Source organism: Nicotiana tabacum, chromosome 7 (genome assembly GCF_000715075.1).
Source record: "Nicotiana tabacum cultivar K326 chromosome 7, ASM71507v2, whole genome shotgun sequence".
Classification (NCBI taxonomy): domain Eukaryota; kingdom Viridiplantae; phylum Streptophyta; class Magnoliopsida; order Solanales; family Solanaceae; genus Nicotiana; species Nicotiana tabacum.
Genome location: NC_134086.1, coordinates 103881390 through 103953478, shown reverse-complemented (window position 1 = coordinate 103953478; position 72089 = coordinate 103881390).

The following is a 72089-nucleotide window of genomic DNA, read 5'->3' as shown; positions in this document are numbered from 1 at the left end:
ATAATAATACCCAACAAGGAGTCAGGATCGAATCCATAGGGACCTGAGATATGACTTATTAGTGTATATTTGGAGTGAGCATGTGAAGTATCTAGATTGTACTTCCACAAATATGGTTTTGTTTTTTCTTCTAAAATTATGCTAATTATTACAATCCTAAAGATATGAAATTAGAGAATATTGTTTTTTATTGTTTTTTAAAAATATAAAAAGGCCTAGGGTCGTGACCATGATCTAGGTGTTTGCCTAATGGGATAAAGACTTTTATGTTGTTTATTTGATTGCGGTGTATTATAGCTCACAACACTACATTGCCCACTCAATACCTCTTGGTCAGATAGTAGTTTTGCCCAATTTGGCTTTCTCAAGACCAAATGGGTATCTACCAAAATGGTTTATAAGAGCTCAAGTCGAGTTGTTACTATCTCTATGTTGAACACTTTAATTTGGTAAGTCAATCTCTCAATTGATCCAATTCCTTGTTAGCTAGGTTAACCTAGACTAAGTCTCTCTTTCCCAAGAAGAGACTAAGTCAAAAAGGCATAAATCAAGATTTGCAACAATTAATTTCACAATTGAAGCATCAAACTAGCTAAATAAAAAACATCCATTCATAAACAAGCATAAATTTAATAACCCATAAGGTTTACACATTAGAGTTGTGTCACAACCCTAGTAGAAAATCTAGCCACTCATAATGGGTATAGAGGAAAATAAAGAAGAAAAGATAATAAAATTCATATTGAAAGATTAAAAGATAAAAATCCAATGTTAAATCACAAAAATAAACTAAAGTTGCTTAAAGAAGCAAGGAAAACGACTACAACACTTTTAATATTCAAAAATCGACCTAATTTCATGAAACTATTCTATTTATACAAAAACTGGAATTTTTGGACAAAAATGCCCTTTCAGATGTTCTTTGGCTGCACAACTCCATGTGCAGTCCATACATTGCTTCAGTCTTGATAGGAGTTGAATCTACGACCACACAATTCTACAATGCGGCTGCATCTCTCATATTCTGCGGTCTGCACAATTCTTAGTGCTGCTGCACGAGGCTCTTCTGCGAACCACACATTTCTGAGTGCGGTTGCGTAGCTGACTTCTGTGGTCGCACAATCATTGTGCGGTCCGCATTTCCTTTTATCCTAAAATGATAACTCTCTCAACTTCTACTCTTGGTTAGCTTCTCTGGCCGCACATTTCATGTGCAGTCTGCACTTTGAACTAGGACTCTAAGAGAATTTCCTTCGCATTCTACTGGTGAAGATGAAAATCTGCAGTCTGCACTTGAGCTTTAGTGCCTGATGTTGTCCTTGAGTTCATATCACTCCTTCTTGAGTTGGATTTAATCTTAGTAGCTCATTTTCCAATTCTCCTGTAGTTAAGCATATTTCATCAGTTTTTGGGAATACAATAAAACACTTTTGGACTAAAATGAAAGCTAAAAGGCGCTAATAAGTAGTCAAAATCCCCACTTATCAACTCTCCCAAACTTAAGCTTGTGCTGGTAATCAAGCAAATTGTCACGACCCAGATTCCCCACCTTCGGGAATAGTGATGGCGCCTACTCATGAAAGCTAGACAAGCCGACAGTTACAGTTTTACCACCATTATTATTAATGAAACTGGAACAGATAATAATGAAAAACAAGATAATTATGAAATGCGGAAGTGATATAACATTTCCACAACTCAAGTACATAACTACCCCATGGATCTGGTGTCACAATCCACGAACATCTAAGATTTTCTACAAATATATGTCTGAAAGAAGTACATCTGTTCTCGAAATAGAAAGAGATAGGAAAAGCTAAAATAGGGAAAGGGGACTTCAAGCTTTGCGAACGCCGGCATATCTACCTTGGTCTCCCTGGATTGAAGGCAGCAACCTCGAAGCTACTCACAAGGTCCCGCACCGAAATCTGCATAAAAAAGTGCAAAGGCAGTATCAGTACAACCGACCCCATGTACTGGTAGGTGTTGAGCCTAACCTCTATGAGTTAGTAACGAGGCTAGGACACGACAACCATATAAACCTATGTAGTTAAATTATATGCAAGAAACAGTAATAACAGAATTGAATAGATAAAAGACGGGAAAGTGAAACATGCTGAGGGGGGATATTAAATTCTGATAGTAATAAAGTAGGGAAACAAGGTAAATATCAACTCTGAACCAACAGAAAGGATAACACAGTAACAATTGCACGATATAACCCTTTGTGTTTTTACTCTCATCCTCACCATAAAAATCAACAAAAACGGCACGGCATCACTCTTCGTGCTTTTACTCTCTCATAATCATGGCACAGCATCACCCTTACTGCATTAACACTCACCGAATATGGCACAACATCACCCTTCGTGCTTTAACACTCTTTCACAATATCATACACGGCATCACCCTTCGTGCTTTAACACTCTTTCACAATATCATGCACGACATCACCCTTCGTGCTTTACACTTTTCCTCACCCAAACAATAGAAACAATAACGTCCCGGTAAGGGAATCAACAATACAAATAATAACATCCCGACAAGGGAATCAACTATAACAAATCTTGTTTCAATAGTTAACTTCACAAAATAAATCTCAATCTGAGTCAATACTCAACAATGGTCAATTACCAAGAAAATATCATAAGCCATGTTCAACATGGATAATCATCAACTTAAGTATGAATAGTACATAATAAGAATCACAACGATCACAGCTTAAGACTAACTTGCATGCTTGACATCAACGTATAGATACTCATCACCACACCTATACGTCCTACTCAACATTAACACGTAGCAAATAAGACAACAACTCCTATTTCCTCAAACTAAGGTTAGACCAAACACTTACCTAGATTCCATGGCCCAAATCAAACCTCAATTACCACTTTACCTCTCGGTTCCACTTCTAATCCTCTTGTATCTAGTCATTATTTACTTAATAACATCAATATATGCTAAATATACCAATTCTAATACATGAATATAGATTTCTTAATGTTTTCCCCAGAAGGTCAAAAATTGACCCCGGGCCCGCTTGGTCAAAACTCGAAGTTCGGATCAAAACCCGATTACCCATTCACCTCCGAGCCCAGATATGCAATTGATTTTGGAATCCGACCTCAATTTGAGGTCTAAATCCTCAAATTTCAAAATTCCCAAAACACCCAATTTCCCATGAAAACCCCTAGATCTTTGTGATAAAATGTTGCAAAAAATTGGAATAGATTGAAAGAGTTGAGTTAGAAATCACTTAACTATGATTTGGAGAAGTTTGGAACTTTGGAAAAAGTTTAGAGAATGACTTGAAATCCGGTCCAAATGATGTTTTGATCAGGTGTAGATGTCGCAATTGCGACAGGAACTTCGCAATTCCGAAGCTCGCAAATGCGAGACAGGCTTCACAATTGCGAACCTGCTGCATGTCTGCTCCTCTCGCAATTGTGAGCTATTTGTCGCAATTGCGATCATTGACCCTCCTTGCTGACTTCGCAATTGCGAAGGAGTGTTCGCAAATGTGAACTATGCTGGCCAGGGCTTCTTCATAATTATGTTAAGGCCCTCGCAATTGCCAAGCCTATGAGGCTTGCAATTGCCAAGCCTGACCTCGCAATTGCGAGCTTAGAGCCTGCAACAATACCAGATGCAACAACAATATTTTCCTAAGTCCAAAATCACTCTATGCCCTATCTAAAACTCGCCCGAGCCCTCAGGACTCCAAACCAAACATGCACACAAGTCTAAAATCATTATGCGGGCTTGCTTGTGCGATCAAATCGCAAAATAACATCTTAAACAACGAATTTAGCATCAAAATCAATGAAATTCTCAAGAAAACTTAAATTTCTATTTTCACAACTGAGGGTCCGAATCACGTCATATAAACTCCATTTCTCACCAAATTTTATAGACATCACTTAAATACCATATTAAACCTGTACCAGCTCCAGAACAAAAATACCATCAATTTCTATCATTATTAATTTTTTAAAACTCCTTATATTTTCCAGCAAACAATTTTCTTAAAAAAATCATTTCTCGGGCTAGGGACCTTAGAATTCGATTTCGGGCATACGCCCAAGTCCCATATTTTACTATGGACACTTCAGGACCATTAGAATATGGGTCCCGGTCCGTTTACCCAAAATATTGACCAAGGTCAACTTTAATTAATTTTAAAGGCAAATTTCCATATTTTCTTAAATTTCACATAAAAGCTTTACAAAAATATGCCCGGACTGCGTACGCAAATTGAGGAGGAAGAAAATGAGTTTTTCAAGGTCTCGGAACTCAAATTGGGATTCTAAAACACAAGATGACCTCTTGGGTCATCACACAAAAAAGGTAATTCTCACTTCCACAAGTTAAGAGTTATTCCAACTAATTTAAGGTGAATCAATCACACATCAATTTGGACCAACAATTACCCAAAACACTTATGAATAATCAACAAGGCAATGATTTAAAGTTTTAAGCACATATAGTTCTAATGTGACACTTGAGCATCAAGAGTTGACTTTATTCATCAAGGAAGTTCGCTCTTTCATGTAGGTCATTGTGGATCCCAAACTCCTCCTTCTCTACTCTCCGTCAGTATAACTCACCTAGGAATGTGCCACACTATTCAAAGATTTGTGAAAAGTTCGCTCATCTCTCTCAAAAGAATGTCACAAGTACGGCTCTAAGTACAATATGCTTGCCCCTCATGTAAATCACCACTAATTTAAGTTTACTCAACTTGAAATTATGTAGGCCTTTTTTAGAATGTAATGAAGGACTTTGGACTAAGGTTGGATATGTTGGAATATAACGAGTTCATCTTTCCTTAAGCACTCCATTTTCTCTTTTTGGCTAATATTTTGCCGACTCTTTGAGGCATTTTATTTTTCCTTAAGGTAACTAGAAGACATAATATCACTCTTTCTTGGTCATGATATTCATTTTCTCCTTCTTTGGTTTCTCTATGTTCTGCATCGTTGCTTTTCTTTGAATCCCTTCAACTCTTCAACTTATTCACTTTCTTTTTGCATTTTTCTTTTTGTTCTTTCTTTCCTTTTCTTTGCCTTTCCTTTTCTTCATTTCTTTTCTCTTTTTGTGCCTTCATACCTTTTTCAAACTCCTCGTCTCTTATCCAAACTTATATTTTAGCCAATTGTTTCTCAAGAGTATTAAGGAAAGCTCGGGTGCCAAGAGAGGGTCACTACAAAACGAGTAAAGGATTGAAACATAGTTATCATATGAGAAAGATTTTAGGCTCAAATGGGTTGACTAGGGATAACAACACTGGTGGGACATGGAAAATTTCAAGCGTACCAAGGAGAGCCTACAATCACTTCTCAAGCCAAGCAAGACTTAAAATTTTGCCTAGAAACACATTCGGGGCAAGTTTTAGACCATTCGCACAGGAACTTGGACTTGCAACAAAACATCTCACCTCTCACACAACTGGATTGTTAAAAACGATAGAGTCAAGGTCCCACAACAATCATATTCAAGATTGAAAATCACTAATGACTCGATAAACCACTCGATGATTGATTAAGTGAACACAAGAGCTAGAAGGTCACTAACTAGAACTATTTCATTCCAAGAACTTGTTTTTAATCATAAGCACATAGTTAAGTGTGTTGATACCAAGTGAAGCATGCTTGACTCTTCTAGTCTGACTCAATTAGGTCCTCTTATTCATTATTACTACTATTCTTACCTAAACATAAAAACAGACTCAATCCCTTAAGAATATTGTTACGCCATCCATCGTTGGGAAGAGTTACCCGGTACACAAATAAACCACCTATGGAAAGAATCGTGGCATTAAGAAAACCAAAAGCTTACTGACCACTTAAACATGAAAAGAAATTACTAAATTAAAAATATGCTATTAAAGTAAATAACAAGCTATTAGACTAAACATTGACTATTTAAGAAAACAAAATAAAGCAGCTAACAAGCAAACTACTGAAGGCATAAATGAATAAACAAACTGAGAGAGGGAAAGATAACATATACATAAATAAAGATAGAAGAATATGTATATGAATAAAAAAAGAAAATGTTATAATTATTACAGGCCAATGTCAAATATTAAATCAAATAAAATCCACCACCCCCAAATAAGAATAAGCATTATCCCCAATGCTTAACAAAATAAGAACAAAGAAGGGAAAGAGTAAAAAGGACTTCCTATGTGGTCTCTGTGTCCATAGCAGCGTCATCACCCTCAAGCTCCTCCAACTATATCTCATCATCCTCTGTTCGGGGAGTAGCTGGGTTGGCAAATATCTGTCGTGCTGCCTCAGTAGTATGGGCAGTGAGGTTTGGCTCTTCAGACTGTCCAGTTGGTGCCACTAGTGCTGATGGTGATGTTGGGTCTACTGGTACTGCTGGAGTTGTCTCCATTAGCAAATCAAATGAAAGGTCCCCAACGGCTGCTATCTTGGTCACCTCTCGTCTCAACCTGTCAACTGACTTCTTCGAAGCCTAGTATTTCCTTATCTTCTTCACCTGCTTCCCAAGCACCTCAATTGCTCCCCATGTTCCACAAAAGTGTCCATGATGGTCTTCTAGTTTTCCAATATCTTCTTCAAAGTGTCCTCCACTATCGGAGGAATATGGGGTGCCGGGGTAGATGTCTTGGTTGCAACAACACTGGATAGGTCAGACATCTTTGCAGTAGCTATCTGCATCCAATTGTTGAGGCTCTCCAGTGCCTGGGAGACTTTCAGCGTAGAAAGTGGATGAGCAAGCATAGGCACCATCTTCAAAGTAGAAGTGGATGGAACTGATGCTAACGGCCTGGAAGATGGAGGTGGAGGCATGGCAGCTGTACTGGTAAAAGGCCCGGCTACAGTGGTAGACATGTTAGCTGAATCTGTAACTACCATCGAAGGCTCATCAGACTACCCTACGGTAGTAGTCGGCTAACCCTTTTTCTTTGGGTTCCTCGGGTCCTTCAAAGAGTACCAAGTGAAGGGTTTCTTCGCATGAACCTTAGTGTCAAAACTTTTTGACTCCACCCCTACATTCGTTAGATACTCCATGATAGTGTTGGGATACAGGTTGCATCTATCACCCTGCCTACCGACCAGAGACAGGTTGGCTAACATGATGGCACCCACATTGATTGGGTACCCCGCTATGATGGAAGCCGCTATAATTTCCCTCAGGATTGGGAGATTGTTTTAGTTCTGGCACTAGTGTAGTCGTCTGCACACAAATGTCTGCCAACGTTTAGCTTCAAAGTTCAGGGTGTTCCGCTGGATAGGAACCCCTGTTGTCATCCATGGTGGCGGTGGTGCCAAGGGCGAGCTGAATCACCAAGTGCGAACATCTCAAAATATTGCACCGACTCCACATCCTCAAGCCCCAAATAAGTGTTTAGGGTTCTCTGATTGTGAGCACATGAGTTTTGGACGATGTGAAATACTCTTACAAATTAAAGAAATAGACTTTTACCCATTGTTTGCAATTTTCTAGGATTTTTGTTAATTGTTTGCATTTGTGTGCATGTTTACTTCTATTTAAATCATGAAAAAATATCAAAAATACCATGCATTGCATTTAGGTTTTGTGTTCACATTTTAGGATTAATTAATTAATTTATTCATTTATTAAAAATAAAAATTACAAAAAGGCTCACTTAGCCTTTAATTCTAGATCAGTAGTTTTTCCCTTGTAATTTAGGACCAATTAATTTTTATAAATCTTATGGTTTGATAAATAGTTTGATTTTACAACTTAGACCAATTTAGGGTTTAATTTAGGATTGTTATTAATTCAAACAAAAAAAACAAAAGAAAAAGGATTAAAAAAAGAAGGAAAAGAAAGAAAGATTGGTTCTAAATTCAAATTGGGCTAACATTTTAGCCTAATTCTTACCCCAAATCCACTTAAATACATGCCTTACCCAACCGAAAATGACCCAACCTGCCCAGCCAACCGGATATGACCCGCCCCACTCTCCCCAAATATAAGATACATATTATAGATAAAGACCCAGCCCTAAATTTTCTTCCAAACGGCGCCGCAACACTTATAATCATCTCCTTCACCCCAAAATCGTTCCCAACTCGCCTGAAACTCAAGAGAGTTCACTCACACACGGGCCCAATCTCACCACTTCACCAAGATTCTAACGGCTTCTGACAAATTTCCTCTCCCATGTGCTGGACTCGTTTGGGAATTTCTAAAGAATGAATTCCGAAAATGGGAGCCGTGGATTATTTTGGCATCAATCCTCTCCTTCCATCCGTTAGGATTCGCTCTAAAAGAGATTTCTTTCAGATTTCTTGTGAAAAAAGAGTAGAAGCTTCGAGATAGGGGTATATATACCAAGGTCTGGTTTCAGGCTGGGAGAGATTTTTTAGGTAGAGGTCAGTTGAAAAATTAGGGGTGTAAAAAAGCTTCTTGTCTTCTATTTTGTTCATCTGCAATTTTCTTTGTTTAATTCCAGTCACGATAGAAAAATACAAAAAAAAATAATTGTTTCGTTTAGTTTGATATTAGCATCTCTGTTCTCTTCATCTTTAAATTCAGAAATTTTCACCTTTATTATGTGTTTGGACTGAGTTCAAGAGCTGAGGTTTGTTCGAAGGTCACGATTTGCGGTTCCGAGATTAATTTGTTGTTTTTGTACGTATCAATTTTTTGCATATCAAAGAAAGATCATTGCAGGTTTATTTGTTTCCTTCGCTACTGTTCTGGTGTACAAAATATGAGGAAACCTTAGAAGTAAATGTTTGAGATTGAGATTTAATAGAACGTTTATTTGCGAGTCTCGAATGGTGTTGACTCTGGATTTTGAATCGAGCTCTGTTTCCTCTTTGTGCTTAAAGCATTTTCAGAGTTTGGATTCGCTCATTTTGAATATGATCAATTGAATTCCAGCATGATTTTTGATTCCATAATTCTATTAGAGTACTCTTAGCGTCATTTTTAGGCTTAAACTTGCTCAAAACTTGCTTACTTCAAGTTTGAGGTCATTGTATGAAGGTTCAGTGATTGCTTGTCCTGTTTCTCATGAACATCTCTGGGTTTTTTTTGTTAAATTTGAGTTTTAAAAAAATGAAATCGAAAATCATCTTCTGAGTTCCTTGCTTATTTTTATATGAACTAGCACTGAGTCTTGTCTTCAAGTATAAATTAGTGTCAAGTTGTTCTTTACCTCGCATGTTCAAGAACGAGTTCTTGGGGAATCCTTTTGTTGCTGGGGTTTGAATTTGAAATGCTGGGAATCCTTTATTTCTTCTTCTTTTTCTGTTTTGATTTATCTGTTAAGATATGCTATTAATTTAGCTAAAAATCAGTTTGAATTTGTGTCAGCTTTGTGCTAAGTCTGATCGTTTCTTAGTGATTCGAGTCTGAAACTATCCTAATCCACTTTGTTAATAAAGATTCATGTGTGCCTCCTTGATATGGTTTGAGTTGCTTGCTAGAAATTGTATGAATTGAGTTGTGTCATTGGAATCTACTGTTAAAATACTTATGCATAAACTAACCTGCTGATTTACCAATTCTGTCAGCGTGCTAGCTGCAATAAGTTATGTTCCCCTACTCTTAATTCGAGTTTAAATCCTTTTGAATCCTGTCGTTAGTACTCTAATGTGTGTGAGTCGATTATGAGAATGAATGGTTGAATCCTTAAAGTTTCCTCTACTGACCCTCCCTGGGTTTTTGTTTGTTTTTTAAACGAGAAGTCTGTCAGGATCATTTTGATTATGTTTGCTTCAAGTCAGATTCTCCTGTATGTTTATTTGAAATTTATGCATCAAGCTTCTTATTTGCGCTATTTTGAAATTTATGAAATCAGGCTTCTAATTGACCTTAAGTGTTTGTGATCCTTGCTAGGCGTATCTATCTATGTTGCATTTCATGAGCTTGATTGAAGAGAGAAGTAAACTAAGCCACTATCTCTCATTACATTTCCTTTAGAAAACACTTTCATTAAATTGTGTTCATACGAAAGCAGGGTTTGTTTGAGTTTGGGGATTGAAACATGTATCTGTCTGAACAACTTGTTGGAAATCTTGTTTTCGTTTTTGCCATAAAGAGCTATAGCACAAGCTGCATTTCATAAATTCGTGTTGTTATATATCTCAAACTTGCTAGTCAATTGATTTTGGGAATGTGATTTGGAGTATTGAAATGTGTTGGGAAAGGAAATGGAGTGTACATGTTAAAGAGAGGGGTTGAGAGTAAAGGTGTTAAACGGGCTGGGTTGGGCCGGTTCCGGACTAGCCCAGACCGGTAGAACCCGGAACCGGACCAGACCAGTAATAAAGGGTTGGGCTGGATTGGGGGTTTGGGGGGTTGGCGCGGTTCACCTGGCCCAAACGGGTAACCGGAACCGGTTGAACCCGGTAGAGTATAGTAACTCTTACCGGGTTAACCGGCCCGGTTCAAACGGCTACTTTTTTTTTATAAATTTTTCGGACTTGGGGTCCCCACAGACCGTTTGGCAACGGTTAGACCATGTTTTGGTCCGTTGGCCAACGGAAATATTGCACAAATAGCCAATTTTTATTTTAATTTTTAACCCTTTTTCAATTTACAAAACTAACCTTCTTTAAAACTATAAATACCCCCCCCCCTTCTTTATTTCTTCACTCAATACTCATTTCTCAATCTTAATTTCTGTCATTCTCTCATTCTCCAATTTGCAAGAATTCAAATCTTCAATCTAATTTTATTTGGCTCTCTTTTCTTGAATTTAATTTATCGTGTTTTGTTATTCGGAATTTGAAGTTTGAACTTTGAACAATTGAAGTTCAAAATTGAAATACTTGCTTGACGTTTGTTCGTGGTAACATCGAAATTGCCTAATCAAGTGCTCAATTTATTGGCGAATTCGGTGCACTCCCTCCAACTCTTTCTCTTATTTACTATTTTAATTGCATATTTAATTTTAGCTTATACTTTAATTTTTACAATATGTTTAATGCTGCTAAAAGAGTGTGTAAAAGAGTTACTTGTAGGGGAAATAAAAAAAGAGATAGTCCTTCAGCATCTGGTAGTAATAGTAATAATCCATTATCATTTACACATGTATCCGAATCATCGCATAATGATAATTTAGATATAGATTATGAAAAATTACAAGATGATTTTGGAATAGAAGATAATGAAATAGGAATGGAAGATGAGATACCAGCTACACCTACTAGTGTTGGAGTTGGTAGTGTTGGGGTTGCTACAAGGGGTGGTGGTCGTGGCACTAGAAGTAGACCACCTGTGGCTACGACTATTAATCGTAGAAAAAGAAGTAAGGTTTGAAATTTTTTTGAAATAATAGAAGGTACTGATATAGTTAAATGCAAACTTTGTAAAGGTGATTTTAAACATTTGACTAGAGGAAATTTAGGGGGGACTGGGACGCTTAGTAGACATATGAGAACTGAGCATCCCATAGAATGGGGCGCTGATGGTGATGGAAATCAAACAACTCTTAACCCTACTACTGGAGGTCTAGTGAAATATGATAAAATGAAGGATCGTGAGGAGTTAGCAAAAATGATTGCTTTGGGTTGTCTACCTTTTTCTTTTGCTTCTTCATCATATCTTATTATGTATATTCAAAGGATTTACAATCCTTTATTTAAAGGTATCCCTAGAAGTACTTGTAGAGCTGATATCTTTAGACTTCATGGACAATATCAAACATACATACGTTATTTGTTTAGCCACCTTCCTTGTAGAGTTTCTCTAACTTCTGATATTGGCCATGCTGTTAATGGAAATGATTATTTGACAATTACATGTCATTGGATAGATGATACTACTTGTATGCAAAAACGTATTATCGCTTTTAGATATGATGAAGATCAGAGTCATACTGCTGTATTTATAAATAGTACTATTTGTGAAGTTGTTGAATTCTAAATCAAAAAGTATTGTGTATGTCTTTTGATAATGCTTCTAAGAATAATGCCGCAATTTCAATATTAAAATTGCATTTGCAACCACCTCTTGAGGAAATTTTTCATGTTAGGTATACATGTCATGTTTATAATTTAATTGTTAAAAGTGGCCTTAATTTATTTTTGACTGATATTACTCATGTTAGAAGAGCAGTTTGTGTTATTCAAGGAAATAATAGACAATCTAGAATAAAGGAATTTAAGAATAAGTGTGTCCAGTATAACCTTAAACCCAGATCCATGCCAGACGAAATTGTTACTAGATGGAATTATACATATATATTTTTAAAATGTTGCTACAAATATAGATTCCCAATAACTGAAGTTGCTAATGCTCATTGTACTGATCCAAACCGTATGCTAACAAGTGGTACTTGGGAGGTCATTAATGATGTTGTTAAATTTTTACATAAATTTTATACAGCTACTGTTGAGTTTTCTGGAGCATATTACCCTACTGTTACTATGGCTTTAGTACATATAGCTGAAATTTCTTTTCTACTCTTTGAATTTAAGAAGAAAGAAAAATATAGGGATGTTGTTAAAAAAATGCAAGCAAAATTAAAAAAATATATCTTTCTAATTCCTCCGATTTACTTAATTGGTGCTGTTTTAAATCCTTCTATTAAGATGTCTGATTGTCACCAATTAATGAATGCTTTATATACTTATATGGAGACTGGACCAACTAAAACCCCAGATTTATATACTTGTATGAACAAGCTAAATGAATATTTACAACAATTATATAATTATTATGCAAATGTAATTGATGATGATGCTCTTAATGTAGACAATGTTAATCCAACTATGCATTGTACCACTTCTGCTACTGTGGATGATGAAGAAGGCCTTGATAGTTTTAATATTTTTTTTACATTTTCTAACACTCAAACAAGTAGCAGGAACATTGATGAACTTCAATTTTACTTGCAGAAGCAAAAAGAGCCTCGCACAAAAGAATTTTCACCGTTGGGATGGTGGCATGAGAATGAAAAGCAATTTCCTGTTCTTTTCGCTATGGCTCGGGATGTGCTGAATGTACCAATTTCTATTGTTGCATCGGAGAGTGCATTTAGCCAAGCAAGACAACAACTTGGAGACACCCGCCACTCATTGGGAAGCAATGCGTTTGGAAGTTTTAGTATGTTTCAGAGATTGGATTAGATCGGAACAAAGAAATCAAGGACTTGAAGATGTTGATAGCCCAGAAAACGAGGAACTTAAAGATATATTAACATATGGTAACCCATCCGAATTTAACACTCCAGAAGAAGGTCAATCGGTTCATATTGATTATGATGAACTTACTAAGGCAATGCAAAACCTTTGAATTTACTATTTTACTTGTTGAAAAAAATGTAAACCTTTCAATTTGTAAGTTTGAAACTTTGAAATTTGAATTAAGACATAAAAGTAGCACTTGCAATAAGTACATTTGTTTTCCATCTCCCTTGTATTCTTTATGTTAGTACTTTGTAATGCACTTATTACAATATTTATACAAAATTTCAAAAAAACAAATTAAAATTACACTAAACCCGGCCCCGTCCGGCCCTCTCAACCCGTAACCCGTACGGTTCAGTTTTTTACCCGGAACCCGAACACGTTAAACCCGTTAAGAATCAACCCAAAACTGGCCCGGACCGTAACCCGTACGGATCCAAAAAATGGAGGCCCGGACCGGCCCGATTAGCCCGTTAAACACCCATAGTTGAGAGCACGTTAATTAATTGGGAAGGTCTGCAGTTTGAGCTAGCAGAAGTCGTGGCACTATCACACTCTAATTCACCTTTATTTGGTTGTTTCTTTGTTTGTTCAGTTATTATATTCTTGTTATAGTCGACTATGGACTCGGCGAAAATAATGTGTTTAAATTATTTCAAATGTTTATTGGAATATAGGATTTGGGAAAAGTCTAGCCCATTAGCAATTAATCATCTACAGGATTGGGCGTTAGTTTGGTCAAGTGCAATGGAACTCTTTAGTAAAAGTACCTCATGGATTCGGGCCTCTTCGCTCACAATCACCAGTTCATTCACAAATTGTAGCTTGCTTTAGGCACGTTCAATATATTATTGTGGTTGTGTACACGTTCGCATGACATAATTACGATTTTAAAACAGAATCGGAGTATGCGTTCGCGCAACTTCGACTAAACTTTCTTAATAATACTAATAATAAAGCGTCATTAATTGTGGACACGTATGCGTGACATAATTTTTTGACGCGCCAAACAAATGGGTACACGTACGCGTGACCCGTTTCAAGATAATTTCTTAATTAAAAGAGGCAAATGTACATACGTTCTAAAAATGAGTAATTAAATAATTTGATTAAGCCAAGTATGATCAAAGCGACTGTGCTAAAACTACGGAACCCGGGAATGCCTAACACCTTCTTCCAGGTTAACATAATTTCTTACCCAGATTTCTGTGTTCGCAGAACATAAATAAGAGTCAATTTCCACGATTTGAGATTTTAAACCGGTGACTTGGGATACCATAAATTATCCCAAGTGGCGACTCTAATTTTAAATAAATAATCCCGTTTCGATTGTCACTTAAATTGAAAAAAACTCCCTTATACCCTTTCAGGTGTAGAAAAATGAGGTGTGACAGCTCTGGCGACTCTACTGGGGACAAGAACCCAGAATCGCTGGTTCAGGGTTCAAGAATTTGATATTTTTAATATAATTTTATTTGGCTTTATTTATTGTTAATGTTACTGTATTTTGTGAACCTTTTGTGCTAATTGTTATCTATTTACCGCTTTGATATTATTTGAATTGTATATAACTGCCTTCTTACGCCACCCCTCTGATTCTTCTGAAAATGGTGCACACGTTCGCGTGGCCCGCGTTTTCTATAGAAGTCATACCAAATAGAACGAGGCCGGGCCAGTAACAAGGCCGGGTAGACTTTAGTGATCCCGCTACGTTGCCTTCTCTTCGGCTCGAGTTGTCCGCTTGGGTAATCCAGGTCAAGAACATAACCCCGAGTTTAAACTTAGAATAACACAAACTTATTCCGGATCCCTGGTAGGAACGTTTGTTTGCATCACGTGCATTTGCCTTTGGGGATTCAACACAAGGGTTGGGTCCGTCTAGGACAGGTGTACCCAAAATAATAGACCATCGTGATGCATCCTATGTGCTATGTGAATATTTATTTGTTTCGGCTTGCATGTTGACAGGGTAGGAAAAGAAAATCAAGAGGAAAACCAAGAGTGATGTAGGGAAGAAATAAAGCCCAGTTCTGAAAAATCCCTGGTATTTGGAAATGTCCCGAAACTCTACCAAAATTTTCAAATAAAAGAGAGAAAAAGAAAAGAGTCAAGGAAAAAGAGTCATTTCAAAATGAGTCAATAATATGTCTCTTTCAAATATGTCAAAACTGACCAAACTACGCAGGACTGATTATCCCCGGATGTGGGATACGTAGGCAACCTACATAAGGTTCGGCCTTATTTTTCAAAAAAAGAAAAGAAAAGAAGAAGAAGAGTAAATAGTCAAATAGATGTAATTTAGGCTCTGGTCAAAAGAGTAAGCCGACCCAGCTTCGGTTATGTCTTAAGCCATTCTTGTCGGGATAGCCTTAGAGTATCTTTCAGTTGTCGAAGGCTATTTTCGTAAAGAACGGATAAATCTGTCGGTAAAGTGTCATTTTTTTCATAAAATACTTTTCCACGTCCTCAAAATTTATTTTGAATTGTAAAGGGGTCATGTTTGCAAAAACGACCACTTTTGCTAAAAGTATAATAGAGGGGAGGGGGTCATGTTCTGTTGATTTTTCTTTTAGAAATTGAAAAAACCTGTTTTACAAAAAGTTCACCAGAGTCAAAACTAAACTTAAATTTCCACAGGTACAAATGAACACTGTCCCGAATCTGTTAGAGTTGGTCATAGAATAGGCTCGGCTGCAGCTACGTATGTGGTGGAATAATCTAGATGAAGATGGTCGGGATTGGGTAAAAGAGCAGTTGGGTGCCCTTATAGACATTCTGGAAATCGAACCACGGGAAGATCTAATCAAGGCTTTGGTAACTTTTTGGGACCCCGTCCACAATGTTTTTCATTTCTCGGATTTTGAGATCACCCCTACTCTGGAGAAAATGGCCGGTATATTGAGTTTGTCCAGGATTTGAGGAAATAAAAACTTATATTCCCAAGGGCTCCTTCTGTGCACAAGTTTTTTGACCTCCTGAATATCAGTAAGCAAATGAAGAAGACCCACATAAATAAAGGATGTTGTTCTTTCTACTTCCTATACTTCAGGTTAGGGCACTCATCTGGGTTTGAAACGTATGAAAAGGGTTTGAACAACAAACAATATAAGGGCACCTGGAAAATTCATCGTCGGTTCGCTTTCATTGTGGAGTGTTTGGGGATTATGGTCTTTCTAAATGCAGAAGGGACAATGGATATCAATATGGTCAGAATTGCACAAATCCTCACTACTAAGAAAGTTCATACATTTACTCCGTTAGTGCTGGCAAACATTTATCGAGCATTGACATTGTGCAAGGCTGGGGCTCAATTCTTTGAAGGTTGCAATATTCTTCTACAAATGTGGTTGATCGAGCATCTCCACCATCACCCCAATTCATGAGCTATGGTTCGAGCACATATAACTTCATCAAGAGCTACGAGGAAAGGGTGAAAGACTACAATGCTCTAGAAAGGTTTGAAGCCTGGGTCTCCCACTTGAAAGCTTTAAAAGAAAGTCAGGTCGAGTGGACTATAGGATGGCTCCCGATGACAGAAGCAATACACATGACGGCTACCAAGGGTTACCTAATGTTGATGGGTTTGAGGAGTGTCCATCCATATGCGCTGCAGATGGTCTTAATGTAGTTAGGAAGATATCAGGTGGTTCTCGAAGATGAAGATCTAACCAGCCTAGTCATTGAGCTACATCCAGAAGCTGTATTGCCCAAAACCTTAGTTCAACAGGATTGGAATTGTTGCCGGTATCTAAAAAATGGCACCCAGGTACCAGATGTTGCAAAGGGGGAAGTGGATCTAGATTACACTGCATGGTTTGAGAAAAGGTCTTGTGCAAACAACGAGCCAGAGCCTGAGCCCGAGCCTGAGCCCGAGAGGCCTGCCAAAAGACCTCATGTTCAAGCTTTTGATAATAAAGTCCAAGAAAGGTTGGCCTGGGGAGAAATGGAGAAAAAATATCAAGCCGCCATTCACACCTTGGAATAGAAATTTAGAAACATAGAATTCAATAATGATATCTAGGAACAAGAAGCGGAAGGTGAAAGGAGGAGGTTGGCCAAAGAAAATGAAGCCCTCCGAGCCCAAATCGGAAAAATGAAAATAGCAGCTGAGAACCCTGTTAGGAGTGAAAATAGACAAGCTCAGGATAAGAGTATATGATTACGGGTTTGAGTTAGAGAAGACTGAAGCTGAACTAGCAGAGGCCCGAGCCAAGTTAGCTAAGAATGCGGAGGGACGGGCAAGTTTCGTTCGGAAACTGAAGGAGAAGTACGACAAAGGAATGGCGGGTCTAAAGAAAAAGGTCAATGTCCATGAGAACGAAATGACCATGCGGGCAAGAGACTTCAAAGCATAAAGGAGAACTGCTATGCCCTGATGACGCAGCTAGAAAAAGACCTGCAGTAGCTTCAAGAGAAAAGTCATACAGCCGAACAAGTTTTAGAGGCTAGATCTCAGTAGATTGGACGGTTGCTACAAGAGAAGGGTATCATCAGGGAGAGGGTTAGGAGGATTGCGGATTACATTGTGATGAAATGCAATGAATGCGAGGACATGACCAGGTCCATGTTCTTCGCTTTGGTTATGATTTTTGTTCGTCGGATCATGGGCGACCTGTTTCGCCTCCAAGAAGATATGGCGCATAGGCCCGCAGCGAGACCAACCAGAGCAGCAGTGGAAGCACTTATGTATTTTTGATTTTATTCTTTTTTTTAATGTGTATTGCAGTTTCTTCTAGAGTCTATTGGTCCATTTTGAGTCTTGCTTTAGTTTTTGAAAATATTTAAGTTTGTAGGGTGGAGTCGTTGTAATAGAAAAAGTCCAGAATGTTTTCATTTTATAAAAATTTGAAAAAAAATCAAAAAATGTGTCTTTCTTTGAATTCTCATTTATCCCCTGAACTACTTAATGATCTGATTTATGCGGCGTCAGTATACGTAGGCAATCCCCATAGGATTCGATCATAACCAAAAAATGAAAAGGAAAAAGAGGAGAGAAAATAAAAGGAAATTGAGGGGAAAGAAATAATGGCAAAACGAGAGAGAAAAGTGAGTGCAAAATAAAAGGGAAGTAACAAAAACAAGTGGGAAGGTCCAATAGTGATTAAAGAGGGATTGAAGTAAAAAGAAAAAAAAAAGATAGAAGAAAGCGCAAAATAAGAAGAGTTAGTTAAAACCCGGGATGAAGCATGCAGTCGTTCAAATATACGATAAAAGCTTTAACTGTTTAGGTGCATTGCATCCCAAATATGAGGTTGCCCATTTGTTAAATCTTAAACACTAACAAGTTGTCGTTGTCATTGAGAACAGGAAGGTGGTAAGTTTGTTTGGCATTCTGGCAACCCATCCGTACAACACCAGGTGTAAAAACAAGTTGATCATGGCTGGCCAAGAACTCGATGCAAGTATTATTGATCCAGCGAGAGAGGTGGAGGAGTCTGAGGTTGGTTTGAAAGAGGAGTTACATAAGTTGAAACACCAGATCACCGAAATGTACCAGGCATGGATGAAAGTGGATCCACCACCATCATACCCCGCCAACCCTGCTTTCATCCCGCTACTAGCTCAATCCCAAGAACCTCCCACTATTGAATCATCTCCACAACATGCACCAAGATTCACCCCTTACCACCACTATCATGTCACCACTTCCCAAACCATACAAGCTCCACCAGCTAAAACAACCCCATACCCCCTTTACCAGCTACCCCTGTTTTTGTAGCACCTCCACCAGCTACACTCCATTGATATTCCAGTGAGCCATTATTCCAGACCCAAGATAATCAGTACTATCCCCCCAGAGCTCACCTTCAAAGCCCCAGATCATTATTCCGACACTCCTCATTACGACCTTCCTGTTAAGACTGAGAAACCACCTAAGAACCGGGAATAGGAGGAGATGTTTAGGAAGGTGAGAAGCCTAGAATAGTCGCTCAGAAACATGCAAAGGTTGGGAGGTCAAGTAAGTGTACCCTACAAAGATCTGTGTTTGTTCCCTAGCGTACAAATACCTGTTGGGTTCAAAATGCCCAAATTTGACTTGTTTGACGAACACAGAGATCATGTGGACCACTTAAAGAGATTTTGCAGCAAAATGAGAGGAGCCGGTGGGAAAGACGAGCTATTAATGGAATAATTTAGCCAGAGTCTGAGTGGTGCGGCATTGGAGTGGTACACTCGTCAGGATCATAGCAGATGGTATACCTGGGATGATTTGGCCCAAGCATTCGCTCGTCATTTCCAATAAAACATCAAGATTGTTCCAGATCATTTGTCTTTGACTAAGATTGAGAAAAATGCTAGTGAATGTTTTAGGGAATACGGTTTCCACTGGAAAGAACAGGAAGCAAGGGTTAACCCTCCAATGGAGGAGAATGAAATGGTGGAATACTTTCTTCAGGCCTTGGAGCCTACTTACTTTGGTCATCTGATCTCGTCCATAGGTAAGTCTTTCAATGAAGTAGTAAAAATGGGAGGAATGGTAGAGGAAGGGCTCAAATCAAGCAAGATCATGAGCTACTCTGCCATCAAAGCAACTACGCAGGAAATCCATAATCTTAAACCAGCCTATTTCAAAGGTTGAGGTAGTTGGATGTTTTGAGGCCAATTGAGTCAAAACTACCAAACCCCCCTCCAAAGAACCTAGATTATTCTCTTAGATGTGTGTACTGTTCTGATACTCCGGGGAACAACACAGAAAAGTGTTGGCACTTGAAGAACACCATCCAAGAGCTTATTGATACGAACTAGATTGTGGTCCAGAGCCTAGAAGCACCCAACATCAACCAGAACCCATTACCAGCCCATGCTGAAATGCACATGATTGAGATAGTGCACAAAGATGGGAAGCCTAAGAAGCCTTCACAATCTGTCATGATGATCCGGTCTAGTGAAAGTAAGTCAATCAAGGACCTGGTTGTCACAAAATCAACCTCTTCAATAGCTAAAGGATCAACAGACAAGTGAGCATGCCAAATGATAAGCTAGATGTGGTAATTGAAAAGAGGTCCCCAAGTGATGTTGTAGCAAAGCAAGAAAAGCCAAAGGTGATCGTGTTGGAGGTAGAAAGTAAGCCGATCATAATTGTGGAGGGTGCTCGCACGAACCCTATCATTATCAAACCTGTGACCCAACTGTCGGTAGCTAATACCAAGACTGTCCCATGGAACTATGAGCGAGTAATAGTGACCTATAAGGGGAAGGAAGTGAAAGAGGAAGTTAATGAGGCCCAGGGATTAACTCGTTCGGGGAGATTCTTTGCCCCGAAAAGGTTAAGAAAAGTAAAACACTCAGAGACAATCCAGTTCTAGTGAAGAAACTGGTTACTGAAAAAGAAGCAAAGGAGTTTTTGAGAAAAATAAAGATACAGGATTACTCCATCGTAGAACAGTTGAGAAAGACTCCTGCTCAGATTTGCCTGTTATCATTGTTGATCCATTTAGATGAGCACCACCAGGCCCCCTGATGAAGATTCTGAACTAAGCTCATGTCCCCGACAAAATCACAGTGAACCATTTGGATAAGATTGCCAATAAGATATTTGAGTCTAACAGGATCACATTCTCGGATGATGATTTGCCTTTGGAGGGTACAGAACACAATCAAGCCATTTATATCACAGTAAAATGCGAAGATTCTATGGTCACAAGGGTATCAGTTGACAATGGTTCTAGTGCAAACATCTTCCCTCTCTCTACTCTAAACAAGTTAAAAGTTGATGATGAGAGGATTCACAAGAACATCATATGCGTCCGAGGTTTTGACGAAGGGGGAAAAGACTCTGTTGGCGACATCATGCTCGAGTTGACAATAGGACCAGTTGAATTCACCATGGAGTTCCAGGTACTGGATGTGGCTGTTTCTTACAATTTTTAATTGGGTAGGCCTTGGATAAATATTGCCAAGGCGGTTCCGTCTTCTTTACACCAAATGGTGAAGTTCGAATGGGATAGACGAGAAATCGTCGTGCATGGCGATGATAATTTATGTGCTCTCAATGATACCTTCATCCCGTTTATTGAAGCTGAGGATGATAAGGGGCCGTGGGTCTATCAAGTGTCTGAAACAGTATCAGTTGAAAAGGTTCCAAAAGGGGAATACATCCCGGGTCAAAAGTTAGCTTCTGCAATCATCATGGTAGCAACCGAGATGTTGAAAAATGTTTTTATGCCGGGCAAGTGTCTGGGTGCATCTATGCAAGGTATCGTGCAGCCAGTGCCCTTGCCTGAAAACTTAGGCACATTTGGTTTGGGGTTCAAGCCTATAAGGGATGATGTAAAGAAGGCTCGAAAGTTGAAAAAGAAGGCATGGTATCTCCCTAAGCCAGTCCCACGTCTCTCCAGGTCTTTCATCAAGGTAGGGGTCATGAAGCGTCCAGTAACAACAGTTCCAAAGCATGTGGTTGATTTTGATGAAGAATTGGTTAAAAGGTTCTAGATTCTATTTGATGAATTGAACATTGTAGAAATCGGGGAAGGATCCAGCAAAGCTGATGTGCAGTTTATTGGGCCAAAAGTGAAGCTTAACAATTGGGATGCCACTCATCTCCCTACCCGGAAGGAGTTTTAGTAGTTTGCTTTTTCTTTCTTTCAATTATCTGGATTATTCCAGGGTTGTAATTCAGATTTTTTATTTTTCGTCTATGTTGATGTACAAAACCTTCTATTCTTTATTTTAATGAAATGCAATTTCCCTTTTCCATTACTTCTGATAGTGTCATTTTCTTTTCTTTCTTTCTACAGTTCTTTTTATGCTGGATTTAATGATATGACATGCATGAGGAATCTTCAGCCAAGTCTTATAAGTCAATCTAACTATGAAATAATAATCCAAGAAATAGAGTGTGATGATAAAGTAGAATATGATGAAGAGGAAGCATTTGAGGAAATTAGTAAAGAGCTAAGTCACTTTGAAGAGAAACCCAAGCCTAATTTGAATGAAACTGAAGCAATCAATGTAGGGGATCCAGATAATATTAGGGAAACCAAGATAAGTGTACACTTGGAACCGTAAATCAGGGAGGAAATAATCAAAGAAATGTTTGATTGTAAAGACATTTTTGCATGGTCATATGAAAACAAGCTGGGTCTAAGTACTGACTTGGTGGTTCACAAATTGCCGACTGACCCAGCATTCCCTCCAGTCAAGCATAAGTTAAGAAAGTTCAAAACTGATATGAGTGTGAAGATCAAGGAGGAAATCACAAAGAAGTTGGGCACAAAGGTCATTCGAGTCACGCGATACCCCACTTGGTTAGTTAATGTTGTGCCAGTGCCAAAGAAGGATAGCAAGACTAGGGTGTGCGTTGATTACCATGATCTTAACAAAGCAAGTGCAAAGGATAATTTTCCGTTGTCAAATATCCACATTTTAATTAACAACTGTGCCAAGCATGAGATTGGATTTTTTATGGATTGCTATGCGGGGTACCACCAGATCTTGATGGATGAGGAGGATGCATAAAAGATAGCATTCATCACACCATGGAGAACTTATTGCTACCGAGTAATGCCATTTGGTTTGAAAAATGCTGGGGCAACTTACATGAGGGCGATGACCACTGTGTTCCATGACATGATACACAAGGAGATTGAGGTTTATGTGGATGATGTGATCGTAAATTCAAAGCAATAGGCCGACCATGTCGAAGATTTGAGGAAGTTTTTCCAAAGGCTCCGCCGGTACAATCTTAAGCTTAACCCTGCCAAGTGTGCATTTGGTGTTCCATCTTAAAAACTGTTCAGATTCATGGTTAGTCGTCGAGGCATTGAAATGGACCTGTAAAAAATCAAAGCTATTCAAGAATTTCCACCTCCAAGGAACAAGGCTGAGGTGATGAGTCTGCTCGGGCGTTTGAACTACATCAGCAGGTTTATTGCTCAACTCACAACAACTTGTGAGCATATCTTTAAGTTGATGAAGAAGGATGTTGCAGTCAAATGGACTGATAAGTGCCAGGAGGCATTTGATAAGATCAAGGGGTACTTGTCAAACCCATCTGTGTTGGTCCCGCCGGAACTCAAGAGGCCTTTAATTCTTTATTTGATAGTCCTAGACAATTCATTCAGTTGCATGTTGGGTCAACATGACATCACTGGAAGAAAGGACCAAGGTCTTCTATTATCTCATCAAGAAATTCACATCATATGAGGTTAAGTATACTCCCCTTGAAAGGACATGTTGCACCCTAACTTGGGTGGCACAAAAGTTGAAGCATTATCTGTCGTCCTACACTACCTACCTCATTTCTCATGTGGACCCTCTAAAGTATATTTTTCAGAAGCCTATACCCACGTGAAGACTTGCAAAGTGGTAGATTTTACTCACAGAGTTTGACATCATCTATGTGACTCGGATAGTGATGAAAGCCCAAGAATTGGCCGATCATTTGGCGAGAACCCGGTGGATGAAGAGTATGAGCCCTTGAGGACTTATTTTCTTGATGAAGAGGTGATACATATTGACGAGGTGAAACAGGATGACAAGCCAATTTGGAAACTTTTCTTTGATATAACCGCTAACATGAAAGGTATCGGAATAGGGGTTGTGCTCATTTCTGAAATAGGGCATCACTACCCTGTTATAGCCCAGCTTCGTTTCTATTGTACCAATAACATGGATGAGTACGAGGCATGCATTTTAGGATTGAGGTTAGTGGTAGATATGGGAGTTCAGGAAGTCTTGGTCTTGGGAGACTCGGATCTTTTGGTGCACCAGATTCAAGGAGAATGGGAGACTCAAGATTTAAAGCTCATACTGTATCAGCAATATTTGCACGATCATTGTCAACAGTTTCGATCAATAAAATTCAGGTATATTCCAAGGATCCATAATGAGTTTCTCGATGCTTTGGCTACCTTGGAATCAATGTTGCACCATTCGGACAAAGCTTATGTTGACCCTCTGCATATTCAAGTTCGTGATCAGTACGCCTATTGTGATGTGGTTGAGGAAGAAATTGATAGTGAACCATGGTTCCATGATATCAGGGAATACATCAGGATGGGGTATATCCGGTACAAGCCACACGTGATCAAAAGAGAACAATTCAACGTTTGGCTAGTGGATTTTTCTGGAGCGGTGGAATCTTATACAAAAGGACTCTAGATCTTGGGTTGTTAAGATGCGTAGATGCTAAACAAGCCACGATTATCATGACTGAAGTGTATTCCGGGGTTTGCGGGCCACATATAAGTGAGTATGTTCTAGCAAAGAAAATTCTTCGAGCAGCTATCACTGGCTCACCATGGAACGGGATTGCATCAGATTTGTGCGCAAGTGTCATCAGTGCCAGGTACATGGAAACTTGATTCATTCTCTGCCATCTGAGTTGCATACAATGTCCGCACTGTGGCCTTTTGTTGCTTGGGGAATGAATGTCATTGGACCAATTGAGCCCGCGGCATCAAACGGGCATATGTTCATTCTGGTGGCCATCGATTATTTCACTAAGTGGGTTGAAGCTAAGACTTTCAAATTTGTAACCAAGAACGCAGTGGTGGATTTTGTTCATTCAAATATCATTTGTCGGTTTAGAATCCCAAAGGTAATCATCACAAATAATGGTGCTAATCTTAACAATCATCTGATGAAAGAAGTATGCCAGCAGTTTAAGATCATGCATCGAAGTTCCACTCCGTATCGTCCCAAGGCAAATGGAGATGTTGAGGCAGCCAACAAGAACATAAAGAAGATACTTCAAAAAATGGTGCAAGGTTCCGGGCAATGGCATGAAAAGTTGCCCTTTGCTTTCCATCTCTTCGGAATGTTGTTGAAGCTGAAATTGATGATGATGAGTGGGTTAAAACCCGTTTGGAGCAATTAAGTCTGATTGATGAGAAGTGTGTCATTGCCAGTTGTATCAACAGAGAATGGTAAGAGCATACAACAAGAAGGTGCGTCCCCGGAAATTTGAAGTGGGTCAGCAGGTATTGAAACGCATCCTTCCATATCAGGCTGAAGTGAAAGGCAAGTTCGCCCCAAATTGGCAGGGGCCGTTCATTGTAACGAGAGTGTTGTCCAGTGGTACTTTATATTTAACAGATATAAAAGGAAAATGTGTAGATATGGATATCAATTTTGATGCGGTCGCAAGATACTATGAATGATTTTTTTGGTTTGTCTAAATTGTTCTTTGTACTTGGCATGTTTTGAAGATTGGAATGATGAAGACATTTTATTCTGTTGTCTAAACACTTTATCCTTTGTTACCTTATTTATTTTCTTTCATACCCCTCTTTTGGAATAAGTAGCAAAGTTTAGAAACATGGACACAAAAGGCAAATAAAGAGGAAAAAGAGGAAAAGAGAAGAGAAAAAGAGAAAGAAAGGAGTGGAAAAGAATGAAAAAGAAAAAAAGAGAAAGAAAAAGTAAAAGAGAAAAGTAACAACAACAAAGCAATTCCTATGACATGAACTACGTTCGACCTGATTCCTTTAAAGGATACGTAGTCAACCTCACAGTTCGGTCCCATCAAAATAAAATTCAAAAGTCCCCAGGCAAAGAAATCGGGGCAGAAGTTGTAGTTTCGTAAGAGATTTGATTCCAAAAGTTGTAATTTTTGAACCCATTTCAGTTGTTTTTGAGCCTTTATAATATCATTTCCTTCCCTATCCAAAAGCCCACATTACGGTCCAAAGAAAGACCTTCCAATAAATCCTTGAGGAATACCAAGTCAGGCGAGATAGAGGTACGAGTCATCAGGGGCAACACTCCGTTCTACACAAGGAAAATAAATAAATGAGAGAGTGCTATTGGTAAAAACCCGCACGGGAACCGTAGGGGGGTAAAAAGATGAGAGAAATTAAAATGAGAGTTTTATTGGTGAAAACCTTCACGGGCACTGTAAGGCGACAGTGAGTTGAGAGATGAACAAATGAGAGAAGTTTGTTGGTGAAAACCCTTTAGGGCGCTGCAAGCCGAACAAGGTCAGTGACTTGGCGAAGAGATTGGGTTATGGAGATCACGAGGCATAAAATATGACATCTGAGAGGTGGTTGGTTGAACAGGCTAGACTAATTAATCCAAAATGCATGTCATGATCATTGGCGCTAGCTGGCCTTACTCAGATAAGTCTCTTTTCCTTTTCTCCCTCAAACAGTCATCCTGTTTCAAGTTTTCTTATTTATTTCTAACTCTCAAAGTCATTGCATTTCATTTCTTTTGGGGTTTATTTCTCTATGGGTTGTCCAATGTCAGCCTTGTTTAAGCAAGTAAGAAAGGAATTCAAAGCTTACTACCAACTACCAAATTGCAAAAAGCAAAGTGCGGCCAAAGCATACCAGAAATAGCATAAGGCAAAATGAAAAATAAGGTGGTAATGAAAGTGCAAGTGGCCGAGTGGTTCATGAATTTTGTGGAAGATACAGAAGTTCAAATTGGAAGGATAGAAATGTAAAACAGCGGGTTGAGTGCAGGTCACTCGGGTCATTCAGGTTCCTGTTGGTTGAAATTCAGTTAGAAAGTCAAATAATTCTTGGCCAGTGCAAGGCAGCCAGCCAAAACAAAGCACGACAGTGAAAGGGCCACCTTCAACAAGAATGCCGCAAACTAACCACCACACTTTTAAAACTGATAAAATTTTCATTGATTAGACAGGGGCAGGAAATTTTGTTTGTTCCGGAGGAACCTTCCTTGAGGAAAGCATGTACCAGACAGGTTCGACCGTAAATCTTCAGGACCCTCCTAGATAATGGGATTTAGTTTAAAATTTCCAGGGCCTTCCTGGATAATGGGATTCAATTTTTAAAGGTTCTCAGGACCCTACTAGATAATGGTACTTAGTTGAATTCCAAGACCTTCATAGATAACAAGATTTAGCATAAGCTCTATCTTAAGGAAATATAAATTGGCTTTAAAGCTTTCACTCTTAAGATGAGATTCAATTTGAAATTTTCAGGACCCTCATAGACAATGGGATTTAACTTTTAAATTCTTAGAAATTTTGGGTAACATGATTCGATTAAAACTCACAGATGTGCCCAGATACAAAACTGGGGTAGAAAAGTTTTTTTGCTTTGTTTATTTTGTTGAAATAAGGTGCCCACCTGGAAAACAAGGGAATACAGTTCAAGTTTTGATAATCAAGCGCCCACCTGGAGAATAAGGGAATACAATTCAAGTTTTGGTAATCAGGCGCCCACCTGGAGAAAAAGGGAATACAATTCAAGTTTTGGCAATCAGGCGCCAACCTGGAGAACAAGGGAATACAATTCAAGTTTTGCAATCAGGCGCCCACCTGGAGAATAAGGGAATACAGTTAAAGTTTTGGCAATCAGGTGCCCACCTGGAGAACAATGGAATATAGTTCAAGTTTTGGTAATCAGGCGCCCACCTGGAGAACAAGGGAATATAGTTTAAGTTTTCGGCAATCAGGCGCCCACCTGCAGAATAAGGGAATACAATTTAAGTTTTCGGCAATCAGGAACCCACCTAGAAACAAGGGAATACAATTCAAGTTTCGGCAATCAGGCGCCCACCTGGAGAACCAGGGTGTATAATTCAAGTTTTTGTAATCGAGCGCCTACCTGGAGAACAAGGGAATACATTTTAGGTTTTTGCAATCAGGCGCCCACCTGGAGAACAAGGGAATACAGTTCAAGTTTTGGCAATTAGGCGCCCATCTGGAGAATAAGGGAATACAGTTAAAATTTTGGCAATCAGGCTCCCACCTGGAGAACAAGGGAATGAAATTCAAGTTTAGGTAATCAGGCGCCCACCTGGAGATCAAGGGAATACGGTTCAAGTTTTGGCAATCAGGCGCCCACCTGGAGAACAAGGGAAGACAATTAAAATTTTGGCAATCAGGAGCCCACCTGGAGAACAAGGGAATACAATTCACGTTTTGGTAATCAGGCGCCCACCTGGAGAACAAGGGGATACAATTCAAGTTTTGGCAATCATGTGCCCACCTAGAGAACAAGGGAATACAGTTCAAGTTTTGGCAATCAGGCGCCCACCTGGAGAATAGGGGAATACAATTCAAGTTTTGGTAATCAGGCGCCCACCTGGAGAACAAGGGAATACAATTCAAGTTTTGGCAATCAGGCGCCAACCTGGAGAACAAGGGAAGACAATTAAAATTTTGGCAATCAGGAGCCCACCTGGAGAACAAGGTAATACAATTCATGTTTTGGTAATCAGGCGCCCACCTGGAGAACAAGGGGATACAATTCAAGTTTTGGCAATCATGTGCCCACCTAGAGAACAAGGGAATACAGTTCAAGTTTTGGCAATCAGGCGCCCACCTGGAGAATAAGGGAATACATTTAAAGTTTTGGCAATCAGGTGCCCACCTGGAGAACAAGGGAATATAGTTCAAGTTTTGGTAATCAGGCGCCCACCTGGAGAACAAGGGAATATAGTTTATGTTTTCGGCAAACACGCGCCCACCTGCAGAATAAGGGAATACAATTTAAGTTTTTGGCAATCAGGAACCAACCTAGAAACAAGGGAATACAATTCAAGTTTGGACAATCAGGCACCCACCTGGAGAACCAGGAAGTATAATTCAAGTTTTGGTAATCACGCGCCTACCTGGAGAACAAGGGAATACAGTTTAGGTTTTTGCAATCAGGCGCCCACCTGGAAAACAAGGGAATACAGTTCAAGTTTTGGCAATTAGGCGCCCATCTGGAGAATAAGGGAATACAGTTAAAATTTTGGCAATCAGGCTCCCACCTGGAGAACAAGGGAATGAAATTCAAGTTTTGGTAATCAGGCACCCACCTGGAGATCAAGGGAATACGGTACAAGTTTTGGCAATCAGGTGCCCACCTGGAGAACAAGGGAAGACAATTAAAATTTTGGCAATCAGGAGCCCACCTGGAGAACAAGGGAAACAATTCACGTTTTGATAATCAGGCGCCCACCTGGAGAACAAGGGGATACAATTCAAGTTTTGGCAATCATGTGCCCACCTAGAGAACAAGGTAATACAGTTCATGTTTTGGCAATCAGGCGCCCACCTAGAGAATAAGGGAATACAATTCAAGTTTTGGTAATTAGGCGCCCACCCGGAGAACAAGGGAATACAGTTCAAGTTTTGGCAATCAGGCGCCAACCTGGAGAACAAGGGAATACAATTCAAGTTTTGCAATCAGGCTCCCACCTGGAGAATAAGGGAATACAGTTAAAGTTTTGGCAATCAGGTGCCCACCTGGAGAACAATGGAATATAGTTCAAGTTTTGGTAATCAGGCGCCCACCTGGAGAACAAGGGAATATAGTTTAAGTTTTCGGAAATCAGGCGCCCACCTGCAGAATAAGGGAATACAATTTAAGTTTTCGGCAATCAGGAACCCACCTAGAAACAAGGGAATACAATTCAAGTTTCGGCAATCAGGCGCCCACCTGGAGAACCAGGGTGTATAATTCAAGTTTTTGTAATCGAGCGCCTACCTGGAGAACAAGGGAATACATTTTAGGTTTTTGCAATCAGGCGCCCACCTGGAGAACAAGGGAATACAGTTCAAGTTTTGGCAATTAGGCGCCCATCTGGAGAATAAGGGAATACAGTTAAAATTTTGGCAATCAGGCTCCCACCTGGAGAACAAGGGAATGAAATTCAAGTTTAGGTAATCAGGCGCCCACCTGGAGATCAAGGGAATACGGTTCAAGTTTTGGCAATCCGGCGCCCACCTGGAGAACAAGGGAAGACAATTAAAATTTTGGCAATCAGGAGCCCACCTGGAGAACAAGGGAATACAATTCACGTTTTGGTAATCAGGCGCCCACCTGGAGAACAAGGGGATACAATTCAAGTTTTGGCAATCATGTGCCCACCTAGAGAACAAGGGAATACAGTTCAAGTTTTGGCAATCAGGCGCCCACCTGGAGAATAGGGGAATACAATTCAAGTTTTGGTAATCAGGCGCCCACCTGGAGAACAAGGGAATACAATTCAAGTTTTGGCAATCAGGCGCCAACCTGGAGAACAAGGGAAGACAATTAAAATTTTGGCAATCAGGAGCCCACCTGGAGAACAAGGTAATACAATTCATGTTTTGGTAATCAGGCGCCCACCTGGAGAACAAGGGGATACAATTCAAGTTTTGGCAATCATGTGCCCACCTAGAGAACAAGGGAATACAGTTCAAGTTTTGGCAATCAGGCGCCCACCTGGAGAATAAGGGAATACATTTAAAGTTTTGGCAATCAGGTGCCCACCTGGAGAACAAGGGAATATAGTTCAAGTTTTGGTAATCAGGCGCCCACCTGGAGAACAAGGGAATATAGTTTATGTTTTCGGCAAACACGCGCCCACCTGCAGAATAAGGGAATACAATTTAAGTTTTTGGCAATCAGGAACCAACCTAGAAACAAGGGAATACAATTCAAGTTTGGACAATCAGGCACCCACCTGGAGAACCAGGAAGTATAATTCAAGTTTTGGTAATCACGCGCCTACCTGGAGAACAAGGGAATACAGTTTAGGTTTTTGCAATCAGGCGCCCACCTGGAAAACAAGGGAATACAGTTCAAGTTTTGGCAATTAGGCGCCCATCTGGAGAATAAGGGAATACAGTTAAAATTTTGGCAATCAGGCTCCCACCTGGAGAACAAGGGAATGAAATTCAAGTTTTGGTAATCAGGCACCCACCTGGAGATCAAGGGAATACGGTACAAGTTTTGGCAATCAGGTGCCCACCTGGAGAACAAGGGAAGACAATTAAAATTTTGGCAATCAGGAGCCCACCTGGAGAACAAGGGAAACAATTCACGTTTTGATAATCAGGCGCCCACCTGGAGAACAAGGGGATACAATTCAAGTTTTGGCAATCATGTGCCCACCTAGAGAACAAGGTAATACAGTTCATGTTTTGGCAATCAGGCGCCCACCTAGAGAATAAGGGAATACAATTCATGTTTTGGTAATTAGGCGCCCACCCGGAGAACAAGGGAATACAGTTCAAGTTTTGGCAATCAGGCGCCAACCTGGAGAACAAGGGAATACAATTCAAGTTTTGCAATCAGGCTCCCACCTGGAGAATAAGGGAATACATTTAAAGTTTTGCCAATCAGGTGCCCACCTGGAGAACAAGGGAATATAGTTCAAGTTTTTGTAATCAGGTACCCACCTGGAGAACAAGGGAATATAGTTTAAGTTTTCGGCAATCAGGCGCCCACCTGCAGAATAAGGGAATACAATTTAAGTTTTCGGCAATCAGGAACCCACCTAGAAATAAGGGAATACAATTCAAGTTTCGGCAATCAGGCGCCCACCTGGAGAACCAGGGAGTATAATTCAAGTTTTGGTAATCAGGCGCCCACCTGGAGAACAAGAGAATACAGTTTAGGTTTTCGCAATCAGGCGCCCACCTGGAGAACAAGGGAATACAGTTCAAGTTTTGGCAATTAGGCGCCCTTCTGGAGAATAAGGGAATACAGTTAAAATTTTGGCAATCAGGCTCCCACCTAGAGAACAAGGGAATGAAATTCAAGTTTTGGTAATCAGGCGCCCACCTGGAGATCAAGGGAATACGGTTCAAGTTTTGGCAATCAGGCGCCCACCTGGAGAACAAGGGAAGACAATTAAAATTTTGGCAATCAGGAGCAACCTGGAGAACAAGGGAATACAATTCACGTTTTGGTAATCAGGCGCCCACCTGGAGAACAAGGGGATACAATTCAAGTTTTGGCAATCATGTGCCCACCTAGAGAACAAGGGAATGCAGTTCAACTTTTGGCAATCAGGCGCCCACCTGGAGAACAATGGAATACAGTTCAAGTTTTGATAATCAAGCGCCCGCTAGAGAACAAGGGAATACAGTTCAAGTTTCGGCAATCTGGCACCCACCTAGAAAACAAGGGAACTCATTTCAGAATCCAATTCAAGTTAGCAACAACAGAAGCTCGCTTTGAGAGTGCGAGCCAACAGTTCAAGATGCACCACAGAGCTATAAAGGATTCAAGATCAAGTTTTGAAGACATATAGATAGGAACTTCGTAACTCATAACTGATAGGCTTAGTTAGTTCTTTTAGATGTTGATGTAATAATGGGACCGCGGACCGAAACCGGAACCTCGATGGAACAGCACCTTACTCGACTCTCCAACTCATCCTTCCAGTATTTTCCAGAACTACGTGTCCTTTATAGACAAGGATATGTAGGCAACTTCGGAAGCAAAGTTCGATCAGATCTTTCAAAAATGCTTCTCACAGAGTACCCAAACGGGCAAAAATCGCTCGTATCCGCTCACTTTATCTTTGCCCGAAAACTCTTCGTGATTTCAAGCAAAGAGGGGCAGCTGTGAGCACGTGATTTTTTGCCCTATGTGAAATACTCCTACAAATTAAACAAATATATTTTCCCCCAATTGTTTGCAATTTTCTAGGATTTTTGTAGGATTATTGTTAATTGTTAGCATTTGTTTGCATGTTTACTTCTATTTAAATCATGAAAATACCAAAAATACCATGCATTGCATTTAGGTTTTGTTTTCACATTTTAGGATTAATTAATTAATTAATTAATTAATTACTTTATTAAAAATGAAAATCACAAAAAAGGGCTCACTTCTAGATCAGTAGTTTTTCACTTGTAAGTTAGGACCAATTAATTTTTATAAATCTTATGGTTTGATAAGTAGTTTGATTTTACAACTTAGACCAATTTTAGGTTTAATTTAGATTTTTATTAATTAAAAGAAAAGAAAAATAAAATAAAAAGGATTAAAAAAAGGAAAAGAAAGAAAGCTTGATCCTAAATCTAAATTGGGATGACATTTTAGCCAAATTCTTATCCCTAATCCGCCTAAATACATGCCTTACCCGGCCCAAAATGCCCCAACCCGTCCAGCAAACCGGATCTGACCCGCCCACTCTCCCCAAATATAAGATACATATTATAGACAAAGACCCAACCCTAAATTTGCTCCCAAACGGTGCCCAATCACTATTCATCATCTCCTTCACCCCAAAATCATTCCCAACTCGCCTAAAACTCAAGCGAGTTCACTCACACACGAGTCCCATCTCACCACGTCACCAAGATTCTAACGGCTTCTGACAAATTTCCTCTTCCATGTGCTGGATTCGTTTAGGAATTTCTGAAAAATAAATACCAAAAATAGGAGCCGCGGATTGATTTTGGGATCAATCCTCTCCTTCCATCTGTCAGGATTCATTCGAGAGAGGGGTATATATATACAGGTCTGGTTTCAGGCTAGGAGAGATTTTTTAAGCATAGGTCATTTGAAAATTAGGGTTCTAAAAATGCTTCTCGTCTTCTCTTTTGTTCATTTGTAATTTTCTTAGTTTAATTCCAGTCACAATAGAAAAATACAAAAAAAAATTGTTTCTTTTAGTTTGATATTAGCATCTCTGTTCTCTTCATCTTTAAATTTAGAAAATTTCACCTTTATTATGAGTTTGTGTCACGCCCCAAAATTCGAGGAGCACGACCGGCGCTCAACCGAGTAAACCCGACTGAGCAAGCCTGTTAGGTTTTATTCTACCCAAACTAATTCATGAATAAATAGGAGATGGACTCCATTAATCATACTTAGTAAGTATTTCATTAACAACTTCCATTTCATTTCCATTAGCAGCTTAAATAAAAATTATCAAAATATTACAAGTTTTATAAGTCTTTCCCAACATCAATATTTATACTTTAATTCCAATACCCGACACTACCCACAACCTGTCTACGGAGCCTCTAAATACAACTGAAGAGTAATGAAATATGGAAATGCCGGTAACAAGGCACCGGCTATACCTCAAATACAAAGTACATGATGAACAGATAAAATAGGACCCCGAAATGAAGTGGGCTCACCAAGTCAGCTGAAAGAATGATGCGGCACTAGCTGCGACCAACACTGCCTGCTATAGAAACACCTACATCCATTTAAAAACGATGCACCCCCGACAAAAGGGACGTTAGTGCCATCGAATAGCACTAGTATGTATAACTAAACACCATCTACTTAGAAAGAACTTTCATACAAGAATAAGAAATCACAAGTATAACTCAAAACTTCAAACGATCACCACATTATCAAATAAAATAATCATACAACTTTCACATCATTTTCCCATAGCTTTTAGTTTGGGGCATTTCACACTATTCATCATTTGTTCACAATACCACCGCTATGTTGAGCGGAGTCCGATCTCGACCCGATCGGCTAGGTCGCCTCATTTGAGACATATACTTCAATCACAATCTCATTTTCCTTCTTTTCAGGAATTCATTCATAATACCACCGCTATCTTGAACGGAGTCTAATCTCGGCCCGATCGGCTAGGCCGTCTTTCCAAGGCATTGTCCCCATCGCATTAATCACTTCGTTTCACATATATCATTTCATAGGCACTTGGGGCCACAACTTATCACATTATTCGTGGCACTAGGCCACATTTTTATATCGTTCCCATATTCAACATTAGCTTTTCCACTTAGGATAGTAGGTGCACACAAGAGCGGTTTAAATCATAAGTATAGATAAGACTTCACGTAGATGGCACAACAGTGCAACTTCAATCGAAATTTAAGGTCTAAGCATTTCAATACATGATTCATATTTCATAATTCATGTTCCACATTGTTCCCATTTTCAATATTTACTTTGCCACTTAAGATCATAGGCGCATACGAAGGCAATTTAAATCATAAGCATAGAGAGGATTCATCAAGTTTGGCATATTAGTCCCAAAGTAATCTTGGCATGACATTTAGGCATTAACACATAGACCATGTTCTCCACACATCCTCCATATACACAGAATAACACATTAAACACATAAAGAAGTACCTACCACATACATTTTCACAATAATAATCCACTTAACATAACAAGTACTGTATCAACCACGTTTCGAACTTACAACATTTACACGTGCACCATGGAAGCTCAATTTCTAAGAGATGGGGTTTTAGCCATACATAACTCAATGGAGCTTTCCCTAAATCCCTACAATACACCAACACCTCTAGCAATAACAATCTACAAGGAGATAGCGGAAATCGATTAATAATTAGGAAGATTATCCATGGTGTGACTCTCTTAGGAGTTTTATCAAACACCTAGCATGTGAAGTAGACTACAAGGTTTAGAAATGGCAATTCCTTCCTCCCTCAACCAATTTTAACATGAACTACCGATATTAGTTCTTTAACATCACATACTACAACTTAGTCCCACATGCATGGCCTATTTATGACCCCCACAACATATTTGAACCTTTAACCTATTGCTTGATGTTTTGGAAGTAAGACTTACCTGGATGGAGGACAATCTATGGTTATCTTCCGTGATTCTTGAATATTTGAGCAAGATTTAGATTATTATGAAGTTAGGCCCCTCCTTTATCTATCTATATGCTCTCATCTCTCTCTAAAATCAGTAGAAAATAACTCCAAAATGAACCTGAAAACCTATATATTAAAATGGGGTTGAGTTATAAAAATAGGATAAATAAGCCTCTGACGTCGGGTCTACGTTAGCAGAATAGACCACAAAACAAGAATGTGGGCCGCATAATGCACCACAAAATAGGTACCCAAAACTGGGCAACACTGGCCCAATTTGCGACAGATCTGCGACCACAAAGTCGAAAATGCGACAGATTTGCGATCGCAGATTCGACACAGGATCGCATTTTTCTAGCCTTTGGTATTTTGATCATAACTTTGTGTAGAAATGTCCAAATGACAAACAGTTTGAAGCGTTGGAAACTAGACTCAAATACCTTTCATATGATAGGTTATTAACCATATAAAACCTTATACATATTTAGATGTGCTTGTTCAAAGTGTGGACTTGTGCAAACTCATTTGGAACTTAGCCTATTATGAAAATTTTGCCATTTGGCTTACACTTAGGCCTCTGGTTGGTCCCCACATTACTTAATATATGACTCATACACTTGTTTACCAAATCCAATTGATGCCCACCATGTTAATAGCACGTAAAATATTATAATTAGCCTACGTGGCATCACGAAATCCTAGATTACCTAGCAAAATTTTTCGGGGCCTTACATCCCCCCCCCTTAGGATCATTCGTCCTCGAATGAGGAGTAGAGTCCATCGCAAACACTTTAACATCACATATCTCTTTTCTAACCTACCTCAAGTCCCTAAATTTTGACTAACTCCCAAATTTTTTAGAAATTCCGACAGAGTCTCCTTTGTAACTAGGACTATTCACCTGTCAGGGAACTACCAAAACTATCCTAAAAACACATCCACAACTCGACAAAGCACCACAATGTATATATCAATAACACGAACCTCAGCATTACAAGCACTACATTATCACGATGATACCTGGACATGGACTACACATTTGTAAATCATAACACCTATAAGGTACCTTTCAAGTCAAACCTTTTGATATACAATCAAGTGAAAATATTTTCCTTCCACGATACTTTCGGCCTTCAAGGTGGCCTCCTCGACTCACAAGCTTTGCCATAACACATTCAAGGAAGCAATCCCAACCACTAAACTTATCTAACAAGGATGACAACTAGATACCTTGCATAATATAACTATCCATTAATATTCACCTTCAATAATTTACAACAGGATGATACACAAATGATCCCCACCTACCTTCTTAGACATAGACATATGAAAACACAAATTCATGAGGAACAACTATGGGGAAACATCATACTCGTAGTGCGACCCAATGGGAAATGCGCTTACATACCCTTCATCATCAATTCACCTAACATCTATATGGGAAAATTTTGAGAATAACCGGTCCACCCTCCTGAATTCTAAATCTCTACTCGAACACTCATGCTAAACCTTTGATGACCTTCGGCGATTACTCTAAGATGTGTTATCATAAACTGGCCATAAAACTACCTATCAAACATATGTGATCACACGGGGATGATCCCCATTTGACATGTTTGGACCTTCAATACCTAATAAAATTAATGGAATTAGGAACACAGAGTTCAAGATTGGGCTGGAGTTATCCAGGAATTCATTAATGCGCTGAGTAGAGTACTTTCTGAGGTTATATGCTAAGGGACATGAAAGTTACAACTAACAATGCTAACATGATTAATCACTGTGACGACATCAATTATTACACAAATGAGGCATAGGGGTAAGTAGTACACTGGCAATAGGAATCATTAAGGAGGAATATTCAAGTACATGACCCAGCAGTCTCCTAGAGTGTAGGGAAAATCAATTTACACTCTGGCACCTGGAATGCGATATGGGATTCAAAATACATGAACTGGAATTACACTCCTGACTTTATCTGACACAAGGAATCAATGCCATAAGCCCATGATGATGAAAATGAAGTTAAACACTTATGAGATTATCATAATTCAAACAGTTTAACCCTCTCTGACAATTAATCCTATATGAGAGAACTAAAGATACGACAACTTGTCTTCCAAATAAATATGCTCATGATATGTGCAAAAATCTGAAGGCATCTAATCTCAACCTCGTTCACGAGTAAAACCACATAGCTAGGATATCTAGATGTTGGGATGAAATCATGTATCGGTTAGAGGCGTTCTAATGGTTTTGCTCTGGAGAGAAAGACAAATGACACTCCTATCCACCCAAGGAGGTGGAATACAATACCAAGGGTAGCAAAACTCCCCTCACATAACAATGATATAGTCAATTATTCTAGAAGTCGAGTGAGCAGAAGGCCACGTAACCTATCCAATCCGACCCATTTAAGAATTTTTTAAAAAGGGACGCACTTTGGTTTGAAATCACGGCAATATAAGCTTGAACTTAGGGTAAATCATTACTTTTGGAACCCATGAGACAAGACCACATAGCCCTAGAAAATTGTCAATCAATGGTAAGAAGGCACTTAAAATCATTGCGAGTTGGTATAGCACAAGGCCTCAAAGTGCCCACATGGATAAGTTTGAAAGAATGAGACGTCTTAATGAATTTATAGGGGAAAGATAACTTAGGTTATCTAGTCACAGGGACAAGCAGAGTAGGTAAATGATTGTTAGAAGAACATCTACAAGGAATACCAGCATTATTTATTTATTCTAACAAAAGGAATATGTCCCCACCCTTGATGCTATACGACTTCCTCTTTGATGCCATAAAACATAAAATGAGTTTTTTTACAATGAGAGTTATCAGATGAAAATAGATGGTAAGGCAGCACAACTAAGAGCACCGCTTGGAATTGATAAGCTTAAACAGACTTGAAGACATTAGAAGTCTGTAGAAAAGGGGAAATTTTCCCACTCTCAAGGAACTTGTAGAGTGCATAAAAGTAAGGTTAATAAAATCAGATCATATAGTTGGATAACTAGTCGAGACATTGAGATAATATCACACTGAAGATTACGGGTAAGCAACACGCGATGCAAGACAAATGAAAAGAAAGTGAAAGAGCCTTATAGAAGTAACCTTTACATTGTAACCACTAGGAATGGTGGTAATATAAAGCGATTACGAGAAGCTACATTTTTTAAAGAAGATCTCTGTATGTAGTCACGTGACGTATAACTCCAGAATTCAAAAAAATTCCAATCATGTTTAGCGACTCTACTTCACAAGGAAGCACTACAACACACTTCTACACAACCAACTATTACCAGCCAAATTGGGAGACGCTCCAAGACTTGACTGAGAGAGAAGCTTTGGCATACGAATGTGTTACTAGATGTATTGCTCCTTGGTCAACCCAAAACCAAAAGGCAAGAGTTAGACTGATAAGAAAATCGTTGGACTAGCACATGTTTAGATAATCCATTATCGAAAGGAGATCATTCAATCTTAGCAATTGTGGCATGCTATCAACCCTTGATGAACTTGAAGTGAGGTGGGAACCCAATGAGATAGTATAGAATAATCATGGAGGGTTTGCAGATGTTCATAATGAGTTCTTCATGGATTTTGACTTGAGAACTACCCAGATACTAATGAAAGACAGAAAAACATGAGAAATAGGTGTTGTGCTATAATAACCCCAAAGGTGTGCTTGGTCTTGACGGAGAGCCTAGTAAGGGTCCTTACAAGAAAGGAAGTGTTACAATGACTCATAGAAGGATATGTTCTCTCATGGTTATCGAACAAGTGTGGGGAAACTAGCACAATGAATTCACTAACTAAAGAACATAATTAACACATGTTGTGGAGGTGTAAAGAGAAAATAAACATTTGTTATAAGCTGGACATGCTTCTGTTGTATTAACTCCCAACTGCAATATACGACCATGTCACGAGCAACCACAATACTAGGGCAAAGTGAGCTACTTACTGCGGGATGTCCCAAGTGGACACGAAAGTTATGGAAACACAAGATCTTCCTATGACGGGGATGTGAGGATCTCAATTTTCAGAGAGACTTTATGCATACAGTGACCATTTCGATTGTCATGCACTCATGTGAGGTATTAAGATATAGCTTAATCGATACGTAGGTAACATACTGATATACTACATGATCTGGTGGTGCAGAGATATTAATAGGAACAAGGGTACTCCCCTTAGCAACAAGTTCTATCAATCCCTCCATGGCTCGATATATTCTCCTAATAAACGCTTGGGCAATCTCCCTCATATTCAATGGTGGGGGCATTCCCTCCTTTCTACTTCCAAAATCATGAATTACTCATCTTGAGATTAAGATATAGAATGGAAATTAGCTCCCTATCTTGAGCTCTACTGCACGATCTAGAGTATCAAAGAAGGGTAAAATTCCTAAATGTCCGATAGCCTCCAACTTATAGATGTGGTCGACTACACACCGATAAGAAGGACTCTACTAGACATGGCTCCGAGACATTCTATGACACTTTAATATCTTAGGCTCTGATACCAAGTTTGTCACGCCCCAAAATCTGAGGAGCGCGACCGGCGCTCAATCGAGTAAACCCGACTGAGCAAGCCTGTTAGGTTTCATTCTACCCAAACTAATTCATGAATAAATAGGATATGGACTCCATTAATCATACTTAGTAAGTATTTCATTAACAACTTCCATTTCATTTCCATTAGCATCTTAAATCATAATTATCAAAATATTACAAGTTTTATAAGTCTTTGCCAACATCAATATTTCTACTTTAATTCCAATACCCGACACTACCCACAACCTGTCTACGGAGCCTCTAAACACAACTAAAGAGTAATGTAATATGGAAATGCCAGTAACAAGGGTTCGGCTATACCTCAAATACAAAGTACATGATGAACAGATGAGACAGGACCCTGAAATGAAGTGGGCTCACCAAGTCAGCTGAAAGGATGATGCAGCACTAGCTGCGACCAACACTGCCTGCTATAGAAACACCTACATCCATTTAATGAAGTAGCGCCCCCGGCAAAAGGAACGTTAGTGCCATCGAATAGCACTAATATGTATAGCTAAAGACCATCTGCTTAGAAAGAACTTTCATACAAGAATATGAATCACAAGTATAACTCAAAACTTCAAACGATCACCACATTATCAAATAAAAGAATCATACAACTTTCACATCATTTTCCCATAGCTTTTAGTTTGGGGAATTTCACACTATTCATCATTTGTTCATAATACCACCGCTATCTTGAGCGGAGTCCGATCTCGATCCGATCGGCTAGGTTGCCTCATTTGAGACATATACTTCAATCACAATCTCATTTTTCTTCTTTTCCGAAATTCATTCACAATACCACCGCTATCTTGAGCGGAGTCCAATGTCGGCCCGATCGGCTAGGCCACCTTTCCAAGGCATTGTTCCCATCGCATTAATCACTTCGCTTAACATAACAATTATTGTATCAATCACGTTTCAAACTTACAACATTTACACGGGCACCATGGAAGCTCAATTTCTAAGAGACCTGATTTTAGCCATACATACCTCAATGGAGCTTTCCTTAAATCTCTACAATACACCAACACCTCTAGCAATAACAATCTATAAGGAGATAGCGGAAATTGATTAATAATTAGGAAGATTATCCATGGTGTAACTCTCTTAGGAGTTTTATCAAACACCCAGCATGTGACTACAAGGTTTAAAAATGGCAAACTACCCATATTAGTTCTTTAACATCACATACTACAACTTAGTCCCACATGCATGGCTTATTTCTGACCCCCACAACATATTTCAACCTTTAACCTATTGCATGAAGTTTTGGAAGTAAGACTTACCCGGATGGAGGACAATCTATGGTTATCTTCCTTGATTCTTGAAGACTTGAGCAAGATTTAGATGATTATGAAGTTAGGCACCTCCTTTATCTCTCTATATGCTCTCATATCTCTCTAAAATCAGTAGAAAATGACCTCAAAATGAACCCGAAAGCCTATATATTAAAATGGAGTCGGGTTATAAAAATACGATAAATAAGCCACCGACGTCGGGTCTGCGATCGCATAATGGACCGCAAAATAAGAATGTGGGCCGCATAATGCACCGCAAAATAGGTCCCCAAAACAGGGCAACACTGGCCCAATTTGAGTCAGATCTGCGACTGCAAAGTCGAAAATGCGGCAGATTTGCGATCGCAGATTCGACACAGGATCGCATATTTCCAGCCTTTGGTAATTTGATCATAACTTTGTTTAGGAATGTCCAAATGATTAATGGTTTGAAGCGTTGGAAACTAGACTCAAATATCTTTCATATGATAGGTTACTAGCAACTTAAAACCTTATACATATTTAGATGTGCTTGTTTAAGTTGTGAACTTGTGCAAACTTATTTGGAATCTTAGTCTATTATGAAACCTTTCCCATTTGGCTTACACTTAGGCCTCTCTTTGGACCCCACCTTACTTAATATATGACTCATACACTTGATTACCAAATCCAATTGATGCCCATCATGTTAATAGCGCATAAAATATTATAATTTGCCTACGTGGCACCACAAAATTTTAGATTACCTAGCGAAATTTTCCGGGGCCTTACAGTTTGGATTGAGTTCGAGAGCTGAGTTTGTTCGAAGGTCACAATTTGCGGTTCTGAGATTAATTTTTTGTTTTTGTATGTATCAATTTTTCTCATATTGAAGAAAGATCATTTCAGGTTTATTTCTTTCCTTCGCTACTGTTCTGGTGTGCAAAATATTTTTGAAAGCTTAGAAATAAATGTTTGAGTTTGAGATTTAATAGAAGCGTTTATTTGCGAGTCTCAAATGGCGTCGACTCTGGATTTTGATCGAGCTCTGTTTCCTTTTTGTGCTTAAAGCATTTTCTGAGTTTGGATTCGCTCATTTTGAATATGTTCAATTGAATTCCAACATGAGTTTTGATTCCATAATCCTCTTAGAGTACTCTTAGTGTCATTTTTAGGCTTAAACTTGCTCAAGACATGCTTACTTCAAGTTTGAGGTCATTATATGAAGGTTCAGTGATTGCTCGTCCTGTTTCTCATGAACATCTCTATTGTTTTGGTTGAATTTGAGTTTTAAAAAAATTAAATCGAAAATCATCTTCTGAGTTCCTTGCTTATTTTTATATGAACTAGTATCGAGTCTTGCCTTCAAGTATAAATTAGTGTCAAGTTGTCCTTTACCTCACATGTTCATGAACGAATTCTTGGGGAATACTTTTAATCCGCTTGCTCATAAGATAGTGAATTGCCGCATGATCCGTATGGACAATTACTTTTGCTCCTATCAAGTACAGGCGGAACATCTCAATAACAAACACAATGGCAAAGAGCTCTTTCTCCGTAATGGTGTAGTTGACTTGGGCACTATTAATAGTCTTACTTGCATAATAGACCGGATGAAAGATCTTGTTAAAGCATTGCCCCATAACAGCCCCCACCGCTACATCACTTGCATCGCACATGAGCTCAAAAGGAACACTCCAATTTGGAGTGGTGATGATAGGAATCAACTTGAGCTTTAACAATTCAAAGGCTCTCATGCAATTATCATTGAAATGAAACTTGGCATCTTTCTCCAAAATCTTGCACAACAGGTTCACCACTTTAGAGAAATCCATGATGAAACGCCGGTAAAATCTCGCGTGGCCTAAGAAACTCCACATGTCTTTCACTGATGTTGGAGGTGGAAGTTTTGAAATCACCTCAATCTTTGCCTTGTCGACTTCAATTTCATTCTTTGAGATCTTGTGACCAAGGACAATGCCTTCCTCAACCATGAAATGACATTTCTTCCAATTGAGCACCAAGTTTGTTTCTTCAAATCTTGCCAACACTTTATCCAAGTTTGCTAGACAATCATCAAAAGAATTCCCGACCACCGAAAAGTCATCTATGAAGACTTCAAGGAAATCCTCCACCATGTCCGTGAAGATAGCCATCATACATCACCGATGTATTGCATAACCCAAATTGCATCTGCGAGAATATGAAAGCACTATAAAGACATGTAAAAGTAGTTTTCTCTTGATCTTCCAGAGCAATAAGAATTTAAATGTAGCAGGAATACCCATCAAGTAAACAATAGAAAGCAAGGGAAGTGGGAAATGATCCTTCCTTGTTAGTTTGTTGAGCTTTCGATAGTCCATACAAACTCTCCACCCGGTCACCGTTCTTGTTGGAATAAACTCATTCTTATCATTGGTGACCACCGTCATGCCCCATTTCTTTGAGACACATTGAATTAGAGAAGTCCACAAACTATCGAAAATGGGGTAAATAACCCCAACATGCAAGCACTTGATGATCTCCTTATTGACAACCTCTTGCATGGCTTCATTGAGTCTCCTTTGATGTTCGATAGATGGTTTGGCACCTACCTCCAAGTTAACCTTGTGTATGAATAATGCAGTGCTTATTCCTCGAATATCCGCCAATGTCCAACCAATAGCCTTCTTCCTCTTTTGTAGCACCGCTAATGTAGAATCTACCTGCACGTTAGTCAAACAAGAGGAAAGAATAACCAATAAAGTAGAAGGAGGGACAAGAAGTTCATGCAAAGATGTGGAGGTACTGGCTTAAACTCCAAGATGGGAGGATCCTCAATTGAAGTCTTTGTTGGAGGAGTGGTTCTATTTTCGAGATCCAAGGACAATTTGCGGAGATCATAAGTGTACGACCCCATTCCTTGCAAAGAGTTCACACATTTCACGCAACCCTCAATCTCATCATCAACACAATTGAGCAAGACAACCTACAATGTATCATCAACATTCATCATATCACTTGTTTCATCCACAATCACATCGGTCACCAAGTCTACGAAAGAGCACACCTCATTGCTATTGGGTTGCCTCATAGACTTACACACATGGAAAACTACTTTTTCATCAACAATCCAAAAGGTGAGTTCTCCGGCTTCAACATCAACTAGATCCTTCTCGTAGCAAGGAAAGGTCTCCCAAGAATAATTGGCACCTCAAAGTCAACCTCACAATCAAGAATAACAAAATCTGCCAGAAGAATGAATTTATCAACGTGAACCAACACATCATCAACCACTCCCAATGGTCTCTTCGTGGCAAGATCCTCCATTTGTAATTTCATAGATGTGGGTCTTGATTGCCTAATCCCAAACTCTTGAAAACCGAATAAGGCATCAAATTAATACTTGCCCCAAGATCAGAAAGAGCTTTAGATAATTCGGCACTTCTAATAGTACAAGGAGTTGTGAAAGAGCAGGGATCTTCCAATTTAGGAGCCAACAAATGCACAGTTGCACTCACTTGATGAGTCATCTTTATAGTTTCACAATTCATCGACCACTTCTTCGTCACCAAATCCTTCATAAAATTTGCATAACCGAACATTTTCTCCAAAGCCTCAATCAATGACACATTAATAGATAGACTCTTCATCATGTCAATGAACTTTTGAATTTATTCTCGCCATTTTGCTTGGTAAGCCTTTGAGGATATAGAGGAGGTGTCCTAGGCATTGGGGCCTTAGTCTTTGGCACTATCAGTTTCGGTATGTCAACAATGTGCTCCCTAGACGGGTTCGCTTCCTCTTGAGTCTCCCCCACATGTCATCAATACCAATCCCCACTTCATCATTTGCTTGCACCTCATTGTTCAGGATCTCATCTTCTTGCACTATTTGCTCATCATCCACAAGTTTCCTTTGACTTAAGGTGGGTGCATCCCCACTTTTTCCACTCGTTGTAGTAACGGCCATGGCATGTCCCGTGTTGTTACCACCCTTTGGGTTCACCACTATGTCACTTGGTAATTCCTCCTTAGGACGAGTGTTCACATCTTATGAGATTTGCCCCAATTTAACTTCCAAGTTGTGAATTGAAGTGTTGTGTGAGGCTAGTTGAGGATCGGAGTCGGCATTGTTCTCCATCATTTGTTTGAACATGTTTTCAATTTTTCCTATCTCATTATTGGAAGAACTTGTACCATGGGACGGATATGGAGGCAGGTTGTTCGGTTGTTGATATATCGGGGGTCTTTGAAAACCCAGCCCCTAATTGCCTTGGTTATTGTTCCATCCCCCTTGGTTGTTACCTACCCAATATCCTTGGTTGTTTTGACCATTCCAATTTCCTTGATTGTTACTGTTCCAATTGCCTTGATTATTACCACCATTCCAATTACCTTGGTTGCTAGAATTCCAATTCCCTTGGTTACTGTGAGGTTGCCATTATTGTCGATTCGGGCCTTGAAAGTTGTTTCTTTCCCTTTGAAGTTGTTCACATATTGCAATTCCTCCTCTTGTTCATTATAAGATTCATCTTGATCAAACCCACTATCTTCTTGCACATAATTCTCCACGCGGTTTTGTGCTTGTAGACCATTTTGCCTTCTCTTGTTTACCATCATACTAACTCCCTCCATCATATTGACTTGTTAAGGACCTTGCACTTGTTGAAGTTGAGGCTTGGTTAATTAATTCATTGTGGTGGTCAACTCGGTAATAGCTTGCCCATGATCATGCTATTCTTTATGTAAGTGAATCACATTTGGATCACCTTGAGGAACATTTTCTCTACTTTGACATACCGATGAAGTATCTGCCATCTCATCTACAATCTTACAAGCTTCTGCATACGGTGCTGTCATGAAATTTCCACCGGCAAGTTGGCTGACCAGACATTATTTGGTAGTATTGATCCCCCGATAGAAAGTTTGTTGAATCATAGCCTCTGTCATGTCATCGTTTGGGAACTCTTTCACCATAGTTCGGTACCTCTCCTATATTTCATGCAATGGCTCATTTGGCTCTTGTTTGAATTATAGAATCTCATCTCTAAGAGTAGCCATATGCCCGGGAGAAAAGAACATGGAAATAAATTTTTCTGCCAACTCATCCCATGTATGGATGGAATGGTTTGGCAATCTCTTTAACCAATCCAAGGCTTTCCCCCATAGAGAGAAAGAAAATAGCCTCAACATTAAAGCATCCTTGGAGACGTTTGTCTGTTTACTCCCCCAACAAGTATCCACAAATCCCTTCAAGCGTTTGTATGCATTTTGACTCAAAGTCCAGGTGAAGAATCCTCGTTGCTCTAGTAATGTGAGCATAATATTCGTGATTTTAAAGTTGCCCATCCTAATGTGGGGCGGGACTATGGCACTTGAATATCCTTCATTTGGTAACACTCGGTGTGGAGTCGCTCTTTGTGGAGGTGAAGATGGAACAAGAACGTTTTATTGAGGTGATCGACCTCATTTATTTTCTTGAGGTTCAAGACAAACCTCTTCAACTTGGTCATCTTCCGTGTCCACATCCCCCATAGGAATATTTTCGATTGGATCATTTTTGTTAAGAGCCATTTTTGCACCTACAATTATTTCACAAAAAAGAGTAGTAACACAGAAAGAAACGAAGATAATTCACACACAGAACCATATATATATAGCTAAATCCATTCTTAGCTCCCCGACAATGGAGCCAGAAATTGATCACGTCCAAATGCACGCCTCTAATGAGGTATGACACGGTTGTTTGCAATAATAATACCCAACAAGGAGTCGGGATCTAATCCACAGAGAGCTGAGATGGGACTTAGTCGTGTATATTTGGAGTGAGTATATGAAGTATCTAGATTGCACTTCCACAAATATGGTTTTGTTTTTACTTCTAAAATTATTCGAAGGATTACAATTTTAAAGATATGAAACTAGAGAATATTGTTTTTGGTTGTTTTTCAAAGATATAAAAAGGCTCAGGGCTGTGACCATGACCAAGGTGTTTGCCTAATGGGATAAAGACTTTTATGTTATTTATTTGATTAGGGTGTATTATAGCTCAAAACACTACGTCGCCCACTCAATACCTCTCGGTCAGAGAGTGGTTTTGCCAAATTTGGCTTTCTCAAGATCAAATAGGTATCTACCAAAACGGTTGATAAGAGCTCAAGTCGGGTTGTTACTATCTCTAGATTGAACCCTTTAATTGGGCAAATCAATCTCTCAATTGACCCAATTCCTTGATAGCTAGGTTAACCTAGACTAGGTCTCTCTTTCTCAAGAAGAGACTAAGTCAAAAAGACATAAATCAATATTTGCAACCATTAATTTCACAATTGAAGCATAAACCTAGCTAAATAACAAACACTCATTCATAAACAAGCATACAATTAATCACCCATACGATTTACACACTAGGGTTGGGTCACAACCCTAGTAGAAAATCTAGCTACTCATAATGGGTATAGAATAAAATAAAGAAGAAAAAATGATAAAACTGATATTTAAAGATTAAAAGATAAAAATCCAATGTTAAATCACCAAAATAAACTGAAGTTGCCTAAAAAAGCAAAGAAAATGGCTATAGCACTTTTAATATTTAAAACTTGACGTAATTTCGTGAAACTATTCTATTTCTACAAAGTTGTTTCGAACAAAAATACCCTTTTGGAGGTTCTGCGGCCGCACAATTTCATGTGCGGTCCGCACTTTGCTTCAGTCTTGACAGGAGTTGAATCTGCGGCTGCACAATAATTGTGTGGTACGCATTTCCTTTAATCCCAAAATGATAAATCTCTAAACTTTTGCCCTTGGTTAGCTTCTGCGGCCGCACATTTCATGTGTGGTCTGCAATTTTCACTAGGACTCTGATAGAATTTCCTTCGCATTTTGTGGCCGTGGATGGAAATCTACGGTCCGCACTTGAGATTTTGTGCCTGATTTTGTCCTTGAGTTCAGATAACTCCTTCTTGAGTTTGATTTCATCTTAGTGGCTCATTTTACAATACTCCTGCAATTAAGCATATTTCATCAGTTTTCGGGAATACGATTAAACACTTTTGTACTAAAACAAAAGCTAAAAGGCGCTAATAAGTAGACAAAATCCTCGCTTATTAACGGCAAATTAGGAAGAGCTTTGAACGAATTTGGATTTGTAAAAAGAAAGGAGGGAAGCAACATTAATTCAAATGGCAGCTCAGAAGCAAATGATGAATGAGATTATAACAGGAAAGCCAATTTAAGGTATTTTAAGATTGGTGACTTCGTTCTCAAGAAGGTGTTTAGGTTAACGAAAGCGACAAATGTAGGAATGTTGAGTCCAAATTGGGAAGTCCCATAAAGAGTTAGAGGCATCGCTGGAAAAGGAGCATACGAGTTAGAAATCATGGCTGGCAAGGTGCTACCATCGAATTAAAATGCAGTTCATTTGAAGAAGTATTACGTATAGACGAGAAAATACCCACGGTCAGGTATCACACAAGTTCAATTTTATTTGATTATTCTGAATTTTACTAACCACTTTAGATAATAGGCACAAAGCTGGCCCATACAAAATAATTATTTTAAACCTTAAAGACACATGGAAAACTGAATTATTCACGTTCTAGGTTACAACTTTTCTGATAGAAAAAGGGTTACGTAGTCATCATTTAAAAAATTATCTCTGAGTCTTGTTTGTATTTTCTATTATAGGTAAAGGAAAAAGAGAAAGGAGTTGATCCAGTGTTCGAGATACTTCGATGCAACACTGGGCGGGACTATGCATATAGAAGGCTACACAAGGAAGAGAAGTGTATACAAAGGGCATAGTTCAGTCTAGATCAAAACCATGAAGCGACCCTTGAAATTTTTGCAAAGGAGTTCAAACTCGCAAAGAGGATGTACGATATCCCCATGAGTTTCTAGGTTAAAGCCATAAATTTAGTCGCGTGAAAGTATACCTGAATTTGTAAACTTGCTACAATGAATGTAGTTATGAATATGTTGTATGAATAGTTATGAGAATGATGTAAGAAATTTATTTGAAAGTACAAAGAATAAAACTTCTTCAAATTATTTCTCTTTTCATGTCTACTTCATGTTTCATATATTTGCACCAATATGAAGATGAGACGTCATCTTCATATGTGTCGATAATATAAAAGGGTCCTATTTTATAAAACCCTATGTATATCAAAGGCACGTTTATTAAAGCATTCTTAAGTGCAAGTGAAAGCTCAAATATTTAGAGGGAAAAAGCATAAAATGTGGCAAAATACAATAAAAATATTTATATGTGTTAACCCTAAAGAACAAGGGTGATATTTTTTGTCATCAAACCCCAAAAAAATAGGGGCGGGAAAAAACAAGCCTTCCAAAAAAAAACATTCAAAAAAGTTGTTAAAAAAGGGAAACATAGGGAAGTTCGAAGTAAAAGAGAAAAGATAAGAAGCATCATCAACGAGAAAACAGGGATCAAGTTGGGGAGAAGAGAACTGAACGTCAGCTCCACCAGGAACAAGTCCATCTCTATTACCCTTAGAACCTTTATCTTCAGGTGTGGAAAATCTTTGATGTTGCGGAGTTTGATCAATTGTTTCTTTAGCCCTAACAATCTCAGCATCAAGGTCAAAACCTTTTTGACTGGCTTCGATTAAAGTCTCAAGGAAAGTGTTCAGAAAAGACCATCTTACATCTAGTGATAACTTATCCTCGAGGACCTTATAGTCTCTCTCCCACTTATCAATTTCGGAAATTCAACTACAATTTTTCTTATTCCCCTCTAGCTGCTAGAAGGCTCAGCTTCTGCATAAGAAGCAGCAATGGGGGAAACAACTGGAGTAACAACAGGCAAAGACATAGGGGGGAGGGTTAATAGTAAATGACACTGGAAAGGAAGCAAGAGGCAATTCTTCAGAAACAGGCTTGAAGCCAGCTTCACCCTCAAATCCACGAGGCAAACAACCTTTCAACAGGACTTGATGGGGGGTTAATTGCATCTTCATTAGGAATCTCCGGAGGAATATTTTCTAGCTCGTCAACAAGTCTGAAAGGAATTGAATTCGATGGAGGATCGTAAGAAGTGGGGGTTTCATCATTAGAAGTCACATGTCTCCTAACACACGACCTTCTCACTAAAGAACCTTCTTCAACTTCCTCCTCATTATCAGACCCACGAGCTTCAACAGTTTTCCACTTGGATAAAGAAGCGCTTAAAATTCGTTCCTGAGCAAGGCTTATAGAAAGCCTTGTTGATGGACATGCAGGATTGATGCCACGAATAGCAAACCCTAGTAAAAAAGAGATGATAAAAAATTTACATGTGAACTAGTAAAAGGAGAAGAAGAACGGCAAGAGTGAAGCGTACCGTGTGTCTTCACTTTCAAACCAAATTTTTGAGAAAGAAATTTCCATGATCTCTTGTCCATAGGAGCAGCAGTCAACATCTTTTATACCCAAGCGTAGAAGTTAGGAATCTCTTCAAAGACTTCCATTGTTGCTGAAAATATGGGTATATGATTACATGAAGGAATTTAAGCTAAAAGCAAAACAAAAAAAAAACTTACGTGCAAAGTTCCATTTTTCTAGAAAAGGCATGTTCTCTTCACCCACTAACTCACTAGTGGGACCAGCAACAAAACGGGCGTACCAGCCACGGTCCTTTTCATCCTCGGGGCTAACTAACACTCTTTTACTTCTAGCCATGTGGGAAAAGACTTCTTCGCAAAACAATTTGGGGGAGTAAAGGTGAAGTAAGTGACGAAAGGTAAAAGGGACCGAGACCAAATCTGACAAATAACAAGGCACGCTAGAACCCTCCAATCTATAGGACCAATGTGGCTAAGACACATATTAAAGTATCAACGAAATCCACTGATCACCCGATCAATAGGAGTCTTAAACCCTAAAGTGAAAGGGTAGATATAAACAAAAGAAAAAATAGGCATGGTAAGAAATGATTCTTCGGTTAGCACCAGGGATTAAAATTGGAAAATTCGGTTTCCAATGGCATTCTCGTCGAACTAAAGCAAGAAGGCCGGGAGTAATTAAACTTGGATAAAGGTAAGCGGGGTTAAGGGAAGCCACACAAGACACTTGATTTCTCATGGTCTCACAATCAAATACAAAAGAAAGTCCTTGAGTAACAATCACAACAAACATAAGCTCACGTACAGGTTCACTCTGGTCCCTATTTCTAGAAGAAGATCTAGTGGTCAAAGGAGCCCTAGGTTAGATAACAAACCAAGGCTACGAAGTCTACTACCTATCCTACTTCTTGTAGGGGCAGTAAAAGGAGCAAGTTCGTGAACGATCACAACTTTGCGAGGGTCTAGTGTTGTTGAAGACATAATTAACAAATGAAATATAGAGAAAAGGTACCAAAAAACTAAGATAATGGATACAAAAGGAAGAAGGCTTCAAGAAATCAAAAAGTGGGAAGTATTTATAAGCTGATATAATCGGCGTTAAAAATTAGTCATTATGAAGTGTCATAATGGAACCATCACTTCTTGACTGACACAACCGCAGAAAACCCTAAATAGCACCGAGAAAACTGCAGATCCAATCATATGAAGCCATGTAGCATGAGCATTAAATGAATATGACATATGCCACATCGATTCTGAGGAAGGCATAATGATACTCGAGAAACAGCTATAAAGAATTCCCGCCAAAATCTTACCACTTCCCGAATATTCAATTGAGAATATTCAGAAAGTAGGTGGACTATCTGTATTGGTGGAAAAATGACATGACACGTAGACTGTCAGTAAGCTGACGAGGCATGATACGCGGAATGTTGACATAAGGAATTAACGCGTGCAAGAAAATGCAGGGGAGAAACAAACAGGGTTATATTGAAGAGCAAACTAGACCTGACAACTGTAAGGAGGGAAACAAGAGCGTAATGAGTAAAGGTTGCAAAGATGGAAAGATACACGAATAAGAAGTAAGTAAGGAAGGGAAATCAATGCAATTACAAGGAATCCCTTGTCACGACCCAAACTGAAGGGCCATGACTAGCACCCGACCACACTTGCCGAGCACCAACGTACATTTCATCTAACCTTCATTATTATCTTTTAAGGCTGACGAGATCAATATAAATGGTAGACCTAAATCATGGACAACCAGCAATAAAATATGATGGCATGAATATACATAGCAGGGGATGACCAGACAATCAAGAAACTACATATAAGGTATGAGCTACCACGCTACTATGAAAGACTATACAACAAAAACTAGCCGACAAGGCATACCAAACTATACATGAGCCGACACCTGTCTATGAGCCTCTAAAAGAACATAAGTGTTGCAACATAGCCGGAACAGGGCCCCGACATACCCATAATGTCTATAACAAAAATTGCATACCAAGACCAAGGTAAGTCCGGAGAAGGGATCTCGCCAATCACCGTTGAACTGGACAGTCTACTGTGGTGGGGGAGCTGCACCTGTCTGTCTATCAGGACCTGCAGCACGACATGTAGCGTCCACAAATAAAAGGACGTCAGTACGAATAAAGTACTGAGTATGTAAGGCAAGGAACCATAAATACGATCAGTAATGTAAGCAAGGATAAAGAATATACCACCTGTAACATCTTAGTACCTCTGAGGGCTACTTACATGAAATGCATGATACATATGTATAAATACATAAACCTTTAAAGCATTCTCCTCTGTGGGCATCATCATCATCATATCGTACCCGGCCATAATAGGCTCGGTAGAATCGTACCCAGCCACGTGGAGCTCGGTAAAACCCAACTGATCAGTGGTTGCACAATAGGTGCCGTACCCGGCCAACTATAGCGTGGCTCGGTAGAGTAAAATAGATACATATATATAATGCATGCTCGACTCATGGAATCACATTCTAAACCTTTCGGAGTGACGTAAGGTCGGTATCCTCTGTACACGTTATTAGGACTAAGTCTTCACTATGAACCTTATAAGATTCAGGAAGTATGAACAACATTGATAACATAAGAATAAGAGAAGCAACATTAACATCAATCGTTCCATAAGAGGGAAAACAATGTAAGTACTGCTAGCTTCTAAGAGTAGAGTATCTTGGAAGCTCGTTCATTACATTATGTACAATCGGAGTCGTGCAAAAGAAGGAAAGGGATAGCCTCACATACCTTGTATATACTTCCCCAATCTCAAGCTATGCAATTGTCAAAACTCCTTAGTCTACAATAAGAGAAACGATACTATCGTTATCATTTAAGCGTCATAACTATTATGTATCGACCACAACCTATTTTACGATGAAACGGACAGCACCTCCCCTATATATATGACCTTACACCATTCAAAATAGTCACCAAACAGCCCAAACAACATCAATAATAAACATATTGAGCCTCCCAATATAGTCCACACACAGCCTAATCACTCCATACATACGACGACCACCATAGTCGTGTCAAACAATCTGGAAATGTTACGAATAACTATCAGCCCATAACCCTACATATATATGGTGTTTCCCCACACCCTTCCTCCTCCAAAACTCCACAAGATAGTAGTAAAATACGCAGCCCAACAACAACGCAAAACAGTCCACAAAACAATAACATTACTACCAAACCTTTCGATATATATCTCACAAGTTCTAGCTTCAATGGCTTAGCCGCAACTTGGATAATCTTAAATACATATAGAGTAAGAGGTTCCTTACCTTTATACAGAAAGAACAACTCCAATTTGACCTTAAATTTCCATGAAATATCCCTCCAATGCTGCCACACAACAAAAAAAACGAAACTAGCGATCAATTAGTGTTTTTCGGCACTAGAATCACTTTAGAAGGCTTGAAATCACCTAGGATTGATATTAAGAACATGAGGGAGTATTTACAGAACATAAACCCTTTAAAACAACCTCCCACACGGTCTGGAACGACACAAAAATGAGCAACAACAAGAAGAACAAGAGACTTACTAGCGCCACGGAATTCCCGACACTTGATTTGTGTTGTTTGCCCTTTTTTGGGTCTTGAATCTTGAGAGAACCTTGAGAGGATGTTCCTAGGGTTCTAAGGTCTGAAAATAGTGAAAAGAAATGACTTAAAACGGGTTGTAGTCATCCTATATAGGTCCAAATATCTTAAACCGACTTAGTGGGCCCCATAGAGAGGTGCTTGGTGCAGTCTCGCGAAAACGCGAATATCTCTCTACTCCGAGATCGTATAGATGAACGGTTTAATGAGTTGGAAACTAGACTCATAGATATTTAATTTGGTGGGTAGATCACCCCGTAATTCCTTGTAAAATAGTAGAAAAGATTAGAAACATTTGACCTAATGTTTAAGTAAAATTATGAACCTAAGTTGCGACAACTTTTGTCGACTTTTGTTTCATAACTTGTTTGACTTCAAGACTTATGATACGGATATTATATGATTAAAATACCTTAATAAATGACCTCATTGAGTGTATTAAGCACCGCTAGATTACCTGAAAATACGAGTTACAACATCCTTGATTCGTTTAACTTCTAATACTGGTTAATTACCCTTATACACTCTTGTATCACTTAAGACCAATAGGATTGACTTATTATCATCTCAAAGATAATTCCTTCTTGGATTTATGTTAACTAATATATGTCATGAACTAACACATGTGGATATGGGTTGTAACACCCTCCCCCCTTAGGAACATTCGTCCTCGAATGTAAGGGTTTATGGGGAGTTTAAATCATCGTGGATTCCAATGGAAATTTCCGATCAATTTTCCCCTATAAAATGGTCACTAGCAAAACTTGCAAGTAATTAAGCCCAACATATGGTTTCACAAGTCTACACAAAGCATTATGCGTATTTACATTATCTACATATCACCATTTTGTATTAAGGAGGAGTATTCTCAAATTATTGCTTACGTCATAGAGCCGTTTCTTCTTCCAATGTATCCTGTCTTCCACCAGCATCCTTGTTATCTTCATTCTGGAATAAGTAAGGGTATTTTGACTTCATCTCCTTTTCTACTTCCCATGTCATTTCTTCTATATTTTTGTTCCTCCACAATACTTTGACGGAAGCTACATCTTTTGTTCTCAGCTTGCGGACTTGCCGATCTAATATCGCCACTGGCACTTCTTCATATGATAGGTCCTCTGTAACTTGTACATCTTTGATAGGGACGACTCAAGAAGGGTCTCCAATACATTTTCTCAACATAGATACATGGAATACCGGGTGGACAAATTCCAATTCGGATGGCAATTCTAACTCATAAGCAACCTGTCCAATCCGTCAAAGAATTTTATACGGCCCGATATACCTTGGACTCAGCTTACCTTTCTTCCCAAAACGCATAATATCCTTTATTGGTGAGATCCTCAGGAAAACCCAATCACCAACCTCAAACTCTAGATCACGACGTCGGACATCAGAATAAGATTTTTGCCTGCTTTGTGCCGTCCTCAATCGCTCCTGTATCACTTTCACCTTCTCAATAGCTTGGTGAATCAAATCTGGCCCATATAATTCTGTTTCACCGACTTTGAACCATCCAACTGGTGATCTACATCTCCTCCCGTATAGTGCCTCGTATGGGGCCATTTTAATACTGGAATGGTAGCTATTGTTATAGGCGAATTCTATGAGTGGAAGATGATCATCCCAATTCCCCTTAAAATCTAGAACACATGCTCGTAGCATATCTTCCAGTGTCTGAATGGTACGTTCAGCCTGTTCGTCAGTCTGCGGATGAAATGCAGTGCTGAGATTTACTTGTGTGCCTAAACCCTTCTGGAAAGACCTCCAAAAGTTAGACGTAAATTGAGCTCCTCGGTCTGATATAATAGATATGGGCACACCATGAAGCCTAACAATCTCCTTGATATATAACTTTGCATAATCTTCAGCCGCGTAAGTTGTCTTCACTGGCAGAAAATGGGCACATTTTGTAAGTCGATCAATTATCACCCAGATGGAGTCAAACTTATGATAAGAGCGAGGTAATCCAATAATGAAGTCCATATTAATCACCTCCCACTTCCAGGTCGGAATCTCTATATTTTGAAGCAATCCACCGGGTTTCTGATGTTCTATCTTTACTTGTTGACAATTGGGACACTGGGCTACAAATTCAGCAATAGACTTCTTCATATTATCCCACCAATACTGCTCCTTGACATCATGATACATCTTTGTCGAGCCGGGATGGATGGAATATCGGGATTGATGAATCTCATTCATAATCTTCTATCGCAACCCTGCCACATTAGGCACACACAATCGGCTCTGGTATCTCAGTGCCCCATCTTTTCCGATCCTAAAAGCCATACTTTTACACTGTTGAATGCTTTCTCTTAATCGTACTAAGATAGGATCTTCATATTGTCGTGCTTTTACCTCGGCTGCCAAAGATGATTCCGATGTATTCTGTACAGTAACACCTCCGTCATCAGAGTCTAACAATCTGATTCTCATATTGGCTAGCTGATGAATCTCTTTAATCAACCCCCATCTACCTGCCTCAATATGTACTAAGCTTCCCATTGATTTACGGCTGAGAGCGTCTGCCACAACATTGGCTTTACCGGGATGATACAATATCTCGACGTCGTAGTCTTTCAATAATTCAAGCCACCTACGCTGCCTCAAATTCAACTCTTTCTGCTTGAAGATGTATTGTAAACTCTTGTGATCTGTGTAGATGTCAGCATGGACGCCGTATAAGTAGTGCCGCCATATCTTCAAAGCATATATTACTGCAGCCAATTCCAAATCATAGGTTGGATAATTCTTTTCATGCTTCTTCAATTGTCTTGATGCATAAGCAATCACATTCACATGTTGCATCAATACGCACCCCAAACCTATACCTGAGGCATCACAATATACCACAAAACCTTCTGTTCCTTCAGGAAGAGTGAGCACTGGTGCATATGTCAATCGATTCTTTAGCTCCTGAAAACTATGTTCACAAGTGTCAGACCACTGAAATTTGGTAGCTTTTTGTGTTAACTTAGTCAATGGTGATGATATAGAGGAAAATCCTTCTACAAACCGCCTATAATATCCTGCTAGCCCTAGGAAGCTACGGACTTCTGATGGTGTTGTAGGTCTCGGCCAATTCTTTACTGCATCGATCTTCTGAGTGTCGACACTAATACCCTCATCAGATATCACATGGCCAAGGAATGCTACTGAGTTCAGCCAGAATTCACATTTGGAGAGCTTAGCATATAACTTACGATCCTGAAGCGTCTGTAATACTATCCGCAAGTGGCCCGCATGTTCCACCTCCGAACGAGAATACACTAGAATGTCATCAATGAATACAATCATGAACACATCAAGATAGGGCCTGAATATAGTATTCATGAGATCCATAAAAGCTGCTTGGGCATTTGATAGCCCGAACGACATCACCAAGAACTCAAAGTTCCCATATCTTGTCCGGAAGGCCGTTTTTAGAATATCCTTCTCCCTAACCCTCACCTGATGATACCCTGAACGTAAATCAATCTTAGAGAAATACTTGGCACCCTGGAGTTGGTCAAACAGGTCATCAATTCTTGGAAGTGGATACTTGTTCTTTATAGTAGACTTATTCAACTGTCGATAGTCGATACACATCCGTAACGACCCATCTTTCTTCCGCACGAATAGGACTGGTGCACCCCAAGGTGAAGTGCTAGGCCTAATAAAGCCCTTATCCAGCAAGTCCTTCAACTGCACCTTCAACTCTCGCAAATCTGCTGGGGCCATTCTGTATGGAGGAATAGAGATCGGTTGAGTGTCAGGCAACACATCAATGCTAAACTCAATCTCCCTTTCAGGAGGAAGGCCCGGGAGTTCATCTGGGAAAACATCTGGGAATTCGTTAACCATAGGGATTGATTGTAAAGTAGGCGGTTTCGCCTCCGCATCCCTAACGCGAACGAGATGATAAATGTAACCTTTTGAGATCATTTTCCTTGCCTTAAGATAGGAAATAAACCTACCTTTCGGTGTAGCAATGTTCCCTTTCCATTCAATGACGGGTTCACCCGGAAATTGGAACCTAACCATCTTCGTACGACAGTCAACATTTGCATAGCATGAGGCCAACCAGTCCATTCCCATTATCACATCAAAATCAACCATTTCTAACTCAAATAAATTTGCCGAGGTTTGACGACTACAAATCATCACAGTGCAACCTCTATATACCCTTCTAGCAATCACAGAATCTCCTATCGGAGTAGATACCGCGAGGGGTTTACTTATCAATTCAGGTTCAATGCCAAACTTATTAGCCACAAAGGGTGTAACATATGATAATGTAGATCCCGGATCAATCAGCGCATATACATCATAAGAAAATACAGATATAATACCTGTAACAACATCTGGAGACGACTCGAGATCCTGTCGACCTACTAGAGCATAGGTTCGATTTTGAGCACCACTCGAACTCGGCACTGCACCTCTACCCCTACCACGACCTGTCGACTGCTGAAAACCCCGTGCTGGAGGTCGAACTGATGAGGAAGAACCAGACACAGATCCAGTCGGCTGAGCCATACCATCACCTCCTCTATTAGGACAATCCCGCATCATATGGCCAGGCTGCCCGCACGAATAGCATGCATCAGAACCTCGACGACACAGTCCAAAGTGGGCCTTGCCGCACTAATCACAATGTGGTGTTGGGGGTCTCATCTGACTAGTATCCCTGGGATGTTGCGAGCCAGATGCCCGCGAACTCTGACTTGGACCAGAATAGGATCGATCATATCGAGGCCTCTGAAACTGTGGAGGAGCACTAGCTACAGGTGGCGCCGAACTCCTCAAAAATTGTGGCCTGATGCGGCCTCTGAAGTCATCAGAATACCCTGCAAATCTCGCCCTCTTATGCTGGCCTCTATCCTGCTCCCTAACTGCCCTCTGCTGGCGCTTACGATCCTCTAGGGTCTGGGCATAAGCTTGAATACGGGAAATATCCATGCCCTCCACCAAGGAGGCTGTCGTACACTCATTTATCAGATGTGGTCCCAACCCATTCACAAACATATGCACCCTATCACTCATCTCGGCCACCATATGGGGAGCATACCTTGCCAAAGAATCAAACTGCATACTGTACTCTCGTACACTCATATTACCTTGTCTAAGGTTCAAGAACTTATCAGCTCTAGCTCGTCGTATCTCAACTGGCAAGTAGTGACGAAGAAAGGCCTCAGAAAATTCCTTCCACACAGCTGGAGGAGGGTTCGGACCCCTGGATCTCTCCCAACTATCATACCAGAGAACCGCTAAATCCCGTAACCGATAAGAAGCCAACTCTACTACCTCTGTATCACTAACATGCATAACCCGAAGTGTACGATGAACCTGGTCAATAAAAGTCTGTGGGTCCTCCTTGGGGTCTGATCCGGTAAACACTGGAGGGTCTAAATTAATAAAATCACGAACTCTTGTACTAACTGGTTTCTTAGCAGCACCTGTATTCTGCCTCTGAGCCTGAGCAGCTACCAAGCTAGTCAATAACTGCAAAGCACTCCGCATATCCTGGTCTGGAGTGCCAGACGGAGGAACTGGAGGCGCTGGGTGCCTTCTAATATCCTCTGGAGGAGATGGAGTAGATGAAGTATGAGAGGGCATCTCACTTTGAGCCTCACTTTGTCCTGCTCTGACTTGGGGCACCTGACTGGTACCCTCTCCCGCTGCTGTATCAAGCCGTCTACTAATCGTTTGCTTCCTAGTCGAAGGCATCACTGAAAAAAAAGGTGAACATTAGAGACGAACACTTACGACTCAACTCTACGCACGATCTAGATTCAGGAAGAAGGTAACAACCCTAGATGTCATGTAGCCTCCTGATTATAAATGTGGCGCGCTACACATCCATAATCAAGACTCTACTAGACACGGCTCATAGACAACCCCTAGGACAGACTTGCTCTGATACCAAGTTTGTCACGACCCAAACTGAAGGGCCATGACTAGCACCCGACCACACTTGCCGAGCACCAACGTACATTTCATCTAACCTTCATTATTATCTTTTAAGGCTGACGAGATCAATATAAATTGTAGACCTAGATCATGGACAACCAGCAATAAAATATGATGGCATGAATATACATAGCAGGGGATGACCAGACAATCAAGAAACTACATATAAGGTATGAGCTACCACGCTACTATGAAAGACTATACAACAAAAACTAGCCGACAAGGCATACCAAACTATACATGAGCCGACACCTGTCTATGAGCCTCTAAAAGAACATAAGTGTTGCAACATAGCCGGAACAGGGTCCCGACATACCCATAATGTCTATAACAAAAATTGCATACCAAGACCAAGGCAAGTCCGGAGAAGGGATCTCGCCAATCACCGCTGAACTGGACAGTCTACTGTGGTGGGGGAGCTACACCTGTCTGTCTATCAGGACCTGCAGCACGACATGTAGCGTCCACAAATAAAAGGACGTCAGTACGAATAAAGTACTGAGTATGTAAGGCAAGGAACCATAAATACGATCAGTAATGTAAGCAAGGATAAAGAATATACCACCTGTAACATCTTAGTACCTCTGAGGGCTACTTACATGAAGTGCATGATACATATGTATAAATACATAAACCTTTAAAGCATTCGCCTCTGTGGGCATCATCATCATCATATCGTACCCGGCCATAATAGGCTCGGTAGAATCGTACCCGGCCACGTGGAGCTCGGTAAAACCCAACTGATCAGTGGTTGCACAATAGGTGCCGTACCCGGCCAACTATAGCGTGGCTCGGTAGAGTAAAATAGATACATATATATAATGCATGCTCGACTCATGGAATCACATTCTAAACCTTTCGGAGTGACGTAAGGTCGGTATCCTCTGTACACGTTATTAGGACTAAGTCTTCACTATGAACCTTATAAGATTCAGGAAGTATGAACAACATTGATAACATAAGAATAAGAGAAGCAACATTAACATCAATCGTTCTATAAGAGGGAAAACAATGTAAGTACTGCTAGCTTCTAAGAGTAGAGTATCTTGGAAGCTCGTTCATTACATTATGTACAATCGGAGTCGTGCAAAAGAAGGAAAGGGATAGCCTCACATACCTTGTATATACTTCCCCAATCTCAAGCTATGCAATTGTCAAAACTCCTTAGTCTACAATAAGAGAAACGATACTATCGTTATCATTTAAGCGTCATAACTATTATGTATCGACCACAACCTATTTTACGATGAAACGGACAGCACCTCCCCTATATATATGACCTCACACCATTCAAAATAGTCACCAAACAGCCCAAACAACATCAATAATAAACATATTGAGCCTCCCAATATAGTCCACACACAGCCTAATCACTCCATACATACGACGACCACCATAGTCGTGTCAAACAATCTGGAAATGTTACGAATAACTATCAGCCCATAACCCTAAATATATATGGTGTTTCCCCACACCCTTCCTCCTCCAAAACTCCACAAGATAGTAGTAAAATATGCAGCCCAACAACAATGCAAAACAGTCCACAAAACAATAACATTACTACCAAACCTTTCGATATATATCTCACAAGTTCTAGCTTCAATGGCTTAGCCGCAACTTGGATAATCTTAAATACATCTAGAGTAAGAGGTTCCTTACCTTAATACAGAAAGAACAACTCCAATTTGACCTTAAATTTCCATGAAATATCCCTCCAATGCTGTCACACAACAAAAAAACGAAACTAGCGATCAATTAGTGTTTTTCGGCACTAAAGTCACTTTAGAAGGCTTGAAATCACCTAGGATTGATATTAAGAACATGAGGGAGTATTTACAGAACATAAACCCTTTAAAACAACCTCCCACACAGGCTGGAACGACACAAAAATGAGCAACAACAAGAAGAACAAGAGACTTACTAGCGCCACGGAATTCCCGACACTTGATTTGTGTTGTTTGCCCTTTTTTGGGTCTTGAATCTTGAGAGAACCTTGAGAGGATGTTCCTAGGGTTCTAAGGTCTGAAAATAGTGAAAATAAATGACTTAAAACGGGTTGTAGTCATCCTATATAGGTCCAAATATCTTAAACCGACTTAGTGGGTCCCATAGAGAGGTGCTTGGCGCAGTCTAGCGAAAATGCGAATATCTCTCTACTACGAGATCGTATAGATGAACGGTTTAATGTGTTGGAAGCTAGACTCATAGATCTTTATTTTGGTGGGTAGATCACCCCGTAATTCCTTGTAAATTAGGAGAAAAGATTAGAAACATTTGACCTAATGTTTAAGTAAAATTATGAACCTAAGTTGCGACAACTTTTGTCGACTTTTGTTTCATAACTCGTTTGACTTCAAGACTTATGATACGGATATTATATGATTAAAATACCTTAATAAATGACCTCTTGAGTGTATTAAGCACCGCTAGATTACCTGAAAATACGAGTTACAACATCCTTGATTCGTTTAACTTCTAATACTGGTTAATCACCCTTATACACTCTTGTATCACTTAAGACCAATAGGATTGACTTATTATCATCTCAAAGATAATTCCTTCTTGGATTTATGTTAACTAATATATGGCATGAACTAACACATGTGGATATGGGTTGTAACATCCCTAGTCATAAATGTTTCTATTATGGTTGCATGTTGTAATGGGCAATCAATACGATTAATCCCATTAATGAGACCAAATTAAGTAAGGAGACTGTTACAATTGTATGCTCCTATATAAGGGCTGGCATTTCTTTTGTACGGGGGGACACGATTATTACTGAAATCTATACTGTTATTCTCTATTTTATTCTCCGATTTTTAAGCCTTAATATTAGGGAGTGATTATTAGTTCATATATTATATTCTCAATTAATTATTTTCATTCTTTGTTCCATTTCTTCTAAAATCATTAGGAAAAGTGAAGTAAATTTTGGTTATCACTAACCCAATTTTTTCTAGATATTGACTTAGACCGAAAATTCAATTTTTAGTTAAACAATCATAACAAATTAACTAAAGTGGTTGGGTAAGGTATTGACCTCTGAAGAACTAGTTATCAAGGTTCTAAGGATTCTTTCTGCTTCATGGGAATCAAAAGTTACAGCCATTCAGGAAGCAAATGAGTTGGACGAGATATCACTCGATGAGTTGATTGGAAACTTAAAAACTCATGAGATGAGAAATCTAGAACTATGCAAGGAGGAACTAAAGAGAGATAATGCACTGGTTCTTAAGGATTCTGAAGAAGATGGTTCTGACAATGATGATCTGGACATAGAAATGTTTTCTAAGTTCAAAAGGTTCATAAAGAAATCCAAGAATGCATCAAAATGGAAAATAATATCAAACCTAAGCATATTGACAAGTCCTCTTATGATGGGTGTTACAAGTTTAACAAACTGGATCACATGGTCAAAGATAGTCCAATGTGAAATTGAATGGAATAAAAACAGAGTTAAGAAATAAAAAAGGGATAAAATAAAGGAGCGAGGCCTAAACAAAAGCAAAATTCTAGGCAAGGGATTCACTAAGGCCATGAAACAAGCTTTCCTAGCAGCATACGAACATAGTGAAAGTGACAAAGAGGAGGAGAAAGAAGATGAGGCCCTCAGTATTTATGTTGTAATTGACTAACACGAGGTCGTTAAGGTTAAGCCTCTCGTACAACTAGGTATGCATATTAGAAGATCATCTCCTTTTGATGGAGACCACTATGATAAATAGAAGATGTGTATGGAAATGTTCCTTCAAACAACTAATTTTGACCTATGGATAATTGTCAATCACGGGCCAATCATCAGTGCTAAAGTGGACAATAATGGAAATAAGATCATCAAAAGAGAGAAAGAATATGATAATGAGGATCGCCAGATAATTTAAAAAAATGCTAAAGCAATGGATCTCCTTTATAAGACCATGCCAATAAATATCCTATATAAGGTATCCTCTTGAATCTCTGCCCATGACATTTAGAGGACTCTGGAACCTGATTATGGAAATAAAAATATTGAGCTAGCACTGATGAAAATTGAGGTAAGAAAAACAGAAGAGGAGGTGATGAGGATGATGGTCATGGGTGACTCGAAGGCTGAAGATGAAACAAATCAGGTAAGTAATTCTAATTTGAAAGAAAACATTCATGTTATGTCTATGTCACGACCCAAAATTCACCAGTCGTGATGGCACTTAACCCAACCCGCTAGGTAAGTGTCACGACCCGGATTTTCCACCCTCGGGGGTCGTGATGGCACCTACTCGTAGAAGCTAGGCAAGCCACAAAATTTAGAAATTTTAACTCCTTCACTTTTGTCCCTTTTAACAATTTGTAATAACAGGTGATACATATTTAAATAATAGCGGAATACGAAAATATGCGGAAGACTTAGACTAATATAATGCCAGAATCAGTACGAAAATATCAACATACGTCTCTACCCAGAAATCGGTGTCACAATATTCACGGACTGTCTATGAATACTACATACAGATGTCTGAAGAAAAGAAATACAATCTGTCTCAAATACAAATGAAAACAGAACATATAAGTATATAGAAGAAACGTCGGGCCTGCGGATGCCTGCAGGACTACCTTGGGGTCTCTGTGGACTGAAGGCTGGCTCCCCAAGTGCTACTGTCCCAGAGCTGCTCCAGTATCTGCACAGAGTGCAAAGTGTAGTATCTGCACAACCGACCCCATGTGCTGGTAAGTATTTGGCATAACCCCGGCGAGGTAGTGATGAAGCTAGGACCAGACTCCAGATAAACCTGCGCAATTACATAATATACGGCGGAAAAATAAACAGGAATAAACAGTTTAAATGGGAGGGGGTACATGCTTCGGGGAACATATCAAATCCAACAGGAATAAAGAGAAATGTGAGAGAAACAACTCAAAATCTACAACAAGTAATAATAACACTGTTGCGGCGCGCAACCCGATCCAATATATATATCTAACATAGTTGTGGCATGTAACCCGATCCCATATATATAATATTGTTTCGGCGTGCAACCCGATCCAATATATATATAACATTGTTGCGGCGTGCGACCCGATCCAATATGTATTGCATTGTTGCAGCGTGCAACCTGATCCAATATATATAGCATTGTTGCGGCATGCAACCCGATCCAATATATATCGCATTGTTGCGGCTGCAACCCGATCTAATATATATAGCATTGTTGTGGCGTGCACCCGATCCAATATACTTATATACCTTAAACTCAATCGTACCGCGAGTCCCGACAAGGGATCAACAATAAACTACATTATCCTGGCAAGGGAATTCAACAGTAAAGTATATACATCCCGGCAAGGGAGAATCAGCTATAACCAATATCAACTCAATCCCTACTCATCTCAGATAACACTAATACTCAACTTTAATTAATTCCCATGTAAATAAACTAGAGCCTTGCTCAACATCGAGAATCACCGGTCAGAACATCCGTAGAATCATTCAAGGACATAACACATATGAATTTAAGACACACGGTCATGCTCGACACCAATGTATAGATACTCGTCACCATGCCTATATGTCGTACTCAACAAGAAGCAATTAACAAATAGGACACAACTCCGAATCCCTCAAGATAAGGTTAGACAAACTCTTACCTCGATGCCACGAACACAATTCACGATTCAATTATAGCTTTATACCTTGATTCCACCATCAATTTGCACGCATCTAGTCACAAGTTACTTGATTATGTCAACAAATGCTAAATGAATTGACCCAATGCATGAAAATGAGTTTTCCAAAGTTTTACCTAAAAAGTGAAAAATTGCCCCCGGGCCCACATGGTCGAAACCCGAGGTTCGAACCAAAACCCGATTACACATTCCCCCACGAAGTCAAATATATAATTTGTTTTGAAATCAGACCTCAAATCAAGCTCCAAATCCCTAAATTTTGAAAACCCTAGGTTCTACCCAAAACACCCAATTTCCCCCACGAAAATCATTGATTTTGAGTTTAAATCATGTGAAAAGATGTTAATGATTGAAGAAAACGAGTTAGAAATCACTTACTAATGTTTTGGAGAAGAAATGTTATTTCAAAAATCGCCTCTTATGTTTTTGGGGTTTTGAAAAATTAAAAAATAACTGAAAATCCCGTTTTAATATACCCCTCTCAGACCCTCTGTGCGGACAGCAAAAAATGTACTACGGCCGCACAGTCCTTCCTGAGGATACTGTAGTCAAGTGTCCCTGTGCGGACCGCACAAAGTTGATTGCGGCCGCAGAGCCCTCCACCGCGCACCGCACAAGGTCGACCGCGCACCGCACTGGCCCCTTCCGTGGTCGCACACGTTTTCTTGTGGACTGCACTTGCGGGTTCAGAGACCTGCACCTTCTCTGAACCTGCAACATCTAGTTTTAAGCATACGACATCCCGAACCCTACCCGAAACTCACCCGAGCCCTCGGAACTCCAAACCAAGTATACACACAACCTCAAAAATATCTCACGGACTTATTCGTACGATCACATCATCCAAAAATCATGAATTAAACCTCAAAACTCAACATTTTCATCAAGAACTCTCAAAGTTCATAACTCTTCAACCGGAAGTCCAACTCACGTCAAATAAACTCCGTTTTCACCAAATTTTATAGTTATTTTTTAAATACTATAACAAGTTTGTACCGGGCTCCGGAACCAAAGTACGTTCCCGATAACAATGGTTTCAAACATTAATTCTTTTCTTTATTTCCTAGATAATTCAGTAAAACAATTTCTTTCAAAAATAGATTTCTAAGGCTTGGGACCTCAGAAAACAGTTCCGGGCATACGTGCAAGTCCCATATTTTACTACGGACCTCTCAGGATCGTCGGAACACGGATCCAGGTCCGTTTGCTCAAAATATTGACCAAAGTCAACCATTATCAAATTTTTAACTCTAGAATTTCTATTTCTCTTATTTTCACATAGAAGGCTTTTCGGATATAGGTCTGGACAACGCATGCAAATCAAGTTGGGGTAAAAGGGAGGTTTTTAGGCCTCGGAACACTGAATGCACTTGCAATACAAGTGATGACCTTTTGGGTCATCACATTCTCTACCTCTAAAACAACCATTCCTCCTCGAACGGACATAAGAAGAAAGTACTTGTCACGACCCAATCCCCGAACCCAATCGTGATGGCGCCTCTCGTGAAGACAAGGCCAGTCATACCAAAATGTAATACCTCTTTTAAATAGTTAATCATCATAACAGTAATAACATATAATATAATACTCATAAATTGCGGAATTTAACGATAATAACAGCAGGAACCATCCCGACACAGCCCAAACCGGGGTGTCACAAGTCATGAGCTACTACAGAATCTGCTATAGGTCTACAAGGTACGGAATCCGATACAACAGTCTGAAGAAAACATAAATGATAGAGGATAAGAGAGACAAGGGGCTGCAGACATCAACAGCTACCTCGTAACTCCAAATCACTGCCTATCCTAGAAGGAATCAGCACTCAGGTGCGGACTCTGCTATACCTGAATCTGCACACACGGTGCAGGGAGTAATGTGAGTACTCCGACTCAGTGACTAATAATTACAAATAATGGCTGAAAGTATGAAAACATGTAAAGGCACAAAGCAATTCCATATCAAGCAGTAAAATCACTTAAAGCAGTAAATCAGTGAAGAAATCAAATGATATTCCTTTTTAAAAGAAGTAAAACAGGTAATAAAACATGTAATTAACAAGTAGAAATCCGCCCCTCGGGCACAATGTCAATCGCTCTGCCTAGTATCAGCCCCTCGGGCTCACTCTAAGAACAGTATCAGCCCCTCGGGCTACCTCACAATCACTCAGCATAATGGTCAGCCATTGTTACCTGACCAAATTGCATCATACAGTGTCATTGTTACCACTGTTTCAAAACACATGGGTACCTACGCTCATTGTGGGTGTGCAGACTCCGGAGTGGCCCTTTACGGCCCAAGCGCTCTATCAAGCCACCTCGTGGCATCATCACTCAGCATATCCTTACATCACTCAAGCCACCACATGGCATAAATAGTATCTCAGGCCCTCGGCCTCATATCACTCAACATATCTTCACATGGCCCTCGGCCTCACTCAGTCCATAAATCATCATAACCCCCTTGGGCATTAGTAAAACAGTAGTTCTCAACCCAAAACATGATATAGAAATATCATTTAAGTTTCAAATCTGAGTAAAAGTGGTTGAGTTTGTAAAACAGTAGATATCAATAGGACTGAGTTCAAATAATAAGTCCAGTAGTAAGGGAACAGAGATAAAAATCCCCGGAGGGTTCAAATAGTTGGCACGAAGCCCAAATATGGCAATCAGCCCAAATCATGATGATAACAAATGTATTTCAGTCAAATATTCAGTAAAGTCATCAATCGGGATGGACCAAGTCACAATACCCAGTAGTGAAAGACCCCACGCTCATCATCCAGCACGTGTCTTGCCTCAATATAGCACTACGATGTGCAATCCGGGTATTCAAACCCTGAGGACATCATTTACAACCATTACTCACCTCGAACTGGCTGATTCTCTATCTCGCGATGCCTTTGCCCCTCGAATTAGTCTCCACGCGCGTCGAATCTATCCAAAGTCAGAACGAATACATCACAATATGCTAAGGGAACAAAGCCCAAGCGAAAACATACGAAAAATCTCAAAAATCTCAAAACTAGCAAAACCCGAGCACCGGGCCCATGTCTCGAAATCGGGTAAAATTTACATTTTCAGAATCCTCATACCCTCACGAGTCTAATCATACCAAAATTATCCAATTCTGATACCGTTTGGTCCTTCAAATCATCATTTTACATTTTTGAAAGGTTTCACAATTTTCTTCCCAAATTCCATCTCAAATCACGAATTAAATGATGAATTCAGTGATAGATTCATGTATTCTAGCCAAATCTGAGTTAAAATCACTTACCTCGATGAATTTCTTGAAAAACCTTCAAAAATTCGCCAAAATCCGATCTCTCTAGGTCAAAATATTAAATAAAACCCCAAACCTCGTATTTATAGGTACCCCTCAGGTATCGGCTACCGCGGGCCATACCAAAACTCACGCGATCCGCGCAAAGGCAACGTGCGGCTGCACAGGCCTCCCTCTGCAATGTTATGCTTTAGTATTTTGGCCATACAATTTGCTATAGATGTCCAAATTACGATATCATTACCTTTATGGAAACTAGACACGAAGGGATACAACTTTCGTTTTTGAATCACCTCAAAATTCCTTGTAGATTAAAAGATATGAGCTTCTGAAGTAGGACCGGCGGATCGTTTCCCACCGCGGCCGCACACCATTTTGTGTTGTCCGCATGACACCTACCGCGGCCGCGGCCGCTTTTGTGCGGTCCGCACAGCACTCATCGCGGGCGCACCTATATTTCTGTGGACCGCATGGGTGAGTTCTGGGGCCTACAACCCCTGTAGACCTGCTACAGCTATGATTTTTGCACTAAAACATCCCGGAACTCCCGGAACTTCAAACCAATTGTACCAACACATCTCATGACATTGTTCAAACTTGTTCAAAACTTCGGAACGCTCACAACAACATCAAATCACCAATTTAACATAGGATTCAGGCCTAAGAGCTCCAAGAACTCTTAAATTATGCTTTCGATCAAAAGATCTATCAAATCTCGTCCGAATGACCTGAAATTTTGCACACACATCACAATTGACACAAATGAAGCTACTGCAACTCTCAGAATTCCATTCCGATCCCTATATCAAAATCTCGCCTATCAACCGGAATTTGCAAAAATATCAATTTCGCCAATTCAAGCCTAAATCTTCTCTACAACTCCAAAACCCATTTCGATCGCGCTCCTAAGTCACAAATCACCTCCCGAAGCTAACCGAACCATCGGAACTCACTTCCGAGCCTTCTAACACATAAGTCAACATCCGGTTGACTTTTCCAACTTAAGCCTTCTTAAAAGAGACTAAGTGTCTCATTTCTTACCAAGTCCTCTCCGAACTCGAACTAATAATCTCGATCATATAAAACACGGATAACGAAGCGTAAGGAAGCTGAAATAGGGGAAATGGAGCGGTAACTCATGAGACGACTGGTCGGGTCGTCACAGTAACTGAGTCGGGAAAAAGATAGGGATATCGGCCCCGCATATCGGACTCGGACTCCCAGGTCGATGCCTCAGCGGGCTGACCTCTCCACTGAACACGAACAGAAAGAAAACTCTTCGATCTCAATTGATGAACCTACCGGTCTAGAATAGCTACCGGTTCCTCCTAATAAGACAAGTCCTTGTCCAACAGGACAGTAATGAAATCTAACACGTGGAATAGATCGCCGTGATACTTCGGAAGCATGGACACATGAAACACTAGATGCACGGCTGATAAGCTCGGCGGCAATGCAAGCCTATAAGCCACCTCTCCCACTCGATCAAGAATCTCAAACATACCAATGAACCTATGGATAAGCTTGCCCTTCTTCCCAAATCTCATCACGCCCTTCATTAGCGACACTCGAAGCAATACCCGCTCACCGACCATGAATGCCAAATCTCGAACCTTGCGGTCGGCATAACTCTTTTGCCTGGACTGAGCTGTATTAAGTCTATCCTGAATAATCCTGACCTTGTCCAAGGCATCCTGAACTACATCCGTACCCAACAACCGAGCCTCTCCCGGCTCAAACCATCCAACCGGAGACCAACACTACCTACCATATAAAGCCTCATAAGGAGCCATCTAGATACTCGATTGGTAGTTGTTATTGTAGGCAAACTCTGCTAAGGGCAAAAACTGATCCCATGAGCCTCCAAAGTCAATGACACAAGCTCGGAGCATATCCTCCAAAATCTGAATAGTCCGCTCGGACTGCTCGTCCGTCTGAGAATGAAACGCTGTGCTCAACTCAACCCGCATGCCAAACTCTCGCTGAAATACTCACAAGAAATGTGAGGTAAACTGCGTACCTCGGTCCGAAATAATAGACTCGGGCACACCATGAAGACAAACAATCTCCCAGATATAGAGCTCAGCTAACCTCTCGGAAGAATAATAGACTGCAACAAGAATGAAATGCGCTAACTTGGTCAGCCTATCAACAATAACCCATACTACATCGAACTTCCTCTAAGTCCGTGGGAGTCCAACAACAAAGTCCATAGTGGTCCGCTCCCACTTCCACTTAGGAATCTCAATTTTCTGGAACAAACCACCAGGCATCTGATGCTCATACTTGGCCTGCTGACAATTCAAACACCGAGCCACATATGCAACGATGTCCTTCTTCATTCTTCTACACCAATAATGCTTCCGCAAATCCTGATACATCTTAGCGGCGCCCGGATTAATAGAGTACCTGGAACTATGGGCCTCCTCTAAAATAAACTCTCGGATCCCATCCACATTAGGCACACAAACTCGACCCTGCAATCTCAAAACTCCATCATCACCTAAGGTAACCTTCTTGGCACCTCCATGATGCACCGTGTCTCTAACGACACACAAATGGGGATCATCATATTGTCGATCATGGATACGCTCCAATAAAGAAGAACGAGGGACCGTGTAAGCTAACACCCGACTGGGCTCAGAAACATCCAACCTCACAAACTGATTGGCCAAACCTGAACATCCAAAGCAAGCGGTCTCTCACTGACCGGAAAATAAGAAAGACTGCCCATACTGGCTGATTTCCTACTCAAAGCATCGGCCACCACATTGGCCTTTCCCAAATGATATAAGATGGTGATATCTCAATCTTTTAACAACTCCAACCACCTCCTCTACCTCAAATTCAACTCCTTTTGTTTGAACAAATATTGAAGACTCTTGTGATTAGTGAACACCTCACATGTCATGCCATACAAATAATGCCATCAAATCTTCAACACATGAACAATGGCTGCCAACTCCAAATCATGAACTGGATAGTTCTTCTCA